The 72,089-nt window shown below is 38.8% G+C and overlaps 1 protein-coding gene across 2 annotated transcripts; it reads left to right on the top strand.

The window, feature by feature from the left end:
• Positions 1–18,303: 18,303 nt before the first annotated feature.
• Positions 18,304–69,937, top strand: smarca2 (SWI/SNF related BAF chromatin remodeling complex subunit ATPase 2). Of its 2 annotated transcripts, none has more exons than XM_030416908.1 (34): positions 18,304–18,434; positions 20,056–20,313; positions 20,844–20,973; positions 21,433–21,834; positions 23,848–23,949; positions 27,238–27,490; positions 28,887–29,013; positions 29,555–29,728; positions 30,248–30,421; positions 31,605–31,775; positions 33,217–33,267; positions 35,730–35,860; positions 36,666–36,723; positions 37,025–37,119; positions 37,599–37,746; positions 40,444–40,607; positions 42,089–42,155; positions 42,278–42,388; positions 44,434–44,676; positions 45,770–45,883; positions 46,851–46,955; positions 47,767–47,853; positions 48,013–48,059; positions 49,706–49,872; positions 52,092–52,255; positions 53,883–54,110; positions 54,414–54,491; positions 55,336–55,554; positions 57,353–57,576; positions 63,534–63,639; positions 64,155–64,256; positions 65,408–65,534; positions 65,851–65,984; positions 67,732–69,937. In XM_030416908.1, exons 2-34 carry the CDS (start codon positions 20,086–20,088, stop codon positions 67,765–67,767), a joined length of 4,767 nt encoding a protein of 1,588 aa, XP_030272768.1. In that variant the 5' UTR covers positions 18,304–18,434; positions 20,056–20,085; the 3' UTR covers positions 67,768–69,937. The 2 variants fall into 2 exon arrangements, with proteins under 2 accessions (XP_030272768.1, XP_030272769.1); XM_030416909.1 differs by lacking the exon at positions 18,304–18,434 and adding an exon at positions 18,606–18,844.
• The last annotated feature ends 2,152 nt before the right edge of the window (positions 69,938–72,089 follow it).

The raw sequence follows: 72,089 nt of genomic DNA, 5'->3' as shown, positions 1-72,089 counted from the left end.
CTGGTCCTGTTGGCTCATGAATGCACAGAGTGTAGGATCCTCCTGTGTGCTGCTGTGTCTGGCGATGTAGAGAGGAACAAGTGGACAGCTAATTGCTAAACAGACAGGAAGCTAGATACAACGATTACAACGATTACAGCAGCTTAAGACAAAATGTGAGACCTATGCCACACGTTATTCTGTTTACTTAAATAAAAAACGTCAACGATGGAAAACACATTTGGAGTAAACTTATTTTTGTGCAGCCAGCTGCTGGTTAGCTTAGCTTAGCACAAACACTGAAAACAGGAGGAAACAGCCAGCTTAGCTCTGTCAAAAGGTAACACACAATGCGCCCACCAGCCCACCTGAAGGTCACTAATTAACAGGCTATATCTCGCTTGTTTAATGAGAAAAAAAATGCTATTGTGAAATATCAGAATTTCTTTCAATTTGGAAGTAATGTCTGGTTAGAAGGTCAGTGTTAAGGTGACGTCCCCAAACTCATTTCAGACCAAATATTCAACAACTCATAATATGTATATTTAACACATTTTTAATTGGATAAAATTATAAAGTGAAGGCATTTTATATCAAAAGGTCAAAGGTCAACTGTATCTTGACATCATAATATTCTGATAAAAATGAACTGTGATGTTGAATAATGTAACATTGTTCAATGTCACAGCTCTGAAATAGCAACTTGACCAGTGCGTGCATTGAACTGCAATGTGGTAATTTTAGTTTTGATTTGGGAATTTCTTAACACCACTCGCAACTGGTCCAAACTTTAGCATAGACATAAAAGCATATTTGTCTCTCATTCAAAAAAACCCCAAAAACTTTTATTGTCGGGAAATGAAACTGCTCCACACACAAACAGGTTTCTTAAAATGATTAGGTTTTATGCATATTGTTATACAGACAAATAACTTTTTTGGACTGACCTGTAACTTTAAAAGAAAACTGTCCAAAAATAATGAAGACTGGCTGCTCAGAAAGGAGCATTTGTCAAGAGAGCACTGCAGCTGCTAGAGCACTTTAATACTCAGGAGTTTATGATCTCCCCCATTCTCCAAAGTGCTTCCTTCCCCAGGGGGTCATTACTGGCCTCCTGACTTCATATTGGTACTTAACATTACCAATAAAGGGGGATCCAGTGTCATTAAACAGCACTGCCAATTCTTAACTGTTCCTGAGCAGAGGAGGCTGCTGATGGACTTAAATCAGAGGAGGGTTAATCCAGGAGACACACACACGCACACACACACACACACACACACACACACATACACACACACACACACACACACACACACACACACACACACACACACACACACACACACACACACACACACACATTCTGGCAGATACACTCCCTTCTAGACTTAAGTTTATTTTACAGCTTATAGAAGATTAACACATGAAGGCATCCAGGAGGTTTTCTGCTCTCGCCTATCGTCCTGCGTGCCAGTCAAAGCAGAGAAACATTTCTGACAGCTCTTTCAACATGTATCACTTTGGCTTGATTTGCATCGCTTTGAGAGTGACACCTGATCATATTTGCCTTCAGGGTTCATGAGCATGACATATTGGTGTTGTCTCTTGGCTGTTGTTATATGTCAGACAGTCAGTTGGGTTTTGCAACTGCCAAGATGTAATCTCTCTCTGTTCGCTGCACCGAGGAACTCTGCAAAACACGAAACAAATAAGATTATCTGGGAGAAAAACTCAAAGTATGCCATCTGGAAGGGCTGCATAGATTGAGCATGATTTTACTGGTTTAATACTTTTATCATCAGTGAACCAAACTCCAACATACAATACAATTTTTGATAGATAAAATCTATTTGCTCAGTTTCTTTGCAAATTTTCTCCACCCTATTGTTGCTGCAATATTCTCTGTACTTTCCTTCTGCTGTTTAAATAATATATATACACTTGTTTGTTCATAAAATAAAACCGTCCGGGTGCAGGTTTCACTTGTATTTATACAACAGCTTTTCTTATAAAGGGTACTGTTTCTTTCATCAGAAATTGCTATTTGACATCAAACAAGAAGCAGAGGTAGCTGTTACGGTCAAATGCTGCCCGTGTGTATTATGTAAATATGTATTCAGGCTTTCCAGGAATACGTGTGACCAGCTCTCGGTGAGTTACATTCACTGCAGGATCAGAGCTCCGTGATCACGCCATAGAAACACCCAGTGGTGCGTTGAAGCAAACAGGAATGAAGGGATGAAAGAAAAAGGAATTACATTTGTAGTAAGAAAGTCTGTTAATGTCTGTAAAAAGTGATGGGTTCCATTCAGAAACAGAATTCTTCAACTTTCACTTCCACACTAACCTTTCGCCAGAAAATCCAGTATTGTATCCCCAGTAATAAAACATCCTTCATTCAAAGAAAACTTGTGGTGAAATCAATCAATTATCTCGAACTCCCCTATTTTAACAAACTTGACTCTGAAGATTTTGTTATATCACATTGTAATCATCCATGTTTTTCAATCCACAGGTGCAACCATGCAAATGTTGACATTCATCGAGCAATTTGCCGCGTTTCAAAAGCACAGTATCTGTCACTGTCAAATAAAAATATCCATGACATTGTTGATGCGGTGTAGATCCACATTCAGAGCCTGATTGATACCTTGTTTGTGCAGTAAAGTACACTGAACCCTGCTCTTGTGGCTTTGTGCTCAATCCCCCTGTAGCAAAATGTCAGAGCAGGCTGGCACATGCTCAAAAATAAGATACATTATTGAAGTTTATGATAGACAGGGATTAAAAAAAAAAAAAAAAAACTTCTCTGAGGCACCTCGCCCTATAAAACAACAAGAAATAAAACAACTCAAGTGCACTCATTCAACATCATTGTTGATGTGACAGCTTATACGTTTGGCAAGCGAGTGAAAAGGGCCTGTTACATGCTTCTCTGACACTTTTCATTATCACCTGCACAAAAGCAACAGTGAAAGACGAGGAGGAGGAGGAGGTGGAGGAGTAGGAGGGTTGAAGTTGACAGTATCCCAATGCTCATTCATCATAGCCGAAGGTATCTGCATCATGCATTAGAGTCAATAAAGCCTGGTGAAACTGGAGCTGATTTCTTGCTAAATTCCAACATTAGTCACAGGCCCATATTTCAGGATTAGCCAATCCTAAAAGGGGTAATTGTTGCATGGCAGAGGGGGGGTTGGACTCTTAAGGCTGTCTGAGCCCAAGTGCACTCAACTTTTAAAGAGTGTTTGTTTAGGTGTAATTTTCAAAAAGTGGTTTCATTTTTTAGGAACGACCAGTTGCAAAATTCCTAAATTTGTGGCCCTTTGTGGGGTTTAAGTGATCTCACTGCAGAGCACAAAAGAGGGATATAAGGTAAAGCCCCGCATGGAAAAGGTGACTGTATGTTTTAAAAAGTCTAATGGTTACCTTCAAAAAGTAGTCAATTGTCACATGTACGCTTGTGCTTTTTGTTGTCCTCCCCCCCTCGCCCCACCCCCGTGGCGCTTAGTGTGGCGCGATCACGTTTCTCTCGCAGAGGTGAGGCATGCGGAAGACAATATGACGCCGCGGAGCCACTTAAGATCCCTGCTGATATTTGATAGAAGTCTTAATCGTTATTTTGGGGCGAAGCGGGACAATGGCGCCTGCAGGAGTGCCATCAGATTGAGTTCCTTTTTTTTTTTTTTAAACTCCAATATGTGTCATGCATGTTTAATCGTTTGCAATCGGGGGAAATTTTCAGCACCAAGCTATTATTTGCAACTCGATCCCGTTTGATTTCTCTGTGCAGTGAAAGGAAATAGTTCCCATTGAGCTCTGTGAAACAAGTAAACCATAACATTTGGTCAGACTCTCTCGTGTGGTTTCAGGGAAAACCAAAATATCCTATTCAGAACAGGCTTCAGCAGGCTCAGGGTGCACACTGAACTCCTGCTGAACTGCTTGTTAATGATTATAACCCTGATATATGCTGGTATATATGGTAAATGAGGGCACACTTAGGAAACCACAGGGGCCTTGTTATGCTTTTGCTATTTTCTTACAGCTTAAGGAGGTCCACCTGTTCCCAGTTAAGTCACACCATGTCACTGCTAACTCAGAATATTTTAAAAGTAACATGAAGAAACGCAAAATCGCTGCTGTCAGCGAGTCTGCGGCAATCGTCTTTGCTCAGAAGTTTCATTAAAAAGAGATGAAACCTGTCTTAACGCATTATATACGCTATTTCAGACCTCCTCCACTGACAGAGCTGAAAAGAGATGTTGTGCTTTGCATAATTTCAGCACATTTGTAGCATTTTGATTGATGCATGTGAAGATCTGATAATAAAAGGCGGCAGCTCCATAGAAAGTCAGTGAAGAGGCTGAACGTGAAAACAATTTCTAGTGCTGTGAATGTTTTTTTCTGAAACATGTCATGTTGCAGCAGTGAGTGAAAACCTTTCAACGTGGCTGAAAGGAGAAAATATGAAAACTAAAAACATGGTTTTCACGCTCACTTAGAGCTGTATTGAGCATCTGGCGAGCACTTCTCTGCAGTGCAGCCTGTGCCACGATGTTTGTGCTTCAATATACAGTGAAGAAAAGCAGTTCTGTGCTACAATCAAACGCTTTTGTTTTAATTCCTAAACAAAATACACAAAAAATGACTGCTTGTAGGCTCTACCGTTTGACATAATTATAAATACTGGATAAGGAACACTATGGTACTGCGTCTGAAGATAATGAACAGGAATCATTCAAATTAAAATTCTTTTGCATCATGAGCGAAAATTACAGTCATGTATTTTTGTCAAAAATGTCTTTGAAGCTTGATCCGGACACAACAAGCCAAAAAGCAGACACTATAATACTGGAGTGTACTACAGGTGGTAGACAGAATAATACGAACTCTACTCATTAAAAGGATTTACATTTTTACTCTATTCTAACCAGCTTTATTTGTAAATCATGAATCGACCGTACTGCTGCCAAGGTGCATGTCAATTAGCATCTTGGGCAAATCACTTCAAAGTTAATATTGTAATATTTTAGTTAGTTTCAGCCTCTTTCTAAATGTTATTGTCTTGATTTGCTGTCAGGAGTTATTATTTTATGGCCTTTTGGAGCTCGGCTAGTTTAAGTTGTCGCAATGAAAATGCAGACGCTTCTAACGGACCACAATTTCAGAAACTTTGATTCAAGGTACAGAATGCTCTCCCATTATTGCCTTAAATATCCCCCATAGAGTCATGAATGTCTCCTCTGTTGCTTGTTTCAATAAATTCAGGTATTTTCACATGATCTGTCCCTGAAAACCAGTTAAAGACTTGCTCAAGTACAAGCTGTAACTTGATATTTTCCCATAATGATACTTGGTTTGTCTAATATTTAGATCATTGAGCTTCATTCCAGCCACCTTGTCGTAGTGTGATTAATCACCTTCAGAGTTAAAAGGCGTAGTAAATGATTCTGGAGAAAGATTTGACATTTTTGAGGACCTGGGAGCGAAACTGAACAATCAGCTATCTTTCTCCAGAATTACTCGCTGCACCTTTAAAGGGTTTACATTATATTATCTACTCGCTGCAACATGTATCACACAAATACACGTTGGTTCCCAGGTGCCAGTTTGTAGTCCGGCGAGTAGACTTCGGCCAGTTCAAGTTGATATTCCGCTCCAGTAAGAAGTCACTCAGACCAGCTTTGGATCAGTGTTCAAAAAGCTCATTCAACACTATCTGGCAACCATGCAGGGATGCCAGATTTGGGCTATTCGCTAAACATTTTTGGATTTAGTATCTAAATCTGAGACATTCCGTGACGGGAAAGGATGCCAAAGAAGAAGCTGTACATTGTCATTTCTTGGCGTGTTATTCCGTTATTCCTTTTTGTTTAGGGTCATAGATTATTATCATTTCCATATTTTCCTGCCTAAGTGACAGTAAAACTTGAGCAGGAAACTTGAGTTGTACATTTCTTCAGGGAAAAAGACAAATGATACAAAAGAAATACATTTTTGCCATTAATGAAAAAATAACAATAATAAAGTTTCTTTATGACGTTTAACTTCCAGTAGGTCACTGATAGTGTTCACACATTTCATTTTTTTACATCAACAGGTTTCTACTGGTCACATAATCATTCCCCCCTCACTGCTTTGACTGCAAAGTGAATTCCTCTTGATGACTGCAGTGGGTCTGCTATGCTCTGGCTCAGAGCCAGTCCTGTCTACATTTCACTGATGGACTCGCACAGCAATTTGCCTGAACAAACTTATCCCAGCTGTACGGCTAAACCTCTGGAAAACGCATCACTGTGACAATTTCAGGCATGTTTGCGCTTTTCAAACGGATTTTCAGAGATGTTCCTTCCTGTAACTTATGTTATTTGAGTCAGAATAAAAATAGAATCAGACTGACTCATGTCAGCACACCTATTGAAGACGGCATTCAGTTCATGTGCGAGCTTTTTCTTTTCAGACAGGTATCACTGAGTTCAGTGGAAACCTGTCAGGAGATGAATAGCAGGGTAATACAGGCTTTCAATGTATTACAAATGACACCATCATAAATAACCTTTCCATACGACGTAGCAGACGGTTCTGCGTTTGAAGGTTTTTTTTTTAGGGATTGATGTCATACATCTATGGATATATAGTTATAAAAACACGTCCGATGCTGAATGGACAGTTTTTAACACTCTCTATCTCAACAGACGAAGATCACGTCATTATCAATCACCATAGAGTTACACTTCCTGTATACCTTTAAAGATCCAATACGTAAGAATTGGAAACCTGTCGAAATACATACTCAAACAAATAGGGGACAGCGTATTGCCAGAATAACCGCTAACTGCTGCTGACAGGAGCTACCATTAGCTAGTTAGCTCAGCTAGCCATGCAGCTAACTACATCTGCTCTGTTGATAGTTTTCACTTTTTAATGTTTTCAGCTAAAACTCTTACATATTGAACCTTTAAGAAAATAATCCTGAGGAGCTGATGTACAGAATTAACATCAGTGGGAACAAGAGGGGAGTTTGATCCCCAGATATTTTAATAAATGCCTGACTGAGTTAAAAAAGGTACAAATAAAAGCAAGTCCGGCCATATTGACAGCTGCAGTGTGAGTGTGCAGAGCCTTTAATTTGCAAAGTGACTTGGAACTAAATTATATTCGGTTAAATGAATGTAATGTATGTGGTGTAGAAGTGTAAAGTGGCACAGACGATAACAAAGATGGCGATACAGACAGCATCGATCTACCTGTGACACCAAAGCAAAATGTATCAGCTCGCACTCGGACGTGTTACGCAGAAGAAGAAGTTTAAATAATTCACTGCACATCTCTGAACTCAGCTCCTGTGAATGTTCTTCTCACTTAATGCCACAACAAAACACGAGTCTGACAAATATGACAGGCCGATCTTTTTGTGAATGACAACAAGTCATCACAAGATTCCTGTCCAGGGTGAAAAAGTTACATACACATCTGCTCTGAGAGAGAAGAGGGAAATTGCCTTTTGAATGCGCGGCGGAGGCCTTTTACTGCAGCCTGGAGAATGGCGTGGGGATTTGTATTGTGAAAGGCCTGAGAGGAGCGAGGTGGGGCACTTTGACAAGCTCTTTGTGAGCGGAGGAATCACATATTAATTGCAGCAGAGGGCGGCTGCCATCGCTGTCAATGGGCTTTCGTCTGCAGTTCCAGGTGAAATACCACGGGCTTGAATTCAACAACTAAATACTTATCTCATGTATTGTTCTCTTAAAGTGAGCGCTGAGTCTCGAGTGAAAGGATGAAGGCTGGTGTATCTGAAGGCAGCGCCTGATCTCGTTTGTCAAAAACATGTCTGTCGTTACCTCAGTAATGGGTTAAGCCTCGAAACCTGTCAAAGAGTACAGGGTTGACAAAACATACATCATCTTCTCACACACTGTTAACTCCTATAAGAATGGTGTGCATTTCAGCAAGCGATAACCTGTATAAATGACTAATACTAATACACAATGCAATGTAAGTGTGTACGTTAAAGGATCACCGTAATGCAACTTTCTTGCTGTTTTCACTTCGCTTCACTTCAACACACACATTTATTTGCCTGCATTAATGTGCAGTTTTAAACATTTTTAGCTTCAAAATTTGATGAAATGAAACAATGGTAAAAAGATATAGAGAATAAAACCGTGTCCAATGGAGACAAACTTAAAGCCAGACACACAGCAGAAATGTGACTGACTGGTCAGTGCAGACAAAAGGAGCAGAGTGCACATAGAGGTCAAAACACATGTGAAAATATACTATACAACGCCTCAATACATCATTTCTGTCAAGATAGTAAGAGCATAGATGACATGCATGCAAGTTTTTCTCTTTTGTTTTATTTCCAGACTCATCTATGTTGGTTCCGTTAAACACAGTTTGTCTACATTAAAGAGATCTTCTCACAAAGCTGCTTGTACCCCTTTCAAACATTTTCCCCACTCTTTAGGCTGTGTTTGTCTCGGGAAGAATATCAGGTCACGGCAACAGACAAAAACAAATTTGATAGATGTTTCAAGAAGTTTCATACATCCATTTTTCAAATTGACGATGTGGTTACAGATAAGACTTAAAAACCTCCATGTGAATTATTACTTTATATAAATGGTTTAACATTTTGGGAAATATGCTTATTGGCTTTTCTGCAAAGAGTCTGATTAATGCCACTGTCATGTCTTTTCAGTGAGTTCTGAGCAACCACGATCAGCCAGTTAGCTTAGCTTAGCTTAGCACAAAGACCAGAAACAGGAAGGGTAAGAAAGTCCACATATGAGCATCTCTAAGGCTCAACGATTGACTCACTGAAAACCCTTAAAACTTAAAAGATATATATAATTATGGAAAATATTGTTTCAATGGAAGTGCAACTGCAGCGGACTTGCCAAATAAATCCTGAATTACATAAAGCATGTTTCTTAAACACCCTCTGAAGTTTGTGCTCCACTGTGGAGGTAACATCAAATGTTGCTTTATCTTGTTGTATCCTCATATTTTGAAATGGTTATGTGTTCTCTTAACATGAAAATTAGCACCACAGCCTTTTGTTATCTTTTTGCACCCATTCCTAATTTGTCACACGACAATAGTGGATGAAAATGTTCATAATTCTGAACATTTACAGACAATCTGGAAAATCTGTTACATTTCCACAAAACTATTATAGCTTTATTAATCTATATAACGACAACCTGATGACAAAGAAAAATGTGGTATTTCTGCAGGACTTTTAATCCTTTAAATATTAGAATAATCAGTTTACATAAAATACAATTACGTATATGCAAGTGTTTATAGATGGCACTCTTTGTCATGTTTTTAGAGCTGTAGAGACAACTGACAAAATGTAGAATAGTTGGAAAAAATTTATGGGATGTATAAAAACTGGTGGTGAAGAGGAGTCCAAAGACACTACAGATTCACTGGACATGTTGATCTTTGGCTTCCGACACCTCACGCAGGTCAAAGACATGGAAAACATTTTGACCTCACAATTACTGCCATTTTTTTACAAAACAGAAGCAGCTGCCTATTGGAATTGTAAGAGTATCATGTTGTCCTCCAGTAACGACTTGTTTAGGGATTGAAAATGCTGATTCGATGGACTGAATCTGTCCATCGTTAAATCGTTAAATGCTAAACTTTGCGAGTGGAAACAAGCAATTAGTCCCCAGCATGCCACACATACCAAACTATATCACGCCTGAGCTTCTTGGATCGTCTTTCTCTACTGAATCAGAGGAACCACGGGACAAAACACATTCATACATTTTCTCCTTCAACCCTGGATATTCACCAACAGACACATTCCTTTACAAATACAGATAGACATATTGTACCATTCTCTTTACAACTTAACCCCACTCCTGTGGATGTGCTTAAGATGAAGTGGTCTTAACAGCTCACAGATGCTCACCATGCGCTGATGGTGGGCAGGTATTCAGGGCTGACTTCATCCCCCCTGAGCTGCAGCGATTCACTGTGACAAGTTCAAAACACATGCTGCCGTTGCACTTTCAGCCAAGCCTCTGCTACAAGTTGAAAGGGCTGGAAACACATTCGGGTAAAAAGAGCCAAACTAACCATTCTGCCCTGTTTCATCTGTTTCATCCAATTCCAACCTGCAGTGAAAGAGGAGGACACAACTCAATTACAGATGTCATTAAGAGACATGTATCAAAAGGTGGTTCTTCTTTGCTTCTTTTTTTTTGTTCATTCCTACATTTCACTTACAAATCAAACAGTTTTTGGCCAGACTTGTGACCTCTTTTCACTTGGTTGACGAAGTTTGGTACTGACTTGTGAATACAAATGGATATGCAGTTGGAGTTTCTGACTCTGCAAAGTAATTAGAACAATTAACAAAAGTGAAGAGCATATTATTAATCTCTGAAATGTACCATTTCCAAGTGGTATAACTTAGAAATGGTTGGTTGTTTCTGTTGCAAAGACAACTGGATCGTTTTCGTTTTTCCTTATAGTAACAACTACAACACAGGACAAAAACAGTTCATTCATTTATGTAGTCTTAAATGGGCTATCCACTGCACACCCACAGGTTTGACAGATGTAACGCCTCCCTGGATTAACTGGATACTAACAAGACCAGATGCCAAAGCAATGACATATTTCAAGTACTTTCCCAGGTATTTATATAGCTGTCTATAGTTTGTCTGTGGACAGATTGTTGTCAGTGTGATACTATCACAGCCATGGACAATGTGGTCAAGAAACTTCACAGGTGCGTAGCTCAGATCAAATTGAAGGCCGACTTCAAAGATGGTCACATACTGAAGCGGGAACTACCACTGAAGAAGAATGACATGGTCTCTAGTTTACCTTGTTTGCAATCCAAGGTGTTCTCTCAACAGTTATACAGAGATTATTCTTTTATTTTGCTGGTTTATGGGGAACATTTTGATCACAGTGGGAAAAATTATGAGGTGCCATGTCCACCTGCCTTCATACAGTAAGGTTTAGCCAAGGAGGCTTCTGCTGCCACTGCAAACTTTGCAATATTGTTTATTTGAAATGCACAACTGCAAAATACACCTCTTCCTGTGTGCAAGAGGATTATTAGTGATCAAGAGGACTTATTTGACCAGCAAATGCAGAATCACTGACTGTCTTCAAAAGAAAAATGACAGTCATCTCAACAAATGTTTGACAAACAGTCAAGTGACAGAGTCCACAGTGACTAGTATGACTCTTGTCCATTGTGGCAAATTGGAAATAATCATTTCTGTTGCAACACTTATTTAAACAAAACTGCTACAGCTTTTCTGTCAGAACACTTTACAGTGTGTGCAGAATGCTTACAAATCATCTGCTAATAATCAACATCTGTGCTTATGGGTAATCTGTCAGCAGATATTAACAGGCAGGGGCCGGTCCTGATGATCATGCTGCTGCTTTGGTCCGGCCCGGGCCACCAGATGTCAGGCAGGTTGTAATATTAAACAGCATGCTTTAACAATGAATGGCAGAACACCTGCAACAAAAGCAACTACAAAGAGGCTTCCTCTGACAGCATTTCCTCTCTTTTCAGCCTCCTACATGACCCCGGCACCATCTTGGAAAAAGATCTCAGCCCCGTTGCTCTGGACCAGATGCCAGTCCCTCGAGAGAGCTCAAAAGCAGCTCTCGCAAATTGAGCACCAGCAGGCAGAAATTGAGGGCGGACTGATGGAGGAGGGCACGGTGCACCTGCCCGTAAATCTTGACGAAGTTTTCCTTTCAGGAAAAGTACTTGAAGAGGGAAATAACAAACACTGGTCAGAGGGCCAGAGGATAAAACCAAGACAGAGGGAGCAGACAGACATCCAAGAATCATGTTTAGGAAATCCTTCAATGAGATGACACAACAGCCGCGGCAAAACCAGACACCTCTGAGATCTCAAATTCAACCATGCAGACACTAAACTCCTATTTTTTCCGAAAAGGTCTGTCTGAATGTGGACTGCTTTTGGAATGTTGAACCCCAAATATTTTGAGGATGACTAAGGCTACACCTAAAACATCCATACTTTGTGTACTCAAAGAAATATAATATCATATACTTACAATTTTTGAAACTAAATTAGGAAAGTATTCCTAGTTCAGCATATAATAATAATGATTATGATTTACAAGTAGGAACATTAACAGCTGTAAAGGAAAAAAGAAGACCTGGTCACGTCAGAGATTCAGCCAGAATGCAACAGCTAAAAATGTTCTCCACGGACAAATATATTTTAATCTATGGAAAACTCAATGTGACATGCTTTTCCCACAATGGTAAATTGCAATTTCTGCAAGAAAAGTAATAAGAATAAAATAAAAGAGACCAGCCAGAAAACCATCTTGACTTTAATTGAACCTTTTCATCAGAGTATAATCTGTGCCACATGGAAAGGTTTGCAGAAAATGACAAGACAAGAGTCAATGGTAACCTGCAGAACACATCTTTTAAAGGTACAATATGTAAGATTTAAAGCTAGGGTCTACAAACCTGGAGAACTAGCAAGAGAGCTAGCAAGATTTGAAAGTGGCACCTCCTCTACGTTCCACACCCCCCTCCCCATCCCGTCAGTGCTCCGTCCAAAGCTCCCCCACAAACTTGAACGCGCATCTGTTAGTGGGACTCAGCAGGGAGAAGGAGATGCCGGAGCAAGACGCAGCAATTCAGCTGAATTTAGCACGGAGCAGACAGGAAGTCAAGCGCCAAAATAACAGACTACATCCGGTTACTTTTCAAAATAAAACACTCCGTGTTGACACCAGCACACATCATGAGGCCAGCTGTCTACCATACTGCGCTGTTGCAGACTCAAACCGCAACCGGTGGGGATTGCCGGAAGGCGGAGCAAAACCGGATCGGAGCCGCAACGCAGTGGACCCCTATCCAGTGGAAATTGGGCCGACTCATTAGCATTCTCACCGCTAAAAACAACACACAAAGAAGCTAACGTTAGCATTGGGCTAATACGAGCTACAAAGGTAGCCAAGTTGGCAAACCTCACATATTTCATGAAAATAACAAATCCCCCCGAAACAAAACAAATAATTACCAGTCCAACAGAAAGAGAGCAACCTCTGCATCACTTTTCAAGCCCTTCACATGCCCCAGTTGTCTCCACCACTCAAATGCCGCACCGATGTTGACTCGGCCCGACTCACTTCTCCGTGCCATCTGGGCCGGATGGCACAGATTGGTCTCAGATTTTTCTCAGTCCTACAGCTGCCACAGAGGTCCGATTATTTTCATTCCTTTTTCTGAATACACAGTGTATTGACTACTCTCAGGATAGCAGGATATATTATATCATAAAAAGAACATAAAAAGAAATAACCAAAATGATCAACAGAATGTGAAGAAATAACAGTTTTGACATTATGGCATCCATGTATTGTGTTGCAGCAATATCTCCTGAAGTTAGCATGCTAACCAGTTAAGCCGGGCCTGTCCTAGTCTGAAGCAGTGCTTGTATAAATAGCAACACTTCTCTGGTGCTCCTAGCTCCCAGTCCAGCTCGTAGCTGCACAGCAACTGAGCTAACTAGCTAATGGCAGCTGCAGTTAGTGGGCACTCTCACTCTACGTTGATGTTCTGTGTATGAACTCGACAGGTTGCCACTTCTTACATATTACACCTTTGTATGTTTGTGATACAGATACCCAGCTTGCTAATTGTCAGTTAGCAACAAACTGTTACTGCTCCAGGTATCAACCTAGCTCTGTTTGCCAATTAGCCTTTCCCTCTTTCAGTAAGTCAATCCTGAGATTTTTTTTTTTCACAGACTAGCATTAGCGGGGCTGGCTACAGTGTTAACAGGTAGCTTACCGGCTACAAAACTTCTAGTGAAGCAAGTTGATGTGTTTTGTGTGTCTACAGCTAGAGCAAGCAGTTGAAGAAGAAAAAAGAAAGTTAGAGGAAAGAGTAGAATGCAAAAGACGAAGAGACAGAACATAAGGGTGACAGACGGAGAGAGAAAAGAAAAGAAAAGAAAAGAAAAGAGAGAGAACACGAGTAAAAGGAATAACCTTTCAGCTGCTAATATCAATCATGATTTGTATGCAGAGCTTACTGTAATGAAACTATGCGGATGACTGAAAAATAGTTATCCTGCACAAGTAGCAACAAATCAAAAGCTAAAGCACGTTTGCTCGTGTCACGGTAAATACTGCCTCTGCATTATTTGGATGTCAGCTGTCTTCTGTTTAAACAACCACTTCATCATCAGACTCAAATAAAATAAATGCACCACAATGTAAGCATTGGTTAGGCAAATGGAACTCTCAGATAACACAGAGTAAAAACAAACAGCTCGCTGCCAAATGTGGCTCATGTAAAACTAATTATAACGCACGCTTTGTTTGCACACACCTGTAGATGCACAGGCACAGTGTGTGTGTGTGCCTGCCTATACGTGTGTGTCTGCCGCTTGACAGTAAAACTAAATAAAAGAACAAAGTCCTGTCATCTTTTGTAGAGTAATATGATCGAGTAAAAATATGATAATATATGGTAATATACAGTTTTGCTCCTCCATGTCTTCGTTGTTAACTCTTAAATTTAAACAAGGCACAGAGTCATGGTTAAATAAACAATGTTGAACTTGTGCCTAAAATGTATTTTAGAGACACGCGTTATTCTTTAGTGTTTCCTAACAGATTAGCAATTTCCAACCACAGTGATTTTCGGGGTTTCATTGATTTTTTAAAGCATTTCTAATTTGTGTTTAATCCTCTATCCTCTATTCAAATCCCTTTTGTCTTTTATTTAAAGCTTTACTTACAAATAAAGGCATCAGGATGTTTACATAAGCAACTTATTTGACTGCATATTTGTGTTACTGTGATACTACCACTTCATACTACAAATTTGAGAATTTTTCATTGTTGGATGTGTACTGTTCTAGTATCACGTTGTCGATGTGAATTTGTAAAACGTTATACTAATTTCACTTCAGATAAAAAAATGACCCCTAGGCAAAATCTGGCTTGTTTACTTTTTACCACAAACAAACAAAAATATACATAAAATAGAATAATAGAATGTAAAATTAAACTAATGATTATTCTAACTTTACATAAATTAATCTATAAATGAATTAATTATTCAGTGCATAAAGTTACAAAGAGTCTCTTGTCCACCAAAAGCTTCTCAAAGTGGTATGTTTGCACTGTGCAAAACCCAAACATAACACAGGATGCAGTTTTATTTTACCAACAGTAATGCTTTAAATATAATCCCAAAAATTGTGCATGAATAAAACTAGTATTGTATTGCTGTTCAATAAAAAGTCAACTAAGACCAGGTAATAAATTCCCATTTTTTGTTTACAATAGTTACCTTTAGGAGTAAATTACATGAAGTACAAAAAAGGACGAGTCAGTCACTCAAGGCAGTCAACACACACAGACACGACACCCAAGTATTTAATATACATGCTGGTGGAAATTTGAAGTCCCTTGGAGAAAACAAGACTTACTAAAGTATGTGTAAAGTTAAAATACTAGTTTATCTTGCAAAAAATGAATAATTGTACTACTTATTTTCACTACTTTAGGATAAATTGCTAAATGTGAAAAAAACTACAGAATACAAAAGAAAAACCTTTAAGAAAATGGCACAGTGTAATGTCTTGGTACATACTGCTTCACATTTTGATTGCATCTTAATTCAGGTTGAATTTATCTTATTTTCCTTGCAGCAGAGAAATGAAGCACTAGATGATTTATCAAAGAAAAAAGAGGAAAGAAAGATGAATTCAAGGGACCTTCTTTGCATCTGTAAACCTGCATTCCATTGTTCAGCCCATCCATTTAAAAACCTGTAGACTTTGAATAAAATGTCACGCCAGTGATTCGCCGGAGCCTTTTTATGGAGGGTTTCAAGGTGAATGGAAGCCACAACCACTAGTCCTTTCACTGCCAAATGACTGCGGCTGAGCCCTTTCCTGGCTCGCTGAATCTGAAGGGGGTGGCGGCTTTGACCGCAAACTTAATTGGGTTTGTTTATTTGGGTAAAATTTACATTCAGGAACCCTGCGCACATCCTTTATGGAGACATATAAGAAAGGGCAGAATTGTTAAGGAGGGGAAGTTAAGATCAAAGTTTAAATGTGCGGCTTTGTTTAATGATATGTGAGGTATTCAAATGATGGGCTGTCAGGCTGAAGTGCTTTGAATGTCATACAGGGTCATCTAAGTGTCATCGCTGAAGGACAGATAGATAGATAGATAGATAGATAGAAAAAAAAATAATAAGTGTCATCATTGTAATAAAGGAGTCATATATGCACACACATCACAATCATTACCTCAATCCATGCTTCATTTTTCTAAGAATTATTAAAGGCACACTACACAAATATTATTTTCTCCAGAACAGACATATCTTTTCTTTTCACTGGCGGTACTTGTTAAACACTTACAGCATCCTTTGGAGTTTGGTTGTGTCGAGGCGATAAAACATTTTAATAGATTTAATTCCCTGTGTGATTTTGAAATGTAAAGGCACAAGATTATGCAAACGCTATAGATCTCGAACATGTTGCAGAGAAAAATGTTGAATATTGAAACATTTCAGTCCTAACATGGGTTTTAGCTAAAATATGTATTTTAATGTATTTGTATAAGATACACTTGATGTAAATGCAGACAAATTATGAACTGTCATATGTAGAGAAAAAAAAAACAGGACAGAAAACATATTTCAGTGGAGTTTACACAAACAATTGCCGTAGTAAAAACAGCTTTATCTTTTCATAATGAAAACAAAACAACGTTTCTGATATCAGAATGATGCAAATGGAGCTTGACTAAACCTGTGTGTTATTTGCATGGCTTGCCTTTGAAACTCCACGTTGCTATCGTCTGCCTTACTAAGTTAGCGCATGTAAACGAGAGTTAGCACTCAATCACTCAGGGCTTGGCAGTGTTTGTTTAGAGCTCAGATATCTGCCAGGTGTTTTCTGTGCGGCAGCAGAGAGCTGCAGTGGCTGGTTCACTGAGGCTGGTCTGCTGGTCACCGCTGCCATCTTGTGTTCTTTTTAAGGACTAAAGGGGCATGTACATTATTTGAGGCATTTTATCCTCAAGGTTTCTGTCAAAGTAGCCCCATAGGCACCTGTAACGTTAGAAAAACACATTATTAAAACACTTTTAATTTGTTTGTTTCAACACTTCATTGTTTCCTACATGATGCTCACTTTTGGGTGAAACTGGTAAGGCAAGGCAAGGCAAGTTCATTTGTATAGCACAATTCAGACACAAGGCAAAGTGGTTTACAGGCACACACAAATTACATTAAAAGACATAAAAATTTAATTTAAAAGACATTAAAAATAGCATTTTAAGACCAGTAAGACAACATGTTTAATGTGGCTTCACAATGTCTTCAAATAGAAACTCAATGGATGTTTTCTGCACTTTCTTGATTTTGATTGATTAACATGCATAAAAAAACCTACAGATATTAGACTCCATATCAGGGGTTTTGGGCTGAGAGTGGTTGATTTGATTAAGTTTACTCCCTGATCATACCTAGAAATCTAAACTGGACTTTAAAAGAGCAATATTTGATATCATCATTACATTCATGATATTAAATGTTTATCTTTCTTCTCTGAAAATTGGTAACAGAGATTTTGTTATCTTATTGATGGAGTAGACCACTTTACTCTTCCTAAAAATAAAATTGTGATTGATGATAATTGCCTTTTATACAGTATAGGTTTAGCCCAATGGTTATAAACAAAGTTGAAAGAATGCTCGGTTATTGAATTTAAGAGTTGCAATACTGCAATGTAAAAAAACATGTTAAAGTCCCAGATTAATAATCCTACGCAAGTAAAACTGCTAAGTTTTATCAGCGATATAAGCTATTGAACGTCTAAAAATCCATCATGTTTTATAAGCATGGTGAAGTTTATATATATTGTACTTCCTCACACAGTACACAGTGGTAGTGTAAACAGCAGTTCATTTAGATTTTTGCCAAAACAGGAAGAGATATTAGCTCTAATGGCAGAAATGCAGTAAACCCCTTTTCTATTTGTGCAGTTGCTTATAACATTACAAATGATAAGTTATTAAAATCGTCCCATCTCGGATAAGGCCTCATACATGATCTCCAAGTTAGTAGTTAACTTTTACATGAATACAGCCATTGCCACTCAGGCACAAAGTTACAGCCGTGGTTTCACTGCAGATACATGTCCCCCCCCAAATTAAACACAAGATGATTGACGTGCTATCTAGCCAATCGCACTAGAGGTAGGCGGGACTTCCGGGGACATTGACAAATCAGTAATGGCAACAGAAGCAAAAGTTTAATATGTCAGCATAACAACACCGAGGGGGAGTGAACTTATAGACAGCAGTCATATTTTTAAGAAACATAATATTTTTCACCTAATTGTGTGCAGTTACAGTTCAGCACAAAGGTAAACTGACTAACAGCGCTTCCTTTTCGACACATATTGACTTGTATCTATTTAGCGTACTGCTAGCTGTCCAAACTTTTTGACATGGACACAGTTCGCCTGGTGGAGATTCTGTAACGAGCGTCACTCGGACTAGCTAGAAGGCTAGTTGCTGTGCTAGCTAACGTCGGCTAGCTGTTAGCTAAGTTCCCCGACGATCGAGCGATGCGGACAGCGTGAACGTCTTAAGTGTTAGTTTGGGGGAAGCCGCGTGATTCTCGATATCATATTAAAGTTTGTTTTCGTCTCTGTTAATGTCGCCAAGGTCATGTCAAGAGCTTGACTTGAATTTAAAGTTTGATTTTGTCTGCCCATCCGTGATGGCCACCAGTTTTGGGGAAGCCATGATCCAATCAGAGATCTCCAAAGTGGTAGTTAACGTTATCAAGCTAACGTTGCTGTAATTGTCAGAAAACGACGATATAACACGACCGCTAGCCTGTTAATATCATCTTTATCGCGCTATGTAGTCTGTATTTTAGTAATTGCCTTATATAGACATATGGTTAAACGCTTTAAATACGGCCTGTTTGTTCAAACGTTACCTTTGGTGCGCATTAATTGACAGCATATATGGTAATCAGAATTACCTCCGTTAGCATATCAGAGATTGGTCATTGTGTCATGCATAAAACAAAAGCGAAATATACGTCTTTAAACTGTTGATCATTCAAATGTGATCATCTGCATTTGGGCACAAGTGGTGTGCACCAGCTGCTATGTGCCTGAAGTTGACGGCAGAAAGTGACAGACTTTTCTTTCTAACTTGACAAAGTTGTCATTCGGACTGATGCTTAAGTGGACAGAAAGGTGTCCAGTTGTGCATCTGTATGTGTCACTAGTGATAAACACAGAAGACAGAGATTTCTTCTCACTAAAGTTTGCAGTCCACATAACCAGTTCACTTTTATGTATGTAGTGCATAAGCTATGATTGATGTAATGTCCACATTCATAAAGTGACTTGAAGGTCGATTGAATTTTACAAGCAAGATACATCTAAACATATGCTAGGTCTCAAGAAACACTATGAGGTGCTCCTTTTGTCTTTTATTTAGAGTGGATGGAAGAGAGGGGGGGACAAAGGGAGAAGTGACATGTAAAGGTCCGTTTTGCAGACACTGTCCAACCAGGTTGCCCCCTAATTTGACTCATCTTAAAATGCTAAAATTTAAAGAAAGATTAAGTTTAAATTAGAATTATAAAATGACTCTGGTTATAAGGTTGACAAAATATAGATATTACAAACAGAATTTCATAGCAGTATTCATCAAAATGATGGCCAAAGCAGATATCTTGCAATGCATGGTGCCTAAAAAGAAAATGTGACACTGACAAGCTAGGAGAAAGGAGCGAATGAAACAGCATAGTGTAGAGTGCACTTTGTGGAGCTCATCGTGATATGTTTTTGAATGATAATATAGCATTATTTAACATATTTCATACATGATATGCAGCTCATTAAACAAAATGTAGACTATTCAAACAGCTTAGATATTAACTTAGATGACATTTGATGGTAGTATTGGACTTTTATTGTTTGCATTGCATTATAATACTGTCCCTTCTTTTGTTTCCTGAAGCCGTCTGCTGTCCTCCCAGCATTTCGGTAGATGTCCACCCCTTCAGATACCTCAGGTGGTATGTCCCATCCTGGCCCTTCTCCGGGGTCAGGTCTGTCACCAGGGCCCATCTTGGGCCCCAGCCCTGGACCGGACCCCTCACCAGGCTCTGTTCACAGTATGATGGGACCCAGCCCTGGACCTGGAACACCCAATGCACCTCACGGCATGCAGGGACAAAGTGATTACTCTCAGGACGGCATGTATCCTATGCACAAGGTACAGCGTCCCCACTGTCTGTTACTGTCTTTTTTTGTCACTGTTGCACAATGAGAGCGTTGTAGTATTTATATTAGACTTATTTTCTCTATGAAGTCTAAAATACTTGATTGTTATAGTTTAGCTGAGATCCTTGTTACAAGAGATCGGCTGATTAAATATCAACTAAAGTGGCTTAATGCAAATCATTGCATTGGTGCATACAGTATATTGTGCAACAAGAAATACCATTACAGAATTACCAAAATATGTTTCAGGTAGTTTTCTGAGATATTTATTTATGCATTTAGCTGGGGCTAAGATGGTATTGCATGAAGCATCTAAGAAATATATTTGTACAGCCAGTTGTTAATTGGCCTCTTTAGTCCACTGATGACCTTTTAACAGAGTTAAGATGAAAAGTAAACAGAATTTAGTTTTGTAGATCTTGATTTTACGGTTATCTGATTATTTATAGGTTACATTACCTTTGTGGGGGAAAATGTTGTATACAATAAATTGATCCTGAATCTTTACTTCCTTATTGTCAGACCATGGAGGGGATGAATGACAAGACCATGGCAGATGCGATGCATTTTGGCCATATGAAAGGTGTGGGGATGAGGTCCCTGCATAGTGGTATGGGGCCTCCACAGAGTCCTATGGACCAACACAGCCAAGGTAACAAATGCTTTGTTATTAAAGATGAATTGCTTTCTAAGTAGGGGAATTCGATTATGATTATCTTAGTACAGCAACTTTTTTTCTTGCTCAGTAGAAACATAAAATCGATACAGAACAGTTAGGTTTTGTTTCCAAACTTTGTTGGCATCCCATAAAACAATCCTTCATCACAGGTTGGGTATTATGTCTAGGTACTGTAACTAGGCCAAGAGATTCAAAGAGACTGAAGAATCTGGTCCTCACCAAGAAAAAAAGGTCAAAAACAAATAACCCAGTTTTGTGTCAGAAATGTTTTGGTTTGTTTTGCTTTTCTGTCTTGGTAATAATCTTGAGAATCCATAGACTTATTTCCCACTCCTCAGGTTGGCTCCGACCCATTGGGAACCACTGCTTTAATGATTTTACATACCCAAAGTTCACAATATGACCCTTAAAGCTTCTTCCTTTCTACTGTAGGATACATGTCCCCCCATCCGTCCCCCATGGGTGTCCATGAGCATGCCTCTAGTCCCATGTCAGGAGGTGGAGGTGGTGGGGGACCCACACCACCCCACATGCCTCCCTCCCAGTCAGGTCCTATGATGCCCATGGATCCCCAAGGAGCCATGCCCAACATGTCCACCATGGGCCAGCAGGGGCGTGGACCATCTGCTTTCAGTCCAGTCCAACTGCAGCAGCTCAGAGCTCAGATCCTGGCATACAAAATCCTGGGGCGTGGGCAACCCCTGCCTGAAAACCTCCAACTGGCTGTTCAGGGCAAGAGGAGCTTACCCACAATGCAACAGCAGCAGCAGCAACAACAACAACAGCAGCCACAGCAGCAGGCACCTGGTGCTAGTCCTTACAACCGGCCTGCAGGTAATAAAATACAGTTGTTGACTGATACAAACTGGTTATTTTGATACTGTTGGTTTCTTTATTATAAGCAGGTGAATCTGGATTGTGCCGGTTTTCTTTTTTTTGAGAATGGTCTCTTAAACTCTCAATTTAGAACCAGAATAAGGATTGTATTTTTTGTATGTATGAGCTCTGTGTCCTCCATGAAATGTGAGCCAGGCCACCTTAAATCATGGTTGGTTCATATCTCGGTGTTGCAAAGATCTGACCTTAGAGCTTCCATGCCTGCAATGTAACCTGGCTGTTGATGTATTCTGGCATGAGCAGCGTGTCAGCTTGCATTGAAAGGACAACTGTTATAATTTCCGGAGACTTGATACATTTAAGCTTATCCAATCTAAATAAATTTCAGGTGTCAGAGATGTTTTTCATGCTAAAACTCACAATTTTCTGTACCAAACAAGTCCCCAATTTGCAATTTCTACCTCGTTTATAAATGTTTCTTTTGATGGAATTCATGTTGTTTGTGTAGTTATCATTGCTATATTCATATTTTAAATGTTTTTATTTCTTTTTTTAAATGTAACACTGTCAAAACTGAATAATCTTTCGTACTAACTTCATTAAAACTTTTGAACTGAACATTAGGGCCCTCTCTCTATCCCTCCCTCTGTCCCCCTAGTACCTCCCACTCTCTCTGTAATAAGTTACAGTGAAAGTTGTGCTTTGTAACGTTAGTTAAAAATGGTAACTTTAGAGAGGCCCAAGAAACAGTCTTTCATTTGAGTTTGAGAAGCTAGCAGTAGCTGTCTGTTTGACATCAAGACACAAGATCTAAAAACAAGACGTTTAGTGGATTAAGTTGTTGGAATCTGTTCTATTTACAAATGATGGTTTTCTGTTCTGTGGATGGACTAGCCAAGATGAATTCTGTTGTGCGTCCTGTTACATTGCAAAATGCAGCTCTTAATAAACCCCTCATGTTTGTGTATATTCCCGGGGGAGGATCCTAAGGCATATGATTTTATTTCATGAATGGACGGATAGTTATGTGGCTTGATTATTTGGAAAAAGAGAAAGCCACATTGGTAAGTACAGTTTTAAGTAACAGAACATTAACAGAATCCTGGCTGCCTGTCTGCCTTCGGTGCCGCGTCCCTATTGCGGACAAGGTGATGGTGTTGCCTTATATATTTAAGACTGTATACCTCGTGGGGAGAATAACTGAAACGGGTCGGATGAGAGAAGTGTGGTTATGCGACACTAGATACGACTTGAATTCCACACTTTTCAGCCTCCAGTGAAATCATCTGTTCAAACGTTTAATCTTACCCCAGGATCGCAAAGATTTAACTGTAACCCATATTTTCTAACCACGTTGTCAGAGTATTGCTAAAGATATTTCATTGAGTGGAGAATTACTTTATGTAAAAAATATCACTGATGAAACATAAGTCTCTCTTAGGCTCAATTTTCAGATGTCTGTCGTGCATGTATGGCTGCTGCATAATTAATGTTACAGTTACCTGCTTGTGTCAATTTGTTTACTTTAGATTATCAGTCAATCTCATGCACACAGATATTTTCAGCAGAAGTAGCCCTCAATTGATGATGATAATCAGGGTATTCTCCATACAAAACTGTGAAGTACTCCTCTACGTGGTTGGTGGAGGTTGCTCAGCCATCGGCAACAATCAGAGCCAAGTTCAGCCGATGAAAATATTTTCTAACAGTTCCTATCGGTGCCTGTAGTTTGTAACCACTAATTTGACTTATTTTGTCTGATTAACAGTTTAAAACATAAAGTTATTTATTTACAATGCTGAATAACAGCAGACTTTAAGATTTTCAGAAGCATTAAACTCTTTTTCAATAAAAAGATAATTGCAACAAACAGACAAGAAAGTAAAAGTATTTTTGTCAAACGGTAGCTACCGTAGCACAGCTCATCACAGGCTCACATTTTCTGCTTTTCTACAATTTGAAAGTGCAACAGATGAATTATTAAAATATGAATCGTTATTGTGTTGAAAGGTATGCCAATGGCACCTATGGGTGGTCCCCAGTCAAGTCCCTGCCCTACACCAGCCATGCAAGGTCACAATCAAAGTGCAGGACCCAAGCCTTGGTCTGATGGTAAGTAAAGCATATGTGTCGCCGATACCCGCTGGAAATCTAGCAAGCTAAATAATTGGTAGAGTCACTGATGGGCAGGGCTGATGGCATCCTAATCCGTCCCTCACTCATATTCTTTTCTTTTTCTTCCTTGTGTTTTTGCGCACCAAGAACTTGCACTGCTTTGGCCGCATCATTCCCATGCCACATCTCATGCCACATCTCATGCCACATCTCATGCCACATCTCATGCGTGAGCTTTAGGGGTGTCATGATTCACAGAATCCCTGATTCGATGCAACTTTTTAAGATTCGTTCTGATTTTGACTTTTGTTCTTCAGCACTTACGTACAGAATTTTAAGACTATCAAATCTAATTCTGCAAAGGTCAAAGATAATTGATGTTATGTATTAACAACTGTCATTTAGATGTTTGGGCATTTTACAACAACTGCTTGAATTTGTGCATTTTAGTGACGTGACAAGAAATATTTGCCAAAAAAAAAGAGCCCAGAGCTCACCAGAACTTGACAATGAACAGCAAAAAGATTGAATTTAGTTTGTTTGTAATGGTTGGTTATTTTGTTCGTTTGTTGTTTGGGTTTCTCAAGTCTGTCCCGAGTAAGACCTCTTCCGAATCAAATCAATAAGAGATCTCTGGCTATGCTATCAGTTCTCTGCAGTTCACTTCTTCCCCTGTGAGTGAACCCTCTTTTTTTACCAAATCATAAAGGCTTCCTGAAAAACAAAATAACCCCAACATCCTATGTGTCTGGAAATGCAACTGTAGGCTATTGATAAGCTAGCTGTGTTGTCTTTGAAGTGTTTTTGATGTGTTTTTATTTTCTATCAAACATGTGGCAGACATGCGCAGGCCAGCGCCTGCAGGGTTTGGGTTGGGATATCACTGATGCTGCCTTTGATGATGAAAAATAAAAGCTAAATATCCAATTTAGAGTCAAAATCGTGGGACCCCTAGTGATCTTGTGTGATTCTGTGTCGCTAATAAGTCATTTAGAGTGCTATCCACAAAGATTCATCTCTCCTAATAACAAGAAAGCGTGTGAACAGTACAGTGATTGGACTACTTTGAAAGTTTGTGTTGTATGACCTGGGCATTAGTAATCTCTCTCAGTGCATGTTTTGGACTAGCTGAGCTTTAAAGTTAAATGTGTACGTGTACTACGGTCACAATGAGCTGCATTAGCTTTGACTTACAGTACACCTTTTCATTCCACACATCATAACCCAGTCTGAGTTGAAGGGAGAGGTTTGAGACTGAAAAGCTACACCCATCTGTTTGATGTCTGTCTTGCATCAGTGTGTGTGTCTTTGAAAGGTAACTAAAGTGAATTCTTTGAGTTGCATGTGATATTGTGGAATGAAGCTTTAATCAAAGGTTGACTTAAGATACGGATTAACAGCAGTGGCTTTGAATAGACTGCATTTTTCCTGTTGCAAAGAGGGATCTCCACCCTGCCTGAAACACACACAATTTGCATATGCTGCTGGTCACCTGGACAGCTCCATCTGGACAGCCATAATTTTCTCTGACAGCCAAGAAAAGTGTGATGAACAAGACACGATCCTAAACTAAGACCCACCATCATTTTATGGAAGTTTGGGCAATTTGAAGCAAGTTTTTGTTTTCTGTAAGGAATATTGTTTTTTATTAGACATGGCAGGGGGGCCCTGGTTAAATCTGTCATTGAAATAAAAGGATTTAGAGAATGTATTCATTAGACTATAATTCATTAGAACTGTTCCCATTCGTCAGCAGGCTTTCCTCATGTCTCTGCATCAGATCCAAGTGGTAAATTCCTACAGTTTAACACTTGTGACTGAAAACTAGAAAATCTTGTACTCTAAAAATGAAATAAGTGTTTTTAATGATTCATAACAATAAATATTAATCTCCCCAGGTGATAGCTCTTGCATATTGAAATGACATGAAAGCTTTAGTGTTGGACGATATGGTGCAGCAATATATACTACATGCACCTAAATCTATGCATTCGCTTTAAGTTAGTTTTTTTTTGTTTATTTAAATCATAACTCTTATTTAAACTAAGCAGTCTGTACAGATTTCCATCATTTACTGAAGTGTTTTGAATTTCAACAAAGGTTAAGACAGAAAAAGCAGTAATAGTCAAAAACACAAACAAAAAATCCAAGGTCAAAAACAAAAAATACGATTCCCAATGAGGTCAATTTAAAACTGGTTAAATAAAACAAATTAGGTAGTCAAAACAACAACAGTGGCTCCTGGAAGGGTCTCTGGCAGGAAATTGGTCCCAGATGAGGCACCAACAAGGAGATTACAGTAACCATGGAGATTCATCGAAACAGGTTGGTCTCTCTTGAGCCAGGCCTGGGAGGGGAGAAGCATAATGTTATGTGTAGGTGTCCCATGCCCTGCCAGTTTATCTCTGAAAATGAGACAAGCAGGAAACCCTGGCTGACATGTATGTGCCTAAGTGTGTAAATTAGCAAAGTTAATTTCTCCACATGCATACTCAGATAAACGCACCATCACATGTTGTTTATCACATTAAAATCATTTGTGAGACGTTATGAACACAGTCTTCCTTTTTCACTCATGCCAACCACCTTCTTGACAAGATCTCTCTTAGAATATATGCAGATATCTAAAAACCTGTTGATATCCAAATCCTTCATAATGTTTAAAAGACGGTGTATTATTATTATTATTATTATTATTATTATTATTATTATTATTATTATTATTTCTTTATTTGAGCAGGGACAGTGCACAATAAAACATGAACCCTGTATAAACAAGGAGAGTTGCATTGCACCAGGTTCTAGCAGGTTGCTTTTTTCCACCAGTAGTCCCTGGGCAGGTAGATGGAACATACAATAAATTAGAAACAATTACTAAATTCACAGTTGTGCAAAATTTCAATTACAAAGTTATGCATACACACATTCCCCCATAATTAAATCAGTTTAAAGCAATTTACCCCCCTCCTGCCAACTTTTTAAAAATACCCCCCCCCCCCCCCCCCCCCCCGTCAAATAGGCACACACACACACACACACACACACACACACACACACACACACACACACACACACACACACACACAGTGATGATACTGACATGTTTTCTTGTCATGAATCTTAAGGGCACTTTTATATAATGAATCAAGTGGTTTTAAGGCTGTTTTACATGCCTGAGACCAACTTGTTGTGTAAGACAGATAAAAGCATATCAAGCAGTATATCAAAACAATTTATCAGGATTATTTTGTAATTTTGTCCTACTGAAAATTCTTTGTTCCCCAGGTCAGGGTGGTGAAAATCAAGCCAATGCTCAGAAGCACCTCACCCCAGCTGTTAGTGGACGCCCATCCCCTGCACCACCTCAAGCCTCCACTGTGCCAGCTGGACCCATGCCAGGCAGCTCAGTGACCCCTCAGCCTCCCGGGCAGCAGGTGTCTCCCATGCTCCAGATGCAGCAGAAACAGAACCGCATCACACCAATCCAGAAGCCTCAGGGCTTGGACCCAGTTGGGATCCTGCAAGAGAGAGAGTACAGGTATCTTTATTACCCATTTAACACTGATGTCATACAGACATATATATAATGAACAAGTCACAAGTTACAGATATAACAATATACAAAAAGATAACTGGTCAATATAATTAAGATGAATATGATTAATAAATATTTTTGTGTGGCAAAGTTAAAAAGAAATCAGTATTATAATACGACTAATTTTAGGAAGCTGGTTTTGGGATTAAATAATGTTATACCCCTTACTCCTTTTCAAATATGTAAATATATGCATCAAATGTTTGAAAATTTCTTTTGCTTAATGCATTATCTGTATATATTATTTTTTTCTGTCTGTCTGCTATGCTTTTAATTTATTTTTTGTATTTCTTTTTGAACTATTATTCTTGTCTGTAATTTCTTTTTCTTTACATATATGAGATAAACATTTCAGTCAATCAATCAATCAGTCAATCAATCAATCAATCAAGTCTTATTTTGAAGGGTTTTTTATTTGTGTATTAACCACACAGTGTATTTTGAGCTTTATACATTTAGAAGAAGAAGAGTTCCCTGCACTTTAATCGACTTATTCTTGGCTCCCAGTTGGAACATAGCTTGCTAGTAGGTATGGGAAACTAGTAGGAGACTTGTGGGTCACTCACAGTCAATTCAATTTTATTCACATAATCTAATGTCCCAAATCAAAAGCACAGAGAGAGAGAGAGAGACTGCGTTGTCCTTTGAATAGATTTAATTTAGATTTTGTGAAGGAAGCGCATCAGATTTGTTGCAACGTTCAGTCTGATTGATGCTGTAACTTTTTGAAGGACATGTCTGAAACGGGTTCAATTTACATGGCTTGACTGTGAACTTGGTAATGTCTTTGACGTTTTGTGTTGGAGCCTCTAAGGTCTTTGATAATGGTGCTGTGCATACACAATCACCATTCTCTGTTGTCGTTATAGTAGCCCCCAGGCTGTATCCTTTTCTGAGAACAGAGACGTCTGATGGAGATATGAGGAAGGTTCACAGGCCTTAATCTTGCTGTGGCCCTGAGGCTTCTTTTTCCTCACACAACTTCAAGGCTCTTGTTTTGATGATCTCTTCATAGTAATCTCAGATCATCGTTGACAAGCTGCATTGGTCAGGAAATGATCAGAGACCGGAGACACAAGACCTCTCTTTACCTTGTCTAGCCAACGAAGCTGTCTGAGGATACAGTACCTTTGGGAAACCATTGGAAAAACAGCAACATTCCACAAACAAGAATTTATTCTTTACACAAACACTTTATTCATCCCTTTTAGGGTAATTGTGTATGATAGCATGCACACATGCATTAACCTTCCTGCTTGTACACTTAGTGTTTTCTCTAGGCTAGTTTTTTTTGTTTGCAAAAAGACAGGTGACTTACAATCTTCTTAATGTTCCTCAGATTGCAGGCTCGGATTGCACACCGAATCCAGGAATTGGAAAGTTTGCCAGGCTCTCTGCCCCCCGACCTGAGGACTAAAGCTACAGTTGAGCTCAAGGCACTACGTCTACTCAACTTTCAGCGGCAGGTACGCAGTAGATGTTGTGTTTTTTAATGTTCAGTGTGATTACACATAATATTAATTTACTCAGTATGACTTACAGTCAGGAGCACCAGAGCACACTGCCGTTTTCCTCGTGGTGTCATGCTCATTGAATCCACACTGAAGGTATGGGTTTATCCTTTGTTTACCATTGTATCTTCCTCAGGATCTTGACAATGAAGTTGTTAAAACAATAGAGTTGTGTCAGCCTTTGCTATTACTCTGTCCAGTTTCAGTTGAATAATACAAAATAACTTCATGCACATGATGTGAAATAGTCATTTCAGTTGGATCCAATTTAATTGTATCCTTAGAACACCCCCAGTGCCTCATTTTAAGAAATTAAATCCAAAGTTGTTGTTTTTTAAAGGTTTGAGACCATTAAAAAGTTGAATAATGCCTCGTAACCTGAAGCTTATTAGCTTAATAGTTTCCATCCATTCTGCATTCTAAAAATGTACTGGCATCATCAATATACCTAGAATTTGATTTTGGTGTATAACCTGTGTGTGTGTTGTATCTCCAGCTGAGGCAAGACGTGGTGGCATGTATGAGGCGAGACACAACACTGGAGACGGCCCTCAACTCTAAGGCTTACAGACGCAGCAAGCGACAGACGCTGAGGGAGGCACGCATGACGGAGAAGCTAGAGAAACAGCAGAAGCTGGAGCAGGAGAAGAAGCGCAGACAGAAACATCAGGTGATCCACATGCAAGTGTTAATACAATTCTGAAAAGAGCTGTTGTCAGAGCCGGTTTCAAGGTTTAGGAACGAGAATAATCTATTATGATGTTGAACCAGCAGCAGCACTGTTTGCCAACATGCCGTGTTCTGGTTGTTCAACGAATTTGCCATGAATACCCTGGAAACAAGCGTTTAGAATTCAAGTGTGAATCATTATCACTTCGAGCAGATGTTTAAAGAAAACTTCAATACTTTGATCATTCAGATGTTTTCTGTAAGCTTCAGCTAAAAAAGTTGACTCAAAAAGAGACATCCGTAGTCTGTTTCTTGACAGCGGACATCCGCTGTCAAAACAAATCTTAATAACATGGCTGAAGGCTTGCAAGGCAGTATCATCAAGCTCTCAATGATTCCATCTACCATCAAGTAGACTAAAACTGACAAAGAAAGTGGGGCCTTAATGGTGTTTTTCTGACGTGCCAATGTTGTCAAAATATTGTTTTTGCTTCAACAAGTTTTATGACTTTTTTTTCAGGAATATCTCAATAGTATCCTTCAGCATGCTAAAGACTTCAAAGAATATCATCGCTCAGTGTCCGGTAAAACCCAGAAACTCACCAGAGCTGTCGCTAACTGGCACACCAACACAGAGCGGGAACAGAAGAAGGAGACTGAGAGAATTGAGAAAGAGAGGATGAGGAGACTTATGGTAAGGACCTGAAAGTCAAAATATAAATTGTTACACACCTTTCAGAAATGATTACACATTCCTAAGAACTGTACACTTGATCTTTGTCATGGTAGTCTCTGCTTGAGTTGAATTGATTGCAATCAAATTTAACTTAATCAGAAACCAGTTTATTTATTGACTCTTTGTTTATAAAATAACAGCTGTAAGGTCAGAATAAGCCAGAATTAACTGACCAAATAAAGCCATACTTACTGGATGACAGATGAAATACCCAGCAAACTTTGAAAGGCATTGAATAAAGCACAGCACAGCTGGTGTCACATACTGATATATTAATGGTTTACTTAAACTGCTTTAAAAGTCTCTGCAATATGTGCAATATAGTCTGCTCTATGAACTTAAATGGTGATGCGTCTTTTAATTAATACATATATCACAATATAGGATTGATTGCAATTACTCTGTAACGTCCAAGTGCAATTGTATGACAGTGTGTAAAAATGATACATGTGTTTATAGTAGGGCTGTCAAACGATTGATTTTTTTAATCGCATTTTGTCCATAGTTAACTCGCGATTAATCGCAAATTAATCGCAATTTTTTTGGCACATTTTTTTCTGTTCTAAATGTACCTTAGTGTATTTTTTTCATGTTCTTAATACTTTTAACAACATAAGAAAGGGCAAATATGCTTGCTTTATGAAATGTTTACTCAACACTTCAAATCATGCAGGGAAATAAAAGGCTCAAAAAATATCCCCCCACAATAAATGGGATCAAAACATGGTGATGTCTGCTTTTGGCGAGGGGGGTGTGGTGGGCTCTCTGCATCTGTCAAGTGTTTGGCTTGCAAAGGATATTTGAGACTCAACGTACTTCAATGGTACTCATTTCATGTCGGCAGTACGATAACTTTTGTCCTATGGACCGAACCGTTATTAACGCGTTAACTTTGACAGCCCTAGTTTATAGACAATGGAGAATTAAAGTATTGCAAATACGGTGAACACAAGTGATAGACAATCATTCAAGGTAGCCAATACTGATCTATCATGTTGGGTTGATGCATTAGCACCACAGAGCTGCAGTTATCATACAAAACGTGGTCTAACTGCTTTATATAAATATCATCGATCTGTAAGTAATATTATGGCGATTGATTGCTTCTCCCATTAACCTCCTGCCACCATCCCCCACTCAGGCAGAAGATGAAGAAGGCTATCGAAAACTAATTGACCAGAAGAAAGACAAGCGACTGGCCTACTTGCTGCAGCAGACTGATGAATACGTGGCCAACCTCACCACCCTGGTGTATGAACACAAAGCTGCTCAAGCTGCTAAAGAGAAGAAGAAGAAGAAGAAAAGAAAGAAGGTAGGGAGAGGAATGGTCAAGTGGTTACTAGATGGCAGATTTGTGTTCTACTAGTTTATTATAAAGACGTTTTATAGATTTTATACAGTTATTATACATTCGAGAGCATGTAAGTCAAACAACTCATGCAAAGAACAAAACCAGCCTCTATCTTCGCACTTCTGATTTGTTTTGGGGAAAATCCAGGAAAACACCCTGTAATGTAGTAAATGCTCTTTCGTTGTAGCTTTGCGTATATCCTTGCATAATGCTAACAGGGCTTGACAGTGCGAGCACCTCATCGCAAATGCTAGTAAAAAATATATTCAGTGCGAATTGTGAAATGCGGTTAGTAGCACGTGTGCGACTACCAAATTTTACCGTTCAATAAATGTTTAATGATGTGTTGCTGACGTTTGGAGGTTGTGGCTGGTTGTGCACTTGAATGCAGCCTCAGCTGAAAAAAAACAAACAAACGTGATTTACACGTAGTGAGCGTGCTTGCCGACGTGCTGCGGAAGGCGGTTAAAGGCAGAGGGAGTATCTATGGTAACGAGGCAAAGCCAAACAAACGAAAACAAAATGTATGAACTATGAAGCGCATTATTCTCTCTGCACTCTTATGAGAATATAACTAAAACTTAAAAAAACTATGAATTGAATTGTTTTGCTTATAAATGCCTCCTCGTTGACCTCATATCACTTTATTAAAGAAAAACACATTATTTGGTAACTTTTCATCGCGCCCCCAGAATTATTTGTGTGCTACTAGATTTTTCAACTTAGGTGCACACGTGCTACTTGGGAAAATGCTAAGCGTCAAGCCCTGAATGCTAATCCAGTCCTCCCAAAGACACTGTGACATGAATTATACCTTATAATTACTTTCATCTCATGGTTCATTATTTTACTTATTTCAAGTGTCTTCTGGAATTAAATTGTGGTTATTGTTGAGGATCACATAGCCTCCTTGTGATTTAAAAGCGTCTCAAACACAGTGATATGCTTGTCTGATAGTGCACGCCAACCCAGATAATTTCATACCTTCTGTCCGAGAGGCACAACTAATCACAGAGGTCAGCTGTGATCATTGTTAACTGGAAAGAACACCTGCAGACTCTTAGCTGCTCAGTACACCCGGTCTGAGCTCGCTGACAATGACGTCAGCCGCTTGAAAAGGCTTTTTCTGGAGCCACATACTCACCCACCTCATCTGAACATGTCTGATGTTGATTACAATTATATACCTCAAAAAATATTTTGATACCTTTCATGATCTTGGATTATACTGCAGGCGAGCCATTTGTGATCACTTAAGAGTGTGATTCTGCCCTTTGACCCAGTAATGGAGCCATTAAAACCAACCAAAAGCATTACTGAGAGATTATATAATCTCACTTAAAACATACCATGCTGTTGGTAATGTATGTCAGCTGAATGGATTTATGTGCTTGATGTCTAGAAGGTGGATGGAGATGGCGAAGGCACCAGTGCCATTGGACCTGATGGAGAGGTGAGCTGCACTGCTTATGTTTCATGTTGTTTTTGGTCATTTAACATTAACAGCTGTCTTTTAAAAGGTGGCTGTGATCAATATTTCAATTAATATGGTCTTGTGTAGGCCCCTGATCAGCACCTCGGGGTCACACATTACAAGGTCTGTCATCAGAAGGCATCCCTGGAAAATGTGTCTGGTGTTCAAACTACATTTTGTCACAAAAAAGCCCAAAACAAAACCACACATGAAAATGGATGCAACTAAATTTAAAAAGATTTTTAGTTGTGCATGTGCGACCAGTGAATTTGCTGGTGTTTTTTTTGTATGTGAGAGGGGGAGGGAATGGGGAATGGGAAATGGCAGTGTAAGTGGCTAATGTGTGGAGGGGGAGGGTCCTAAAGTTGTTCCAAGGAGAAGGTTTCCATTTTATCGAACAATGGTGAAATGAACTCTTGACGCTTATTTTCTCCCCTAAAAGCCTAGTAGGTTGCCAGAGTCTATCCTAACTAAGAGGATGAGTCCAAGTCTGAAGACACAAATGTGGCAAAAAAGGGCAGAAAATATTGTTTTCGTGAAGAATGGCTGCACGAATTTGACTGGTCAAGGTATCTCAGAGAGACGAATTCAATGAATTGCAAATTTTGTAGTCGATACTCGCAACATGCTGGGAACACAAAATTTGCAGGTAATGCTGGCACTTCACAGTTAAAACATGACACACTTGTCGAACACGTTGCTAGTCTAAGGCATAAAATATGCCATGACCTGTATTCCAATGAAAGTGCAACTCCACTGTCAGTTGCATTTAGAAGGCAAGAAGCTGTTAATCAGTGCGCTGAGGAGGCCAAATTAATATTTAAGTTTAACACTGCCTTTTTTCATTGCCAAGGAAGAGCCAACCTTTACCAGATATAAAGGCCAACTCAACCTGCAAAGAAAGAACGGCGTGAAACTGTTAACAATTATTATATTTTATCATATATATTAAAATATATATGTATATATATTATGTAGTCAATATAATTGGTTTACGGTGTGTGCCCCTACATTTTGTGGTTGTGTTCCTAAAATTTTCAGTTAGTGGCCACTGTGGTCCTAGTAAAAAAAGTTAGTCTGGAGCCCTGGATGGGAGAGTTGGATTTGTAATTTTTAGCTCCCTGCTTATATTGTGGTTTGATGACAAGGTTACACACACTGAAAATCTTGTGTGTATGCAATTGTATTTTGATAAAAACTACATCATTGTGCCCCTTCTGTACAAACAAATACATGATAAGGCTGAGTTTAGAGAGCTATTAAGTGCTGCTCTGCCTCTGATCTTGGGCCTTTCTTCAGCAATTGCCAAAGATTGTTCAAAAGTCAGTGCTACAAATATCAGGTATTGCAGATTTGAAGGGTATTTCATGTTTCAGAGTGACTAACTGGTTTACAGATGGATCTCAGGCTGTGAGGTTATCCTGCATCCTTTGAGGATATTTCAATATTAAGCAATCCTCATAATGTGCTCTGGCAGCAAATGAGAAAAATTTGTACTTATTCTGCAAACAACACCCTTGGTGATAGCACAACCATAGCAAATCAAATCTCTTGTAAATAACAAAAAACCTTCGATATCTGCTGTATTTATTTGTTCTTTCTTACAGATTCCCTTACCTTTTTAGTTGAGTTCTCCTTCCTTTGGGATGATTGTGTAAAAGGATTGCAAGGCTTTTGTGGCTGCAACTAACGGTCGATGCTAATGACACTCATTGAATAAAAGTCCAACTCTGCTGTTGGTCATAGCCGCATGTCATGTTGAGGTCTTAATGCCAAAGTCTTATCACATTTATCATCCCTATTATGTATGTGTCAATAAAATGATTGTTCCTTCTTAGGAAGTCCCGTGATTGAGGGTTGAATTTGGGGGTTTATTACCCCTCGTGTGTTAACGAGTAACTACAGCAATGTTCTCAGCAAAGCTTAATCATGTTTATCTGAATTGAATGCCGACAAAAATTTTGGCAATTTTATCATCATAATATGACTACTAGGGTTGGACTCTCATCTGTATTTTCATAGCAGGGGCTCTCTAACTTTCTCTGTAATCACTAATTTTAAGTGTCAATATAATGGATCTGTCAGCACATCTGCTGTCATTGACCCGTATTTTAGTTAATTTTATCAGACATTGTAGTGATCATAAAATATTGATTCTATCTGCAGCGCATCAGCCAATGACTGCACGTTCAGGTTGTATTCATGAGCTGTGATTTAATTACTACTGTCTCACAACAGAAATAAAACAATATGTAAATAAGAATAGCTATGTTGTAACTTTGGCTATATGAAAACAACGTAGATATAATAACAAAAAAGGTGTAATTAATTCATAGTTAAAAATACATTTAAAGTCAAATTATTACAGGCATTTACACTATATACATTAATCAGTGAATTAGATGCTTCATGTTTGTCCATTTGGTTTGTTTGTCCTGCAGCCCATGGATGAGAGCAGCCAAATGAGTGAACTGCCAGTCAAAGTGATTCAGACCGAGACTGGGAAAGTTTTGCAGGGAACGGATGCTCCAAAATCCAGCCAGCTGGAGGCCTGGCTCGAGATGAATCCTGGGTGAGGAGGCACATTACTGCGTAATACAGAAGGAATCTTTCACATTCCATTACATGGATGTTATTTTTGTCAACTGCAAGTGGCACTGATCGAGCACTTAAGGAGCTCATTTTTGTGCACAAGCCGAAAATGCGATATTCAAAATAACATGTTCACATTCAAATGAAAACAGGAAATGCAACACATACTGATTTACTGTCTTTAATAGTGCAGACAGACCAACACTCCTGTGTCCTTAGAGTCAAAATTGACAAAGACATGAGGCAGTAAATGTATAATCAACCTAGAACTGTTGTAAGATTGTTATTGAATCAGTGTGGCTACAGAAGGTAGAACTGTTGTCCACTAACTGGAAGGTTGGCTGGTCCGATCTCCAGCCCCAGAAATCTACAATAGTGTGTGAATGGACGGAAGCTGATATCAGTGTAGTTTTAACTAAAATCCTTACATATGGCAACTTTAAGTAATGCTGAACAAATTTACAGAGCAACAAAAAAAGTTAAAAGTATTTTTTTTTGGCTTCCTATTTTTTTTATTTTTTTTTTAAATGAATATTGTATGAACTTCTTTCCCAAACTAAGCTATTGGTTAAGGATAAAGTAATGAGGCTTTTTGCTCTTAAAACGCTGCAGCTTGTCAAGGTTCAGTGAGGATTCATCCAGGCGCCATCTCAAGTAAAGTCTAACACTCCACATGTGAAGCTGCTGCTTGTTAATACTCCCAAAGGTGTACATTGTTTTGATTTGTGACAGACAGAAAGGAAATATAAACACTGTGCTTTCTGTTTTCCTCCTTTATGAAACAGGTATGAAGTGGCCCCACGGTCAGACAGCGAGGAGAGCGGTTCTGAGTTTGAGGAGGAGGTCAGTGACTTCCTCATTAATGAACTCCCACAGTGGCCGATTTTAAATCAGCCACCCTGTCTGCACTTCTTCAAATCATGCAAATGTTATTAAATGGGATTCAGCTAGTCAGTCAAACCAGCCTACACATACACACACTGAACACACGTGTCGAAATCCACCAGGGGGCTGTAGCTGTATGCTCTAAAATAATGCTGTTTCTGCTGATTTTGTTTTATCCCCTCCATAGCTTCTTCATTAATTTGTCTGTTATCATAATATGTATCCTCTCAGTCATGTGTTATCATTTTTGCCTTATAAGGAGGAAGACGAGGTGGCTAAGGCAGAAACAGAGGAGAAGATAATCGGTCCAAATGGAGACAGAGTGAATGTGACGGCTGCCAAGCACATCATCGAGTACTGTATTACTTCTCGCTATCCCACTGTCTAATTGTTTGTTAGGACAAATACTTTTGTTTTTCATCCTGGGACTGCGCTAGTTAGAAACAAAGATAAGAATAATTTTCGCTAGAAGGTATTCTTAAAAAAAGATATAAAACATTAAAAGTTAGGAACCTGTTTTTCATGTTCAAAGGATTTTGAAGGAACTACCTCAAGTTTGGGGAAATCAGTGTGATGCTGAGAATAAAGACAAAATATGATAGAATTAACACAAAAATAAGTAAAGCTCTATTAGACCTTATACCTTATTTTGACATTTCCAAAGGGGCTCCTCGTGAGGATCTCTGGCTGTACTCCAGCTTAGCTCTTGGCGCCAGACACAACTGAGTCTTGAAACTGATCATTAAAATCAATTCTAAAGAGCACAGTTAGAGGGGTTTCAGACATAATCACCCCCCCCCCCCCCCTTTTTTTTTTTTTACACATGCACACAGGTCAGCCAAGCAGGATGTGGATGATGAGTACAGTGTTCCCACTGGACAAACCAGCTCTGCGTCTTATTATGGAGTGGCCCACGCTGTCATAGAGAGGGTGGAGAAACAGTCATCTCTGCTGATCAACGGCACACTCAAACATTACCAGGTAGACACATGCACACACATACATTTATTCTTGTTTTATAGACTTTTGTAACAGCCTTTTGCAGGTTTGATTGCTCAGTTTTGAGCAATAGATTGTTGGTATTTCAGATTTTTTAAATTATTATTTATTCATCATGTGTTTTAAATGAGTTACAGATTGAATGTTTATTACCACGCAACCTTTATAAAAGAACGTCACATTTCTCTTTCACTTATTACTTATTTTATGTTTGTTTTTCTGGCTTTGAAGTTTTTAGCAACATGACTCATGAACGCAATAAATAATTTCTTACCATATTCTCATATCTCGGTTGATGACTGTCTTTGAACCAAACACAGAAGGGTTTTTAAAATGGCAGCTTAAAATGACATGTGACAGTTATTTATCAATGAAAAATGAAAACAGTTCGGCTTTTGTAGCTGGAACTACCACTTTGCAGTTTCTCTGTAATTTGGTTGGTTTCAATTAGGGCTGTCAATCGATTGAATTAATTAATTGCATGATTGTCCACATTTAACATGTGTTTCTAGCAAATTAATCGCACATTTTTTTCTGTTCTAAATGTGCTATAAAGGGATATTTTTCAAGTTTTTATGTTTTTGTCAACATGGGAATAGAATTATGATTGCTTTATACAAATGTATGCGTATTATTAATTCAACAATCCAAAACAATTACAAATGCTGTCCAGACTATTCTCTAGAATAGCGTGCTCAGAAAATATGTTGAAAGTGTAACATGGCAAACTCAAGCCCAACAAGCAACAGCAGAAGGTCATATCAACCTGAATGTAACATTCCTAAGTAATACTAACAACGTATTGTCCAACTTTACTCTTTTAAAGGTTAACTTAACAATGTTAATTAGCCTGCAAGCTGTAGCCACCAATTTAGCTGTTGCTGTTGAAAGTTCGTCAGATGTAGATTTACAATCCAGGTATCACTGTTGCAAACTACCCACCATGGTCTGCCCTTCAACAAGGGGGAGGAGGGCATAAGCTGTGTGCTTGGCCAGTGGTATTTGAGACTGGACATACTCCGTTGGTAACTCAGTTCATATCAACAGTAAAAGCAAATAACTATTTAAACATTCAAAAGACCCTTTACTTTATCAATTTCTGCTCAAAAATGTTTGTTTCTGCTTGCGACCCACAAGGTTACGGCTGCATCGCTTCCTGATTTCCCAAACTATGGGGTGGGCCAAGGGTCATAACATGTGTGTGCAAAGTGCACATCAAAAAACACATTGTGTTTTGTGATGCTGTGTGTATGGAAAAGCTGTTTTGTATTTTGCTGGTTGTTTACAGTAATAACTTATAACCTTCCCAGTGTTACTGTCCTAATCTTTTACACACACTTGAAGCTGAGCTGTGGAAACAGAAACAGGAACCTCTGTCCCTGTTAGCTCTCATCATGCCCCAAGCATTGTCCCTAAATATTACTTTGCGGTGGGAAAGTGTCCCTGTCATGTGGGTTTGCTAATGTGTAGATTGGTGTGACCAAATATGTCTGCTGCTTGGCAAGTGAATGCTAAATTATCTTAGATTGAAGACAGCTGTCTACTTATAATGATACTACTGCATTGTTTTCATGTTTGACGCTACAATCTCTTCTTGTGTGTAATAAGTTGGGATGGAATTGAAAGAAAGTATATTAAAAGAGAAAGGGCACTGGCAATTGGATTTCTCTTTCTTGCAATCAGGTGGCAGTCCTAGTCCTGATTTATGGTGTGCCAGGCTTTAAATGAGATATAGTGGCAGCTCCCCTGGGGAAATTGGAGGGATTTCAGCTACACAATAATTGGATCAAATGTCTGCTGTGCCAACAGAATCTGTGTAACAACCCATAATAGTAAACAGGAATTCAAAGAAGCTCAGCATTAATACAGGACAAGTTTCATTTTATCATTTCCTATTAATTTGACCCTCTGCTAGCCCTTTTTCTGTGGTCTGAGCTGAGCTGTCAGGCATTTTTTAAACTACCATGCAGTTGGTAATTGGTTGTCGGTACCTATTTCTGCCGCCAGTCCTTTTGTGCCCTTTCCTGTCTCTCTGTACTGTGTGCACTGGTTTTGAACTATTGAAGTCTAAGTTTAGATTTTTTTTATAGTAGAACTAAAACAAGTAGTGGAGTAATCCAGTAGCAGATCGTCAGACAATTATTTGGCAGCTATTTTTTATAGACTAATAACCACAATGTCATTTTTTAAAAGGAACAGGCTTCATAGTTTTTGGACAGAGAAAATAAGCTGATTAAAAACGTCATCTTTGTCTTTGTAAACAGGCATTTTTTAGAATTGTTCTCAGATGAGGAACCAGACAGTTACCAGACAGAAAATTATCGTCACATGAATAGATCATCTTAAGTAATAGTCATTAGCCCTTTTAAAGGATATTTTTACTTTAAGATTGTCACAGCTAGAAGTGACAGGAGATTTAACAAGAAATAGTAGGGCATGCCCTAAAAAGCAAACAGCCATCTGTGCGACCAGCAACTGCAATTCAGTTAGACAAGGTCATATTTAGTCTCTTTGATTTATCCTTGATAACTTCCTTGAACTACTCATGGTGTTCTGTGTTTATCTTTTATATACAGGAGTAGAAATAATTCACACAAATGTGGAGATACTAGCACAGTCAATAATATTTCCTCTGCAAGCATATTTTAAGGCATGCCTTCATTTCTCTGTCTTATCCAGATCCAGGGGCTGGAGTGGATGGTGTCCCTGTACAACAACAATCTAAACGGCATCCTGGCTGATGAAATGGGTCTCGGCAAAACCATCCAGACTATTGCTCTTATCACCTACCTGATGGAGCACAAGAGGCTCAACGGTCCCTTTCTCATCATTGTTCCTCTCTCGTCAGTACTCCTGATCTCCCATCCATCATTGCTCTTTTTGTGCAGTGTTATGACATCCTAAAACATTTTTTGTGAAGGATCAATGAACGCATTGTTAAAAAAAAAATTACTTTTGGGAACAGTTTGATCGAAATACACAGACCATATCAGTGTAAATAACAAGATAGGGCACATAGTCCATAGGGGTGTCAGGAGTCCCTTCCCTTATTGAGACTCATGCATTTATTTGCTACAAGTGTCAAGTGTGCAATTAGATCTGCCTACAGGGAGTGTTGAGTCAAGGTTAACAGCAAACAGTGTCTATAAAACAGCAGTGAGTTTCTTCTCTACTCCAGACTCACTAGTGCTATATTTTATTATTCAATTTGTATAGTGTGGAAACTCAGTTACTACCTTAGAAGACATGAGTGTGCTGTTTACATATATGTCAGCATAGAAATGATGGGCACTGAAGTTCAAATAGTTATCAGGTATTACAGTATTGGCCTGAGTTTAGGGAAACCATGAAATTAGTTGAAACAAATATGGACACATTGATTGTGAAAAAACAAAACATTAATGACCTGTGTGGGGTCAAAATTCATTGTTCGAAATTGTCTTAACAACACTCCTTTTATGTCATTATTCTCCATCATCTTTTGGTATTTATAAAGGCATGAGATGCAAATACAGGCTCTCTTCCATCACGTATTTGTCCCAGCAAAATGTGTGATTTCCCTTGCTGTTTTCCCTTAATTAATCCCTTGAAATTTTTCTAACTCAAAGCACTCCAGCTTTCATTTATAGCAGCAGAAGTGGTTTTCAGCTAAATTTAGCAGGTGAAAGCAGCCTCAGTGCTCACAGACTTACATTTCTGGAAAAAAACATGTTGTTATGACCAGTTACATATTTTACCTGATTAGTTTATGTGATAATGTAAATTAACAATGGGTTCTTTTTTTTTTTAAATACCTGATTGTTCATTATTACCAAGAGGTGCACTACTTTTTGTTGTCAAACTGAGCGAATCAGAGGCATAGATTTGTGCCCAGGGCCACTGTGTTAGATGTTCTTTTTAATATGCACAGCGAGCTAATGTGGAGGCTAGCCTTTAACTTGTCCTCTTGAAGTTTAACTATTAAAATTAATGGGCAGAGAGCTCGATCTTCCTGAGGGACCTACTTTCGAACAAAGCCCTCCTAAACAAATCAAAAAAGAAACCAACTCATTTTTGAGCTAGAATATAATTAACCCTTTGGAAATGTGTTGTGCATAATCACTGCAAGGGATTTTTTTCCTCTTCTGATGTTTATCCAGCAAATTATGTTTGAATTTTGAAAATGTTAAATGAGCACCTGGCCTTGAGTTGCTCTTACCTCTCCTCTTCATGTCTTAGCCAAGCTTACCTAAGAATTTGTCTTGGATTGCTCTGAATTGAGACCACCATCTTACATGCAACCTCCAACAGTTGTGGAGATTTTCATTGATTTCCTTTTTTCCAGTACTTTGTCTAACTGGGTCTATGAACTTGACAAGTGGGCACCGTCTGTGGTCAAAATTGCTTACAAGGTAAGGAAAATCTTTTTCATGTCATTTTTACCTTTATTTACCTTTTTTAAAAAACCATTCTGATAGCTCTTCGATTACTTTTTACTGAAATTTGTCTTTTCTTTGCATCTGTCCCATTGAAGGGCACCCCTGCTTTGCGCCGTGGGTTTGTGCCTCAACTCCGCAGCGGGAAGTTCAATGTCTTGCTGACCACCTATGAATACATTATCAAGGACAAGCAAATACTGGCCAAGGTGAAAGAGATTAAAGCTTTGTTCTTTCTTTATAACTTACGTTGTCTTTTGGGCTCTATTGCCATTTGGTACACTTTATACATTTTAGATTTATACAGAGTTTTCAATACAACTTTCCAAATCATGGTTACATGACTGATGCCTGAGTTTTCTCCATGTAAGTGCCAGGGTTAGAAAGTTACTTATCGGGACCCTAATCATAATCTTAACTAGTTGCTCTGTACTTACTGCTGAACACCACAAGGTAGTGATAACAGACTCCAGGTAAAGGCAGATATAACAAATTTGAGGTAAAGGATGATTAAAAAATTCCAACAGGCATTCTGTAGGTCCTTATTGAGGTTTTTGGCTTAAATTTCATAAGGCCTTCTTTAAAGGTCTTTGCATGAGTTTTTGCGACGGTGAGCCAGGAGTCTGGGGCCCGATGAGGAACACACAGTACCGTACAGTAGTGCATGACATTATAATCAGAGGGAAATTGTTGTTACTGTAGACAAGTAGTAGGATAATTTTACTCACAGAGGCAAACTTGACAACGGTGCTGAACTTCAGAACAAATTCTTGGTTCCACTTTAAAATATGGCTGCAGCACTCTGTATGAGCTGCAATTGATTTATTCACATTTCAGGGAGGCCTGAGAACAGTGTACTCCAGGAGTCAATCATACTTGTAATAAATGAATGCAGGAAGTGTAAATGTGCTCATGGTGCATAGCACAGTCTAGAGCCTAACATTTTGTCCTTAGTTTTTGATATTTAAAGTGCAATAAGCAAATATACATGCAGGGAGGTCTGCTGACAGGGTGAAGAGTTTTAGTTGCCGTTCAACAAATTGTTGAGAGTTTTGCAGCCCCCTGGGTGAATTCTAATGAAGACATTGTGCTTATGACCAACTCAACAAATGTTTTGTCTAATTAAATGATCATTTATCCATGTCATTAAGTTTCAGGGCTGTAACTGTATAATTATTTACACAGTCACTCCTGCCCACAGTTTTACTACTTTTCTCTTTTGCAAACAAGTTACTAATTTATCCTTCACATAGTGTGTTTGTGCCAAGGTACATGCATATTAAGTGACTTACTACTGTAGATTGGCTGGGGAAAAAGAGTAATAAAAAGAGATCACTCAATGTGATGTAAGATGTAAAGCAATTCAAGGAGTTGACTCTTAACACAGACATGCACATTCAGCAGTTATCAGCGTCTTCCACATAAGTGGGAGATGTGATCCATTGTCACTTCAGGTTTTTGCTGTGGGCCAGAAATACAATCTAACATATCTAATCCTTAGCAAAGCAGCATTGGTAGCAGCTTGAGTCCTCACACCAGAAATGAAATAGACAGGAGTATTTAAAAATACTCTTGGGGTTGCATAGACGTGCATACAACACAAGTGAAAAGTAAGCTATTACACACCCTGTATTGTTAAAAAGGAAAGTGTCTGTTCTCACAGATGCATGAATAATATGGGAGAAAATTCTCCTGTGTACACAACATTGTAAGTTACTTTAATGTTGTTGCAAGATGTGTCGGTTTGGTTCTCAGATACAGTAAAGGAATTTCACCCACTATAATTTGTACAGAGTTACGAGTGTATTTTCTGTAGCTGTTATACCATTGGAAAGAGATGGAACGGAAGGTTTGCATCACGATTGAATTGCTGAAAAGCCACATGAATCTGTTGCATAAGCATAGACCAGAATCCCCTTTAAATAGTCCAGCACTCTGGACAGTCCATGGCTTTAAGTTTTAAGGCGAGGATAGTGGCAAGGAAACAAAATAATTTACAAAGCAAAAGTGTGCTGTTTTAGTAAAGATGTTGATTTGTCCACATTGCTTTAATCTGTGTGCACAGATTTTATACACAGTTAGAATAAGAGGGGAAATAAGAAGCTGCTTTTTCATGCAGTTGAGTTGTGTGTATCAGAAAAAGAAATCAAAATGTTTTTCTCTGCAACTATTCCTGAGCCTCTGTTTTGACCAAAAATATTTCACAGTAAATTTGAAAATGGTTCCTTTGTGTTGTCCACTATTCCAAACACAGATTCGTTGGAAGTACATGATAGTGGACGAGGGGCACCGCATGAAGAACCATCACTGTAAGCTGACCCAGGTGTTGAACACCCACTATGTGGCTCCACGCCGCCTTCTTCTTACTGGTACACCACTGCAGAATAAGCTGCCTGAGCTATGGGCCCTGCTCAACTTCCTCCTGCCCACCATCTTTAAGAGCTGCAGCACTTTCGAGCAGTGGTTCAACGCCCCTTTCGCCATGACAGGAGAGAGGGTAATTACTGGGGGAAATGGCCTGGATTTTGCAGATTGTGCTTCATTTGGTGAAATATAAACATTTAAACCTGTGGTTTCCGGATATATGAAACTTTCCTACCTAACTCTGTTTTCTGTAAACGAAAGACAATTTTGTATTCAACCTCTCAAAACAATAAACCTGCTGTTTCAGCTGAGTTTTGTTTCAGTCTGAGCTCAAACGTGCAGGTTGCTTTGCACGGAAAATACAAAGTAACAGGCAAGTGACTCTGAGCTCTTTGCAGGGCAGAGCTGAGCGCGCAGCTTATCTCCATAGTTGTTTCTAAGGCTTTCATTTTGCCTATTGGATTCATATGAAAGACACTCTGCAGACTTTTCCTGTAAACATACACCAGCTTTGTTCTCATGTTACCAAAACACATTGTGTGTGTCCTTCAGGTCTTAAATTCAAATTAAAGCAGAGAAACAAGGGTATTGTTTGTTGCTGCTCATTGATCAGTGCAATATTTAGCAATCTGATCAAGAGAATATGTCCTTACTGACATATTAAATGCATTTCTTCCTAATGAAAGACTTCATTCAAAGCTGACTTATGAAAAATGAAAAAATTAATTATATTTGGAATTGTATAATGTTACATCAATGTTAGCTTGCTGTATTCCCTCGATTAATGACGTCCCTTGATCCACTGTTGATTAGTGGAAAAGTGTGAAATAGGCATCAGGACAGTACATTGTGCTGACTCCACTGTCTGTTCATTGTGTGGGTGTGCATTATACACACAATAGGGACCCACTTGTAAAAAACTCACTGCCACTTTAACGTGACAACTAGACTCACCACTCGCCACAACAAATGGTAAATATTTAATGCAACAAAAACACAACCCGAAGCTCCTTACCTAATACAATTCCATCCTCAGTAAGTAGCAGGATTCAGGCCCAGTCCCACAGTGTTGTTATTTCCATTACGGGTTATACTGCAGTGTATAAGGACACTTAGCAGGTCACAGTCTTGTCACTGTAGTACTTAATCATTCTGCAGTTGTTGCATTTATTAAACACAACAGTCTGTGAAATGTATCATCACCTTTAACTCTCTGACTTGTTCAGGTCGATCTGAATGAGGAGGAGACGATCCTGATAATTCGGCGTTTGCATAAAGTGCTCCGCCCCTTCCTCCTACGCAGACTGAAGAAAGAGGTGGAGTCTCAGCTGCCAGAGAAGGTGAGACTGAGACAAAATGTCACTTCTTTGATGTAGTATGATTATATTTACTGCATGGTTTGCAATGCAGAAACCTCATACTGTTGATTCACAAACTGATTTTACTAAATATGTGTAGGCATGAGGGTAAGGGTAATGAACCTAGCCATCGCCAAAAATATTTCCACTGTGGTGTGGCTTATAACTTCCACACTGTGTCATCACAACAGCATGTGTCCAGGATTCATGTTCACCCCAATATGAATCAAGTGTCCTTGGTGGCAACTGCAACTGAAACCAACTTTACTTCAGTCCTTATTTGTAGTGAATACAATAAAATTAGAATTAAAATTTATGTTGAGCCTATCATCCAGTCAGTGTGATAAAGAGCTGATCATCATCCTAATTGAAAAGATTAGAACACAGTGGCCATCCAGGGCCCTGTTTCCCCAGATGCATTTCAAGGATATGATTTTCCTAATCTCCATCATAAATCTTCTTGAGATTAAGATGTCTTTCTCTTCTCCCTGTTTAATGCACATTACAATGAATTGTTCCAAGAACAGTTCCAAAAATAAAATATATCTTTGTGATGAAAGCGTATTCAGCTTTATCTTCAGTGCCAAAGACAGCCAACATTAATAAGCTTTTAACTATCTTAAGTGCCGCTTTAGGAAACTCTTTAAAGAATAAAACGCCTTTGCAGAGAACACTTTTAACATTGATCGATATAGGGGCGCAAGGCCCAAAAGAACAATAGAAGGCACGCTCTTAAGAACCCCCCTTTTGTTCTTTGCATATTATGGAAAGGTACATACAGTGCCTTTCTTCCTCTCTTCCTCCCTTCTCTGTTTTTGTATTTTCTCTCTCAGGACTGTCAATTCCTTTCTCTTGCTGTCAAGTACGAGGGCTTCCTGCGCAAACAGTCTTGACACCAAAAAGACACAACTGTTTCACTGATGCATTGTCTTTACTGTCATTCATCCAGGTGGAGTATGTCATTAAATGTGACATGTCTGCTATACAGAAGGTTCTGTACCGCCACATGCAGAAAGGCATCCTCCTCACTGATGGCTCAGAGAAAGACAAGAAGGTAAATTAACCAAGACCCCTGTGGCTTCACTCAACCTGTCTGCTTTGTTTTTTCAGTGTGTGTCATGTCAACAGACTAAACTGTTTAGCTCTGAGCACAGCGATATTTACTGCTTCCTGCTGTGTGATAACAGACAGTCCCTGACATTTCTTGTATAATTGGAGTTACAGTTGCCCTTTGCTGTTGCTTTTAAGAAAGCGCTTGCTGTGAAATTAGCAAGATATCCTGTTTGCTAAAGACAAAGACTATATTGAAAATGGTGCTGGTATTCAGCTTGTGAGGGGACATCTTTGCTTCTAGCTTCAATGCAGTTTTGAGGCTAGGATATCCAAACCACCCAGGGACTCAAAATTTGCTAAGTTCATACCTGCATTACATGACATGACTTTGAAACGAACCAGGGTTTCTTTGAGGTTTTCAGTGCAGTAAAGGGTACTTAAAATGGCTATAATCTATGTTTTTTTTTTTTATACAAACAATAAATCAGATTATATGAAAACAGTGTGAGAATGTCAAAAGGGGTGGCTTGTAGTTGTATGTCTACAGAGAATTATAACCTGAATCTGATTTACAGATCTTTTAGAGAGTTTCATCTTATTGTGTAGCTATCTAGCCACAACTCAACTGTTTCGGTTAACTCTCAATGCTCTCATAGTGCCAAATTCAGTGGCAGCGGGCAGATTAAAAGGTGATATGTCAATGTTATGTTCATAATTTGTTTCTGCTGCCCTCAACTGGCCAAAAAAAATATGAAATAAAAAAAAAAAAACATTTGCAGGCTTAATTGCTTTGATATTCATATTTTCTGCAGGGCAAAGGAGGAGCAAAGGCCCTGATGAACACCATCATGCAGCTGAAGAAGATCTGCAACCACCCATACATGTTCCAGCACATTGAGGTGAGTCCTCCTCACCCAAGATCACTGCCCCCGACACTCTTGCCAAGCAAAGAACTGTAGTTGTCTGCAGAGTTATGATGTTTAAACAAGTTCTACTTGAGAAAACTTTAGTGATTAGAAGAAGTAGTAATATAAGCCAGTAATTGTTCTCTGTTTTAGGAATCTTTTGCTGAGCACTTGGGCTATCCAAACGGCATCATCAGTGGGTAAGGTGGACTTAAAAAGGCTCTGTGCCTTTAACACATTATTCCAATCAATCCGTGTTCCAATCAACAAAAGCTAAAAATCGTTGGAAGTGACAAAATCTAGATTTTTGTCGTTCTAACCGGCAAAACCAGACTGATGCTGGATCAGGACTTTTCTCTCTATGCCCACAGAATGACATAACGTTGTTCATATATACTTTGTGAAACACTTAGTTCAGTTTTATAAACAACATTTGTAAATTCTTTACATACATGCTGGTAACTAGCAGTGTTTTCAAATGCTACCAGTGATTTAAGATGGCAATCCCTATTGATTGTTAGATCAAATTACAAATTGCTTTTAAATGGTGAAGTTACACGCAGCCCGTGTTGTACCTTCTGATTGTAGAATAAAGGAGAGTCAGCTGATATTAACAGAACAAGTCATGACTTTCATTCATATTTTCAGTTTTCTAAATTATTGTCGAGTTTGTTTGATCTTTTTTATCTGATTTATGTGATTTGTTGGTAACAAAATGCAAATAGTCACGAATGCATTGACATCCAGATTATGTTTATTAACAGTATTTTGTGCAACATCATTGTTCAATGTTTGTCAGTTTCTTTTGTTTCTCTTGATTTTGTGTAAAGCTCAATAATTTACATTGAATGCAAGAAGACATTGTGTCAGTGTGTATATTCGTCCCTGCAGTAGTTTGCAGAGGTACCTGGCAGCAAAAAGCAGTTATTCATAGCAACAATTCATCACAAACCAGGAGTGTGAAATTCACATTACAGTACAGTCACACGTTAGATTGTCATTGTGACTGGACATGAAACACTAGGCTTCCATCCCTTTGGTTTCCCCGCCACATAAAATCACAAAACAGCAGTGTTGTTTTTCAAAATACCAGAAAACAACCGATGTGAAGACAGGAACATCTAAGCTCAACAGCACAGCACAGAGTCGTGCGGAAAATCTAATATCAATTTGGAGGACACAACTACATGAATTCCTGAGTTGGACTCTAAAAGTCGTACTGTGACACCCTGCCTGCTAAGGAAAACTACAGTGTGACACAGTCTAATAAGGACTAATTAAAAATAATGAGGCAAGCACTCTGAATATGTGAACCAACTGTTGATTGTTGAAGTTTGTTCTATGTAGCATAGGTGCCAGGTTTTGACAAGGAAGAAGAATGCATGGAGAGAATAAGACAGTAGCTCCGGTGCTGCTCTATCAGTAGTGACTTTTTTTTAAACTAATGCTTCACAGAGCTGCTAACAGGGCTGCAGACTCTTTGTCTTGTTACAGAAACATTACAAAAAGATACCATCTCTTTCCATAACTGAATAAACAAGCTGTCCTCAGAAGAAAATAAGGTCCACAGAAAACTGTTTGAAGCTAGAGAGGTTGCATTGCCGGCAAATATAAACAAAATAAAACAGTTTGAAATTGTATTGTTTTTTTAAGGTTTATTCAGTCATGAAAACGAAGACAGTTTATTTATTTAGTTTTTGAGACATAAAAAAAGAAGATCAGGTCACTTAAGATCTTTCTTTTCTGATTACATTTTCTTCCCCAAAACTAAATAGTGCATCTTTAACAAACATTATATGAGTATTCTTGACTTGCGTTACATGTTTGTCTGATTACTTCCACCCAGGCATGATCTCTATCGAGCTTCTGGGAAGTTTGAACTCTTAGATCGCATCCTGCCGAAGCTACAGGCCACCAACCACAGAGTCCTGCTCTTCTGCCAAATGACCACACTCATGACAATCATGGAGGACTACTTCAGCTACCGCAACTTTCTCTATCTACGTCTCGACGGTACGCTCACACGTTTACTACTGTAATTAAAGGAGATGTTTTAAGCCAATCCTTAAGACTGGAATTGGAGCAGATTCAAAAAAGCTGATGTTTTTGTTATGTACTCTTCTGACTTTCGTCCACCTAATGAAGGTAATATCAGATGTTGTTAACTGATGTTAATTCTGTGAATAACTTTGTAATGAGTACAATTTTAATGTGGCTGTTGCTTGGTAAAAGTGTTTACTTAAAGCCAGTGTTAATTCCCAGCCAGTGATGGTATGGTGGAGTAGACTGAGAGCTTCCCTCAGCAGGTCGTGTCATGTCAGTTTTCAGGAGTTGAATTTTCTTAGTTAAACTTCAATTCATATCATTGTCATAATTTCAGATGATCAACTTAATAGTTTTCTGAAAAATAAGGTGTGTCAGACTTAGTTGTTAATTATTTGAATGTGTCACGTAGATAATTAATTAACATTTAGGTAAATATAAGTATCAGCCAATGAGTGAAACGATTGATACACAGTCTGTGATTGGGGATCTGGTAAAAAACAAACAAACAACTAGATTAGTGTTATCTGTCCCTCATAATTGAATGATATATTGATAGAATGTGATAAAAAAAAGAATCCTTCTGAGTTCTGACCTAATGAAGAGAATGCAACTCCATGTTCTTTTTCCATTATTTTACTAAATGAAACCTAGTATATTACTGCCTACATATCAGAGGAAGTAGGTGGACTCTGTCCATTCAGACCTTTTGCTCCTCCTGCAGTTTCTGTGTTGTGTTTATAAAGTCTAGTGACCACAATATGTCAACACTCAACACCGTGTGTGTACTAAGCAGAAGAAAAATACTATATAAAAAGATTACACATTTTTGTAACTAGTCCCTGCAACACGACACATGATCATAATTGGAGATTAAGCCAGATTTCTTGTAATCCTTTTATCCCTTTGTGTGTCTGCTTTATTAAAAAGTTCAATTCCTCATTTCTTATTTAAGTTGACTCAAACTTGTCATACTGAAAGAATAATAACGTGTCACACTGAGGTGTCGGAGAATTCCCATCACATACACTCAGCATGATGCCAGTACTCAGCATCTCAAACAAAAGGCAATCCTATTACTGCCACTAGGCCGGGCAGCAGAGACTCGAGTTCACTGAGGAGATGTTATCGATTTTCACTGTTATTTTCAAGCTCTTTTTGGGAAAAATAAAAATGTGCATTGTGATCCAAGATGTGTCTCTCACTCCAGTTTTCCTCGATTGCTGTGCGTGAGAGACTAATGAGGCAGATGTGTTTCCCCAGCAGTGAAAACAGCAGCACATGGAAAAATGACAAAATAAAAGAGCGACATGTGGCTCCCAGAAGCTACTGAATAACTACCCAAAAAACACACTAAACACACTAAAAGTAATAATAATAATAATATTGCATTTTATTTGAAGGCGCCTTTCAAAGCACTCAAGGACACCGCACATAACAACAAAGTACAACAAAAGACAGCACAGGTACAGGACAATTTAGTGCAAATAATAGATAAGTAAGAGGATGCAATTACATGGTGCTGTCTCGGCACAGAATTCAGACTCTGCAGTCCTCACCAAACAGGAAGTCAACCGGGCCGGGTTAGGCAGGGCTGAGCTTCCGGGGTGAGAATAGTGCAATAAGTAAGAAGGAAAAAGTGTGTGCAGGATTCAGATTCCGCAGTGTGTTTTTTGGGTAGTTATTCAGGATTTGATAAAAGCTAAGCTGAAAGACACAATGACAGACATTTTTACTTATTTCACCTTGGTCAAAGTTACAATCAATTCCTTGATATAAATAGCATTTTCTACAACTTAAAAAATAAATTTTTGAAAGAAATCCGTAAATTATGGTCAGCTTTTATCCACAGCACTATAGCACTTTCTGAAACATACTGAATTAGCCGACATATCTCAGATATGCAGTAGTGAAACCTCCATATCAAGCATAATATATTAAGACATAAATAACTAGTGGTTGGATGTTATTTTTTCACATATTGAGCCCAGTTTAATTAGAGTTGCTTCATGCCACTTTCAGAAACATCTGAAACAATTAAACTAGTCAGAGATAAAGTGCAGTGTATAGGGGACTTGTTTACTTTCCTGCCAACAAAAAGTTTGGGATCAGAAGAACAAGAAGTTCAAGCAGACTTTGTCAAAGTTAACTTGACAGATATTTCATATTGATCACATTTGGTGTTTCAGGAACGACCAAGTCTGAGGATCGAGCAATGCTGTTGAAGAAATTTAATGAGGAAGGATCTCAGTACTTTATCTTCCTGCTCAGTACCAGAGCTGGCGGCCTCGGCCTCAACCTGCAGGCTGCCGACACTGTCGTCATCTTTGACAGTGACTGGAACCCACACCAGGTAGGTTCACCAGTAGATCTACAACCTGTGTTGACAGTACTTGTTCTGATTATAGGAAATGTTCAGTATGATATTGTTATATCCTCATATGTCACAAGTGTCTTTTCCTGGTTAAAAGGCTGCATTACAGTAAAGGGATGCCATTTTCTGAATTTCCAGACTGATCTCCTTGTTCTTGTTATACTTGCCTTTACCAACTCAGGCATTATATTCACATTACTGATGATGATTTATCAAAAGTTGTGTTGCATTAATATTTTGTGAAAGAACCAGTATTCATCACTACAATATTTGCGCAATATTGGTTTTTAATTTTATATTGATATCTAATTTTGATGTCCAGTCCTGTCTCTTAGAAATTATCTTCAGGAGATTTCAAAATATTAAGATAAATATCATGTGTGCAATATCGCCAACAAATTTTAATATTATTTCCAGGTCAAACCACCCAGCCCTGTTTTATTTATAGTGTAGTCATCGGTTTCTTTTTTATGTTATAATTTACATTGTTTACACAGATATTCTGGTCAATGCACTTTTGTCAATGCTGTGTGAATAGTTCCAACAAGATCCAAGATCAGGAGCAGAAAACGATTTGGTTTTATGTTCCTCACCTTTCAGATGTCATTAATTAGAAGCACTAAATGTAAATCACATGAAATGTGACTGGGCTCATTTACATCTAGTCTTGTTAATTAACCCAGTAAATAAACACTATTCGGCTCCTGATAGTAAGTTTGCCGCAGGCTTACTGTAGTGAATCTTATTAAATTCAAGTCACATTTATTTGATTTAATTTATTGAATCAATGTCACATTCATGTTGCCTTAGTGGGCTTTACAATCCTTACATGGAGTGTCATCCTCTCTCCTTAAACCCTTGATTCAAGTGATTCAATTGACCAAAAAAACTTTTAACAGGGAAAAAAAAAGATGGAAAATGATTTATGCTAAGTCAATAGTTAGGTAGTTGAGTGTCTGCGGACAAAAATCACTTTTAGTCATTGTGATGTGTTCAGCACTGTTGTTTCTAGTCAACCTTTATCGATGGCCATTAAGCCAATTGAACAGTTTGTATTGGCAGAGATTGTGGCTTCTGGTGAATCAGTAAATTCTTCCATTTTGTGTGTTCTTCTTCACTTTCTTTTTCCACCATCAAACTAACCACAACTATGCAATGCAAAGAGAAAACAAAAGGAAAGGAAATAGAAGAAAAGAATATGAAAAGCCAAACTTTTCAGTGCCCATGGCAACTTTTTAGTGGACATCTTCTTTATTTATATTCTGAGTGTATGACTAGACAGATTCACAGTAGTGTATTGAAAATGGTTTGTATTGTTTGTCTGTTCTTGACGTTTTTAGGACCAGAAACAAAAACTACCGACTTAGTATTTCCTCTTATATGGGTGCAGAGTGTACCTGCATGTGTTAAGAGAAGATAGGTGTTGACAAAATGCATTTCATCAGTCATTCTTTGATATCAGCTAGGTGTGTCAGTATTCTGACAGGCAGAAGGATTATATGTGATACAGTGATTTATGTTTGCTTTGACTTTATTGGCTTAGAAAAAAAGTATTGGTTTTTATTTAGAGGCAATCTCGAATTTCTGTTTCATCTGTTGACACCAGGACCTTCAGGCTCAGGACCGTGCACACCGCATTGGTCAACAGAATGAGGTGCGTGTGCTTCGTCTCTGCACCGTCAACAGCGTGGAGGAGAAAATCCTGGCAGCTGCCAAATACAAACTTAATGTGGATCAAAAGGTCATCCAGGCTGGCATGTTCGACCAGAAGTCCTCGGGCCATGAGCGCCGTGTCTTTCTTCAGGCCATTTTAGAGCATGAGGAGCAGAATGAGGTAAGATCTAAATTTTTAAGTTCATCAGCTCAGGACTAAGATGAGGTACTTTTGCTTGATCAGGCATTTTCTATAATGAATGAAGAAATGAAAAGAAACAGCTCCTTAGATATAATCAGCCATTGTTTCAAACAATATTTCTTGGATTTGTAATACAATTCAGCATAGTTAGTATTTTATAGAATCTGTGTGCCATACTTAACTGATTTGTTTTGCAGTGAGTATTTGTGCCCTCTGATTTGTTGAAACAGTTAAAGCTCAGACTAGTCTTCTCTTTTAATATGTTTCCAAATGTAACTCCAGGAAGAAGATGAAGTACCCGATGATGAAACCCTTAACCAGATGATAGCCAGAAATGAAGATGAATTTGAGCTCTTCATGGTAAGCAAAGCAAACATAAGATCTCATTGGCGTTTAATTTTCAGACTAAAACTAAAATATAAATTTACCCAGAGAGCTAAAGCTGACAGCTGGTTCTCTTACCCCAAGATAATTATAAGTTGCCAATCACGGCAACACCGCTATTCAATGTCGCCATTTGTTCAGTTGTTGAAGCTGCCAATTAAATGCAAAATGCTCATACTTTTGGCACTTCAGAGGTTCCTGGTGGTGTCGGCTAATTTCAATGATGACTGGGTGCAATATATCAGATATTCATACGCGTCTGGAAGCAAGCTGCATAATATAGTTGCCTATACAAGCATGTAGACGATTTGCTGAAGTATTTTAATGCTGCTGGACTGTGAATTTCTCTGTGAAGGACTTTTCCTTTTTGCGCTGCATGAATGTGAGACAGAGCCACATGTTTGTGTGTGAAATGAATCATAGCGCATCACTATTCTCCTTGATAGCTAGACAATCGTATGACGGTGAGACGGCGCCTGAATTTCAACGACAGAGGTGTTTGTAAAAATGCAGCCCGAGATTTTACCCAAGGAGTTTTAAATGTGGACATAAAGTTTTTTTTGCATGCTATGTGCATAAAAAGGAAGAATAAATAAGTGAATATATTTAAAGCAATCTATTTTTAAAGCATTATATTGGTTTGAAAGGAAATGGAAAATGTGTTTTTGATGCTAAATTGTAGGACAGTACCTATCACTTACTCACAAAGGGACAGCAATAAATTCAGCTGATGGGTTTCATTTGTGGTATAATATAAAGGAACCAGGAATCATGTCTCTGTTTGCTGTTCCAACCGGATGATGTTTTTCCCCTTTTGCAGCGCATGGACATGGACAGACGCCGTGAGCACGCCAGGAACCCAAAGCGTAAGCCTCGTCTTATGGAGGAGGACGAGTTGCCGTCTTGGATCATCAAAGATGATGCTGAGGTAGAACGGCTAACGTATGAAGAGGAGGAGGAGAAGATGTTCGGCCGAGGATCGCGCTGCCGACGGGATGTGGACTATAGTGACGCGCTGACCGAAAAACAGTGGCTACGGGTAAAGTCTTAAGTATATATTTCTGTATATGATATTTCGTTTTTCAGAAATTTTAAGTACATATGCTGTTTAAATGATAGCAACATGATATGCATTTATTAATTTTAGGGCTGCAGCTATCAAATATTTTTAGAATTGAGTATTCTACAGATTATCCCATTGATTAATAGAGTAATCTAATAAAAATTATTTTGCATTATTAAACAACAATACCAAATGATGCATAACGAAAATGACAGGCCTGTTAAATAGACCAAGCAATTGGCTTTTATTCCTGAAAAAAAACATACAGGTATTTATTCCAACTATTTCTAACACCAGGAGATTGTGTGCACGCGTTCGTGAGAGAGAGTGAGAGAGACGAATGTGTGTGTGTGTGTGTGAAGGAGTTATTTGGTGTGGGCTATTACTCTCTTGCAATTTAACACAGATTAGTTTCCACATCTTAACATGATATCTAGTTATACCGACATCCGGCTACAGCCTCTGAAAATACCATACGTTCTAACTAGCGATGGTAGGCTACGTTAAATTAGCTTACATCAATGTGTGCATTAGCTTGTGTCGGCGACACTTGGTTAGCTGGTGTTTTAAGTGTGAAATGATCCCAATCTTTGGACATTCGCTGTCTTTTACGGACAGTTTATTGGCTCTCTCCCATCATGTTGACTCAATTCTGAACGCAGCGGTGTGTGTCCATAATAACAGTCCGTGTGGAAAAATGATCCCTGTGCTAAGCAGGCCACATAAGACGGGTGAAAGGAATTAAACGAAGCTTCGAGGCAGAGGTTTTGCTTTGACCATTTTTTGTATTTGAGTTACTCTAGTAATTGTTTCATTTCTAATTCATTTTGAATATATTGTTGTTATATTTTAATCCTAATAGTGATGAAACAGCAAACATGAATAGTGCACAGGGCCTTGGAACTGGCAAAAAAAGTTGGGTTTTTTTCCACTCTGCAGTTAATTATAGCAATCCTGTGTTATGTCCTGACTGATTTGACTTGAATAAACTCAATTAAAGATATAAGACTGCCTTGAGCGAACTGCAGCCATAACCTGTAGATTGATTTCTTTTGTCTGAAACAAAAAAAGCTTTTTCTTTTGTATGCTCACACACTCCTTCCGAAAAAGAAGTGCCGCACAAGTAGCTTGTTTGTTTTTCTTCCTTTCAATCTTAGAAAATTAACAATTTTGTGGTCTAACTCACCCTGTCTGTGCCTCTCAGTCTCAAGGCCATTTGTTCCAACTCGAGACATACGTCTTAAAAGTCACAAATATGTGGTTTCATTAAAAAAAACAAAAAAAACAGGAATAACGTCATCCGTTGTAAGCAAATCAGACCTTAACCATGACTCGATTTAAAGCCAAAGTTTATTTTACAGCGACTGGGTTCCTTTAGCCAAAAGGAACCCAGTCACCCAAACCAAATATACTCCGACACTCTCCCCAGGAGATACATGTCAGGCCTGGCAGATCCATTTTATTGACTGTGGCTCAGGTGTTAAGGGAGACAAGAATAGAACAGAGAGAAACTTTAAGACTGGTGTGTGTGGGATGTCTAAGCTCAAGTTCAGAGAAGAATATGCAGAGACCTGTTGGCACTCTTGAAGAAAGTTAAGTTAACTTTTGGAGAGTAAGTACAGGAACCAACAGCAGCCCAAATACTGGAATCAGTGAAAGTATTCTCTGCTACCAAGTCAGAATTTGCACATGTATTGACAGGGATCCCACAGTTCTACATCATATAGTGGTTAAGTATTAATCTTGTCTTTGCTCTGGCTTTTTTTGACTCCAGGCCATTGAGGATGGAAACTTGGAAGAGATGGAGGAGGAGATCCGGCTGAAAAAGCGCAAGCGCAAAAGACGTCAGGACAAGGACTCGTCGAGCAGAGATGAGGGGAGCTCCAAGACCAAGAAGAGACGTGGGCGTCCACCAGCTGAGAAACTCTCACCGAACCCCCCCAAGCTCACCAAGCAAATGAACACCATCATCGATACAGTCATTAATTACAGAGATGGGTAAGAAGATTGATTCACTTATGAGTTACTGCAGTGCATTAATCAGCCTGTCATAGTGCTGAGGGGTTTACTAAGGGGTTAATTTTATTTTTTGTTGCACTTACCAGTAGCATGTAACATATACATATTTCCATGATCATTTTTAGTCAACACAGAAGTTCTGTTGCACTTGCAAAATGTTTTCAGGGCAGTTAAAGAGTTCTTTTGTTTGTTAAGTCCACCTTAACCCACTTGGTGGATCTCATCCACACCTGAGGTATATGCGGTATTGTTAAATTAAGAAAGACCTCTCTATAACTCAGAACATTTCTACAGCAACTTAGCATTCTAAAAATGAAAAATAATAATAATAAATAATAATAATAAAATAAAGTTGAATATTTCAGCAAAAACTGAACATTATCATTTTTATTAAGGTAGGAATTACAGCTCTGTCGTATTACCCTGGATTAGTTTAATTAAGGTGCATCTAATAAACTTGCACGCGAGTAGATTTCTGGCAACATCTCCACCATCTGCTGTGGAAGGACACAAAATTTCCGGTTACAGTGAGTGCACCGTCACTTTGACTTCACAGGACAGCATTTAACTATGCTTTATTTTTCTGAATGAACAGATACATGGAGGTTTTAACAGCAGCATAATTGCTCATGCTTGACACATTTAAATGCAACACCAGCATCTTGATAGACCTCAAATCAGTGAGGCAGTGCTTGAGAGCACGACACAAAAATGTGTGGCCGGTTTCATTTATAGACATAGATTATAATCAATACATGCAGTGGCTTTAGTTAAAGTGGAACTTTTTGTCCTGTTATCTTTTAGAAAGATACTTTGTATTTGATAGAGTAGTAAACGTTATAACTCTGCTCTCATGAGGGCCCATTCAGTCCTTGTTGTGGTACGTCTCTAAAACATGTGCTTTTTTGTGCAAAAAGTATATAATTTGCGAGAGTTTGTTTGGTTATTCAGTGGAAAGTCCCGATTTCCCTGGTCAGCAGGGTAAAAATGAGCAGACATGAAGTCATGTCTAAGGAACATTATGTGTGATAAACTTTTTTTCTTCTTCAGTCCAACGTCCCTGAGAGTTGGTGTGTGAGTGTATTTCTGTGTGTGTGTGCATGTGGTCGGTTCTGTGGTGTCTGCATTGTGTGCCATGTTCAAAATCATAAGAATGCGAGTGTCTGTCTCGGTAATATTCACCCGTGCATGAAAGAACATGTGCATTTGTGTTGCCATTACTCAAATATGCACTGGCTGACTACTACACCGGAGCATTTCCAGGAAACTGCTACCTGCCTTTCCAGAAGTCAAATTCTTTCCTCTCCCAGTCGATGGTTGTTCATCCCAGAGCATCTCAATCATAGCCTTGGCACTCCTCTCACTTGACTAGACTGGGACAGACTCAAGAATTTCCATTCCAGGACTTTAGTACTCCTATGTAGCAAAGCTTTTTCTCCATGAAACAAATTATATCGCTTCATTACAACAGTGTAGGCTCCATTTCCTCCATCAACTAGATTAAGGTGTCACTTTGTAGAGAAGCTCCAATAAGCATGGCAACAGAGATCACTGTGATTTCAAACACAGCATGTCTTTTGCAGGTTGTTTTGAAGTTACCACATTCTGTCACAAGACATTTGAAGCATTCGTGATCCCATTTCCATTCATTCCAGTGTCTTTCACAGATGTCAACAATTGTGTCTGTTTCCAGAGGTCCCCATTGCCATAACGTTAGCTTGGAGGCATCACACTTAATAGATCAAAGATGTAAAATCCTATTTTCAACATACCATCCACCTTTGTGGTTTCTGCACAGTTTACACAGTGGATTTGAGCTCAGAGGAACCACAGTGGGTTGATTGTACAATATCCAAGTCATCTGAGATGAGCAGCCTGGAAATCAGGCTCAAAATACTCTGCTGCTGCAGTTTCAACTTTAAGGTGGAACTTTATTCTTAAAACAAATTTTTGGGGTTGTGTTTTTTAAAGATAAATCCACTAATTTATATTTTAATACAATGATTAATATAATGAACTAAATTAATCTGATCTAATAATTTTAATATACAAATTATGATTTACATTGTAGCGGATTTTTCTCACACAGCAGCTTTGGTGTGACAGCGGTTAATTTGCTCTTTCTCTCCATTCATCTCTTTATATTACTGAATGTGAATCTTTTATGTTAATTATGCTGTAAAACAACACATTTAGGAATGTTTCTGTGTATTATCATTACAGAAAGTCAGTGGTGTGACTCTGTGTATTCTTTAGTTTAATCTTTTCAATCGAAAGGATTTAAGGGGCTTAAGAATCTTCTGGTCGAAGGTCTGTTTCTCTTGCCCTTTGTTTCTTATTAAGCTGCAGTCAGGCACAGAAGCAGCAACCAAATCCTTAATGCTCTCTGTATGACCTGACAGTTCTGTTGAAATGTACAAAATAAACACGAGGGTTATGCTGATAAAGTTTCAAAACGCAACAGTGAGGAGTGCCCGTTGGCAGAATGTAACTGCCACTAAAGCAATCGAATATTAATAATACAAAGCAGATGCATCAGAGACCTTGATGTCTGCAGTAATGCAGAAAAGCAGTAATTGGAATTACATGACATGAACATTAAAAACTGTTCACAAGGCTGATGTAAAAAACAAACACCCCTCTAACTTCCTTCTTTTCTTACATTCCCACACTCTGGGGAGATGAGTCGAGAGAAATGGCAGCTTAAGTAAAGACCTGCAAACCTTTATCTCTGCTGCAGGAAGACAATGATTCATGGGTACCGTGATTTCTAAATCCTTGTTAAGGTGAGCTCATTCCTGCAGTTGTGACCATATAAGTAGAGCATACGGTCCTGGAATAACCCTGAAATTAGGGTGCATCATACTTGTTTGGTTTGTGGTGGGCTGAGTAATACACAAACAAAATGCTCCAAAAAATTAAGGGAATACTTACTCATTGCAATATAACACCAAGTCAGTTAAACTTCAGGGATATCAATCTGTCCATTTACGAAGCACAAGTGATTTTGACGGGTGCAATGGAGAGGCAAAACCAAGACAACCCACAAAAAGGGAATGGTTTTGCATGCGGTGGCCACAGAGGATTGCTCTCTCCTTGTCCTTCCTTCTGATTCTTCTCTCGTTTTGTGTTCTGCTAGTGTCCTTGTCACAACTGGTAGCATGAGGCGGTACTTGCAGCCAAATCAGATTGCATAGGTAGTCCAGCTTCTCCAAGATCGGTCAAAAGAAGGTTTGCTGTGTCTCCCAGCACAGTCTCAACAGCATGGAGGAGATACCAGGAGACCGGCCATTAGACAAGGAGAGCTGGACAGGGCCGTAGAAGGGCATTAACCCAACAGCAGGACTGGCATCTGCTCCTTTGTGCGAAGAGGACTGCCAGAGCCCTACAAAACAACCTCTGGCAGGCGATTGGTGTGTGTGTGTGACTGAACAAACTGTCAGAAACAGGTTCTATAAGGGCAAGACGTCCTCTAGTGGGACTTGTGCTCACTGCCCAGCACCCTGCAGTTCGATTGGCAGGTCCACCATTGGGGCCCTGTTCTCTTCACAGATGAGCAGCTTCACACTTAATGTGACAGGTATGAAAGAGACTAGAGATGTCTTGGTGAGCATTATGCTGCCTGTAATATCATCCAGTATGACCGATTTGGTGGTATGGCAGTAATTGCCTGGGGAGACATATCCTTGGAGGATCGCACAGACCTGCACATCATAGCAAATGGACCCTGACTGCTGTCAGATACAGGGATGAAAACCTCAGAGGAATTGTCAGACCTTGGCTGGCCATTGACCTGGTCCCCTTGCTCCCCTGACCTAAATCCAATTGAACCAACCAATGGGACGTTATGTACTGGTGCATCTGACACCACCAAGTACAGCCATAGACTTTCCAAAAGCTCACTGATGCCTTGATCCAGGTCTGGGAGGAGCTCCCCCAGGACACCATCTGCCGCCTCATCAGTAGCATGTCCAGACGTTGTCGGGAGTGCATACAGGCATGCAGGCGCCTTACACACTACTGAGCCACATTATGAGTGCCATGATAAAATTCACGCAACCTGGATCAGCCTGCAATTTAAATTTTTAACTTGGTTTAACTGGTATCTTGTGGACAATTTACATGCACTGATTACCTCTTTTTGTCGTACTAAGCTGTGTGGTACCGGCGTAGATGGTCAAACAAATGAGTTGTGTTTCCTCTCTTTGTGGCAACAGATGCAAGGCACTGTCGACACAGAACACGTGTTTGGTCAATATCATCCTTCTTGTAGACTAAATAATTCCAGATAACTGACGTTGCTTTTCTTTTTGGCCCAGAGTATGCGTTTTTCTCTTGTTCGTTGCTCAGACTATATATCATGCAGCTCTATAGGCTATGATGATATTAATAACACAAATACAGTAAAATAAGTGAATAAAATTAAGTTAATGATCAGGGCTTAATCAAAAGCCAGGCTGAAAAGGTAGATTTTAAATTTACATTTAAATATTTAAACACTTCAGCTACTCTCATCTCCTCAGGCAGACCCTTCCAGCTGCTCTGAGCATACAAGCTGAAGTTTGCCTCACTATAGTTTTTGTCCTATACTTTGGAACAACAAGCAGACTTGCCAGAGGAGCATTGGTGCATATGTATCTGGAATTTAACAAAACAGCTGACATCAACTCGAATATGTTTCATAATTGTATGACCGAAGCTGTTAGCTCTGTGTTTGTGTTTGAATGCAACATTCTACTCGTAAGAGCTTTTTTGACACTACTTTCTTTTCTCTCCTGTTGCCATATTGCAATTCATTCCATGTACTCATTTGCCTGGTGTTTACCTCACTAGCTTCAAAACAGTCAACCTGGCCCCAAGCATAAACACTTTATTATTGATTGTGCTGCATTATTCAAATGCATAAAAACAGATAAAACATAGCACGGTCCGCAAGGCCAAATCACAATTAACACACCAAGGAAAGGTTTTGCACTTAAATCATGACTTACAGTTTTATAATATTATATATAGAGTGTGTGTCTTATTGGTCCTGCTTCAGAGCTGATAGCTGAGGATACATACTGCAATTAGGACTGTCCTTGTCACCTCTTGCCATTTAAAGCCACTGTTAGAAAATTTGCCCCTAAGTGGCTGTATCATAAAGACACTGTGGCAGACAGCAGTTCACGCTACTACCTATAAATTCTCTGCCACTGATTTTAATTTTTTATATTTTATATACATTTTTTACTCCATTGTTTGAATTGGCATATATTATTCTTGTTTTGCAGTATTTTCAGGGTAGTTAATTGGAGGCTGAGCCTCAGGATTTGGAAAGGTCAAGCAAGTGCAGGGTTTTCAGTTCTGCGCCTCTCCCAACCACAGGTGGAATTGTCCTTAAAACAAAGCATTAAACCCCAGTTGCTCCCAAGTTTCAGCCAAGTACATCGCATAGCAACTCCACTGCAGTCAGTGTGTGTAACCTATTTCGGACTTATTCCAGTATTAATACTGATGTTTTCAGGACCTGAATGGGGATCACATATTAGTTCTAATGAGGCTGATTGGCATTTCTGAGGTCATATGAATTGAAGAGAGATTAAAACTGGAAGTCAGATTCTGTTGGATAGAATATCTAATGTTATTTTCCGCTGAAACTGAAACAGCTCAGATTTTTCAAGAAGACAGCAAGACACCATTTCATTTTCATTTCAACTCGTTCTAGAATGTTGTATATCGATGTTTTTTCTTCTTTTGTTGTAGATAAAAATTAAGGCAACCCATATGTTTTACATTTAAAGGCTTATAATTTGAATATTTTAGTCATTAGTATGTACGAATTCCAAACACACCAGTTTTGGGGGAGTTAAAAGGAAAGTTTTGCCTAATGATCTGCCTGTAAACAGGGTCAAGTTTGAATTTAATTACTACATGAAATTATTCTGTGTTACCAGGTCAGGAAGACAATTAAGTGAGGTCTTCGTTCAGTTACCATCCAGGAAGGAGCTCCCAGAATATTATGAGCTAATCAGAAAACCCGTGGACTTCAAAAAGATCAAGGTATGTCAACTACGATGACCCAGCAATTAATGTGAATTAGCGATAAGATGGCTATGATGTTGAAAGTCAGTGGAATAATAAAGGTGAAGAGTACAGCCAACATTCTAATAATAAATGTTCTGCTATAGCAACTATTAATTCATATAGCATTACAGCTTGAAGATTTTAAAGATAAATGTCATCTGTAAAAGAAATGATAAAGATGATAAATCTTGGTCATTAAAATGAATAAGCTAAATACTTTTTGAGCTGTTGACTTGAAAAGAACAATTTGAATATGTCAGCCTGGGCTTTTGTATATTTTCTGCCAATTTATGGATCAACCAATGAATCAAGGAATCAGACTACCTGGTAAAAGCAATTATCATAAGTTTGCAACCCTAATTAAATGTGAGTGTCTTTTAGAACATTTTTATAAAGAAAGTAAGTTGAATATCTCATTAGTCGTAGGCTCACGGAACCTGAGAGCGATGAGTGTCAAACTGTGGCTCCATGCTGCTTTTTTATGTCAACAGGAACGTGTGAGAAACCATAAATACAGGAGTGTGGGCGACCTGGAGAAGGATGTGATGCTGCTTTGTCACAATGCCCAGACCTTCAACTTGGAGGGATCCCAGGTAAGAAACTTCTCCATGTTTAATGCAGTGTTTAATCAGTGTGGAATGGAGAGCAAGATGTCTGCAAGTTCTTCACTTTAACATGATGTTAAAAAAAAAAGTTGGACTATTGCGTTAGTCTGACTGAAATTGTATGAAATCAAATTCCTCAAAGTCAGTCTAACACACCCAGATAATGTGGTTGGAAAGTCGATTTATCCTTTCATGTACACGCCTTAGTCGGACCTGAACTGGCTTGGTGTTCTGCACATGCACTGTTTGCTTTGCAGCCTGTAACTTATTTGGCAGCTGAAACGGTGCATATTGCCACCAACCAACGTGTAGTCGGACATACTTTGTCAATAAATCGAATCTCCCCTGGTGCATGTATAGTGGGGCAATGGCTGAACTCCAAATAAGTGACCTAACTGAGCTATGACCGTAGCATAGTGACTGTCATGCAGTTCTGAAACACTGAGTTAAGTCAGTTATCCTTTATCTGAGGACAAACTCCAGACAAAGATTAAGACGTGTTTCCTGCTAAATGTAACTTTAAAGTTTTGGATTGTGTGAGAATACATTTGTGAGCATCACCTCTGGGTCTGGGTAAGACTCATACCAATAAACAACAACCTTGTTTGTTGCATGCAATGTCACTATGGCCTTTATTCATTTTCACTCAACCAGAGGCTTTTAATCACTTTGACTAACTCTTATTTTATAAAACTAGACCTAGTCATTAGTTAATTATACACATGATTGTTTATTGTAGCCTTCCTCTCAAGTGGCTTATTTTGCCAGTCCCATGTTCCATTGCTCAATGTTTGACAGCAATATGTTCTCCCTCTGTTCTTTGTTATTTTTTGGGAAGGCTTGGCTTTGTCCTTGAACATTTCCAATGGTTAATTTTTTTTAATGCATTATACCAACCCACAGAAAGAGATCAAAGCAAAAAGGGTTTCTTTAGACACTTTTTAGGTGCCAATTTGCTAAGCACTTAGTTTTTAGCCCCCTACCTGCCAATTTAAATTCTCTCCATTAACACAAAATTTCTGCTCTATTTTGATCCCTACCCTTGCCCACCTTTTTTCTAGCATTTATGCATGCTTGTCAAGGAACCGTTTTTACCATCCTTCGTATTCATTCAGTCTTCTTTTTTTTCCCTACCACAGATATATGAGGATTCCATTGTCCTTCAGTCTGTGTTTAAGAGTGCCCGGCAGAAGATAGTCAAGGACGAAGAGAGTGACGATGAAAGCGATGAGGATGATGAGGACGACGATGAGTCCGAGACTGAGGGTATGACACAACACACAACCAGAGGCGTTATCTCATTTTTCATTCTACATTTGTAAACCCAGGCAGTGCTGCTGTGGTTTGAGATTCACTTTTGTTCCGGTGCCATTTATCTATTATCTTTATCTATTTATGTGACTTGTCAGTTAATTGCAAACAGGTGCTTGTAAGTATCTCTTCCTCCTAGCCCACATGTAGGTAGAAAGTTAGATGGGCATCTGTTTTGTTTTCTGTCCAAGCAGTACCTTTTATGTAAGATGTGTCGGTTGTGACCTTAAATCCATCCTACTCTTTTGTTTTTCCCTCTCTCTTCATTCAGCTAAGTCTGTGCGTGTTAAGATCAAGCTCAGTAAGGAGGCACGTAGCCATGACAAAGGCAAGAAGAGACAAAGCCGAGGAAAGGCCAAGCCGGTGGTCAGCGACGACGACAGCGACGAAGACCAGGATGACAATGTAGGTCGTTCCCCCACGCTGCATTTCACTGTATCGTTATCACACCTATCAGCACAAATAACTCACAGTTCACTCACAGATCACAGTAGCTTTTTTTCCCATTGTTTTTGTTATCAAACATGAGAAGTTGCACACAGAGCTGTTATTTAGCGAACAAAGCAGATCTCAGTTCTGGTCGTCATGAGTTTAATCAGTCGTCTAATCAGAGGCTGTTTCACACCTGGGATTCCAGGAGCAGGCATGTAATTGCTGTTTTATTGTTGTAATCGTTGTAAATATTTGTTAAATCTTTGTGTCACTAACTTAGCTTTGTCAGCTGCCTGATCGGTACTGCACTGTGCTACTCTCAACAGAGATGAGAAAGAAGCAAGATGTCTCTCTCCTTAGCAACTTCCATCATCAGCAAAAAACGAGTCGAGAACTTACATGACCAGGCCGTGTCTTTCTTCAATAATATTCCATACCGCAACAGTTTACATACTTTCCTAAGCGTTTTGATACCATCAATGGAAGGTCTGCCTTAGTTTATAACTGAGATGTGAGATTATTCTTTGCAGTCACTGTTTTTACCTTTGAACCACCAAAATAGAAGCAACCCAAATCGACCAGTCACAGTTATTTGGGTCCCGACATGGGATCACTGTAGCTGCCATTTACTCCAACATGTAGTTACTTTTTCAAGGAGGTGCACATCATTTACAGAGTAGTATATGCAGCGAAGACCAGATGTAGCCATCATAAATACAGCCCCAAATAAAATCTGCAGCAGGGAACTCCAGCAAAACAATGCTCAACTTTCGCTGCAACACACAACATAAAGGTCTCTGTGGAACTTGTTGTCTACACTAATGTTAGCTACTGTTGCTCTCTGTAAGTGGAGTGGAGAGAAGCAGTGAAAGACACTCGAGAACGGGCAAAAGTCACATCCTTTGGACCCTCATGGAAAGGTTTGTGTAGTCAACAGAGAGAGATGATAGGGTCTCATCTTTAACTTCACATTACAATCCTGTCTGTGGGTGTCACAAACTGTTGTATAGTGGCAGTGTTTTGGCATCTTTAAACACTTAATCTGTTACTCCAACTGGACTTCCTGGATTGTAATTTATTGTCTAACTCTCACAACACGCTCCCAATCTATGCAGCCCTCTGCAGGTTTTTTTTTTCTTTTTTCTACTTGGGGTTGAATCCCTGCTAATGCAGAATAATGAGTCCAGTGTAAGAGCACGACAAAAACATTTTCATTAAAAGCAGCAGTATGCACCCGCCTTAATATTAAATCTGTACAGATCAGAGGTTGATTTCCCATCCATTAGATTTTGGTAAATTCAACATAAGTGGGCAGCTTGAGGCAACCTTTAATCATGTCAAGGGTGATACTGAACTGCAGGGTATTTGAGGTTAATATAAACAGCTCAGCCAAAGTTAGACCCTCAGGAGAGCATGGCCAAAAGCCATGTCACTCTGTGAATACAAATGTAGGGAGTGATTTCCTCACCTGCCTGTCGGTCCTGGTGGCAACGTACTTGTAAACTTTTTGCAGAGGAGAGGAGTGGATGTAAAGAAAGGGCACTGCAGACCTCCTTCCCTCTGGAGATCTGTATTTCTTTCTTCTGTGTTTGATGTATTCTGCCTGTGTTGACCTACACCACTTCTTGTTGATGCTCTCCACAGACAATAAACCTTTCCTCCTCTGCGTCTTTGCCTTTATATCGCCCTCTCTTTTAATGCTTTGCCCTTTTTTTTGCAGGATCAGTCAGAAAAGAGCAAGAGTGATGATGACTGAGCACAAGGATATTGTTTATAGCACTTACAAACAAAAGGACAATATCTTCTATTATCTTTGTTCAGGTTCATTGTCTGTATTTTTTAATTTTTTTTATTTTACTTTATTGTCTGAAATGTGTTGTTCCTCCTCCCACCAGCTTTGAAATGTATTACTAATAATCAATAAGCTACAGCAAATACCAATCAGCTATTTCCTGTTTTTAAGACACTTTTGTAGTATATTTTTTAACTCTGCGCTTTAAAGATTTAAATTCTGTTTGGGAAAAAAAATTAACAAAAAAAGAGGTCATGTTACATGCGCTTTTGCTTTATTTGTACTTGCTTGCTTGCACTTTTAGAAAATGAAACATTGATATCCACATTTTTAAAAACGTATATATATATATATATATATGTGTGTGTGCATATATGTATATATATATATATATATATTTGTGTGTGTGTGTGTGTGTGTGTTGCCAAGGACTTCCAAGTTAATTTGGAAAGCCAGTGGTGATTAAAACAAGGCAATCAATCAACTTTTACACCTTCATCTTGTGCAGTGCCAAATGTTGCAACATGGAGAAACTGATTGTTTGTTAAACCCCTCATGTGACCAGTGATTGTCCAGTCATAGCTTAGTAAGTGTAACTAGGCACAGCTTTAGATTTCTCCACATGTTGAAGTGGTGTGTATAAGGCTGTAGTGAGAGACAGATGCATTGGCTTTTCTTTTTTTTTTTCAGCTTTTCCAAAAGTAAAAATTAAAAAAGAAAAAGCTAAAAGTTTGAGGAGTGGTTTAAAACGTGTGCTTATCTGCTCTTACATAAGCTGCAAACATTTGAAAGTCCTATGCAAATAAATGGAAATGTGTTTTTATCACATATATTAATAATACGTACAGTAGCAATCAAGCATTTCTTCCAAGGACAAGAAGCTGAACATTAACTGCAGTATGTTAATTAAATACTGCGGTCATTAGCAAGTCGAGCTAACTGTCTTACAGAAGTAATATCCAAAGCCAAGAAACCCATATGTAACTAACTAGGTTACATTATTTTATGGGTAAACTGGATGTATCAATATAATTCCCTGCTGAGTAGAAGCTGGTCCAAGATGCCATCAGAGTTGAGGCTAACGCCCTGCTTTTCGGTGTCTGAAACAATGGACCCCATTATTTCAAAACTTAACAAGATTTTGGACAGTAATACTGCCATAGTACTCACTGACAACTGCTCCATGGAAAACTTGACAGATGTAGCATCAGTAACTCTGAAGGGTGGGGCTTAGCCAACAGTCACTTGAGAGAAAACACGGTTTTGAGAGGAGAAACAATTTATTGAGTCATCAGAACAAAATGTCAATTGTTGCTCATTGACTGAGAAATGTATTGAAAATTGCCATGAATGCTAGCTGCATTTTTAAACTGCTTTTTTAAGAGAACTGTAACCTTACATTATGTACGCGGCACATCATTTAGGTAGGTCCATGTGTTTCATGTTTTCTTTCTTTTAACGCGTTGGTGATGTTGTGTATCAGAGCAGAAGCTTTGAACTCTGTGTGAACTTGATTTTCTCACTCAGCAAAGGAGTGTTTGGGGTATTTTGATTGAGAAGCTGTCCTTCAGCGCAGCATTTGATTTTTGCCACCATAGTGATGTGAACACACCTTGTCTTTTGGATTAAAACAGGCATTTATCATAGCAGAAAATGTAGCTTTTTGAAACATCTGCATGTTGCACCATGCGATCATAAAACGGATTGTAAAGAACAAAGTAAAATGTTGCTGGATTTTTGCAGACTATTAAAGACAGTAGACTGACGGAGAATATTATAAATACATGAAAAAAAAAACTGTCATGGGATTAAAAATCAGATTTGAATGACATTGAATATAACTATATTTTGAACAGTGTATTGAGTTATACATTTGGATTGAGGTGTGTTCCTCTATGTGCGTGTTCCTGTATTAGTTTAAAGTCCTCATTTTCTTGGTTTATATGTCTGTAGCATGAACTCTTTTGGCAATATTACTGTGTACATGCAGATATATAATTTTCGTCTGTGTAAAATGTGCTTGCCGACTCTCCATAAGTGTGACTTAATCTTTGCTTTCTTTGCACAGTGTCTTTGTGGTTGTATATCATTGCCAAGGGCAAATAAAATCACACCGATTTTCAGCACAACAAAATGTTTTCTGATTTATTTATCTCGTGTGCTTGGAACCACTTCTACCATCTGTTAGTGTAACTGACTTTGTAATGCACACTTCTTGAAAAAAGAGATTTCTGCACACCTTATTCAAACTGAAAATACCTACATTTAATTTAATTGTTCTCTTACATCTAGTCATTAGAAATCTATGCAGCTTCTGCTGCATTTTAATCAAATTTAGAAACAGTATATTTGAAAAGAGTCTTAATGCAATGACAGATTAAGTTGATTTAATTCATTAACGATTTTAGATAAACTTAAATAAAGCCTGTGTTGCTCATGTGTAGCAAATGGCAGCTAGTAGTTCCTGTTTTAAGTCAATCTAGCTCTCTTTTACTCTCTTCAGTCACACATGTTCAACCTCTGTCCGTCGACACAACTGGCTCGACAGTATTGAGAAGATTGTTTGAGCTGCGAGCCTTAAGAACTTAAGAAAAATTATATCCTATGCACTGCAAACCTCACACAGATAACACATGTAAGCACTTCAATATATCACATCGTAACTTTTTAAAGAATGTTTGCATTTCTCTTTAATATTGTCAAAACTCTTCAAGGAGGCAGCACAGTAGCAATCAATGTGAAATAAACTCAACTCTTTCCTTGACATGCCTTTGTTTACTGTAGATTCTTAGCGTGCTTTATCTAGCATTAAAGGTGCAATATGTAAGAATTTAACTTGGAAATTAGCTTTACATAGATGATCACCAGAATGTGAATCTCAAAACTGATCTCGGAAACACATCTCTTCATCATTCATTTGTTCTTTATTTCCGTCTCTGGTGAGTATTACAGCCTAAGAGTGCTTATAGCATGGCTTCAGTTTGTTTGTTTGGGCTGTTTTCTCCTGACCTTAGGCAATCCACTGTGTATTCCTTACGCTATGTTTGTTTACTCTTCTTCATACTGTACCTTCTGCCATTTCTGAGAGGTTAGAAAAGGAGTCTGGCAAACAAAACCTGATGGAAGGAATCATTGGAAGAGAAAATTATCTCATCTGGGACTCAGCATGTTGCTGCTCTGCTCCGCGTCGAGGCTGTGTGTGATGTACCCTGTGGCTTACGTGAAAAAATACACCAAGGTCTTCTTGAACTTTCATGCTTTACTACTACTGCTTTTACTGTGTGACCTCATTTTATGATAAGCCTTTGGAGTCAGGATCACTTAAGATGTAAATTCCTCATTATCAAATCAGATTTTTTAAATATTCAAAAACTGGATGTTAATGTGCTCATACGGCTCATTCTGCCAACACCCAAGAGTCCTCCTCGTTAGCCCTGAACTTGTGAACGGTCAAATGGTTTTATTCAACTGATTAAGCATTTACCTCAGTGGTCACATGTTGCCATGCTGTCACTGTTACGGACGTGATAATTTCTTATTTATGTGTCCACAAAGTTCACAAGTTGGGAAAGTAAACTTGTGAACAACAGATTTCTTCAAAGGTTTTTGTGAGTCTTTCGAAATCCAGGAGCTTAAGTTAGAAAAAAAGATATTTTCTAAGATTTGATCCTTCTGTCTTGAATCAGCGTCTTCCTGTGAAACATTTGAGTATGTTTTGAAGACAATGAAAAGCAACTTTGTTTTCATTTGTAAACTGGATAGTTACACATTTTCAATCATCCACATTTTCTCTGTCCTTCATGTCCTATGTAACAATGTGGGTGAGGAGGCCTACAGTCATCTCCGGCACCGTGTCAATGTAATTCTTCAGACACTCATGCTGACTAAGCCACAGCTGCTGGTGAACAGTCCAATTAAATCCCTGAATGATTCAGTCAAATCCCTCAAAGAATGGCACTCTGCCCACAGATTGACTCCAAAATCCAACATAAAAGCTAAAGACGCTTTAACCGTCATTTTACTGTGGACTTTAAGTCAGCCTTCCATTTAGTGGGTGTTTACCATGGTAACACAATCATTTCATGCATTGTAATTAGACTAAATAGAAGAAAATAGATAAATGATTTAATGTTTAATTAGTGGAATTTCAGCCAGTACAGTACATACATTAAACTCTATAATCTATATTTTCCTCAAACAGGTTTTCCTCAATATAATTTCTTGGCAAGAGAAAAGGTCCTCACCTCACCCCTCACTTCTAAATGTGGAGGAAAAGCAGGGGTGGA

Source organism: Sparus aurata, chromosome 5, assembly GCF_900880675.1.
Source record: "Sparus aurata chromosome 5, fSpaAur1.1, whole genome shotgun sequence".
In the NCBI taxonomy this organism is placed as follows: Eukaryota; Metazoa; Chordata; class Actinopteri; order Spariformes; family Sparidae; genus Sparus; species Sparus aurata.
Note: the sequence above shows the minus strand (reverse complement) of the source record. Positions and strands in the feature narration are given on the sequence as shown.

Coding starts and splice junctions, on each gene's coding strand:
- smarca2 (XM_030416908.1), top strand. CDS start 20,086: ATGTCCACCCCTTCAGATACCTCAGGTGGTATGTCCCATCCTGGCCCT. Junction 42,389..44,433: donor ACAAGCAAATACTGGCCAAG/GTGAAAGAGATT, acceptor TTCCAAACACAG/ATTCGTTGGAAGTACATGAT. Junction 49,873..52,091: donor TCTCTATCTACGTCTCGACG/GTACGCTCACAC, acceptor TTGGTGTTTCAG/GAACGACCAAGTCTGAGGAT.